Here is a 72,089-nt window from a genome sequence, read left to right as displayed (position 1 = left end):
CAGCATCTTTGGTCAAATATGAACCAAACAATCTCTACTTTACGTTTTTCTAGGCTTAAATGGTGAGCTAAAAGAATTAACCTTTTCAAAAGCTGATCCTCTAAGGTACGAATACATTAAATCACATTCTAAAGTGCACACAAATATAAATATAGCAGGTCCCTGGTTACGAATTCGAGAACATGTCTACCAGAGAAACCACAAGGCCCTCCCGCTGCTCGGCACACACACCTGGGAAGAAGATAGTCTGTCGTCCTCTTCTGACTCGGCCTCAGCCGGCCAATCAAACACGCCGTCCTGATTTGGGATGTAATTGAGGTCTGTGGATGGCAGGTTCAAGGTCCAGTCATACGCCGGTCCGTCAGCGTAGTCCAGTTCAGGGTGGGGTCCAGGAGACGGGGGTTCTGTGGGAGTCTCGGGAGTTTCAGGAGCGTCCCACTGCACCGTGGCATGAGAGAGAGGAGCGACCGGGTACACGGTCGGAGAGAGATCGGACACATCCAGACCCACGAGGCTGTGATCGGACACATCCAGACCCACAGGCCTGTGATCGGACACATCCAGACCCACAGGCCTGTGATCGGACACATCTAGATCCACGAGCCTTTGATCGGACACATCCAGACCCAAAGGCCTGTGATCGGACACATCTAGATCCACGAGCCTTTGATCGGACACATCCAGATCCACGAGCCTGTGATCGGACACATCTAGATCCACGAGCCTTTGATCGGACTCATCCAGACCCACGAGCCTGTGATCGGACACATCCAGACCCACGAGCCTGTGATCGGACACATCCAGACCCACAGGCCTGTGATCGGACACATCCAGACCCACGAGCCTGTGATCGGACACATCCAGACCCACAGGCCTGTGATCGGACACATCCAGACCCACGAGCCTTTGATCGGACACATCCAGACCCACAGGCCTGTGATCGGACACATCTAGATCCACGAGCCTTTGATCGGACTCATCCAGACCCACGAGCCTGTGATCGGACACATCCAGACCCACGAGCCTGTGATCGGACACATCCAGACCCACAGGCCTGTGATCGGACACATCCAGACCCACGAGCCTGTGATCGGACACATCCAGACCCACGAGCCTGTGATCGGACACATCCAGAACCACGCTCTTCATAGAGATGCCCTCATCCTCCTGCTTCATTCTCTCGATGTACTGCTGGGCCTCCAGGTAAGGCTCAGATTCCTGATAGTCTAGTATATTCTCCATTGTCATCTCATTTAGATGGTCATGATGAGGAGTTCAGGAAGGGCTTGTGTTCAGTCTTTGTCCTCAGTGATGAACAGGGCGTCCATTTTGAGATCGACGTTTAGAAACACTGTTTCCTCCCACGCAGAACAAAATTGTCAACCAACAAGCTCCATGCAAGAGACTGAAAGAGATTTCAGAAAACAAATGACATCTATATCATCACGAGCATTCATTCCATACAACATGAGATCAAACATTTGAGATTTGAGAATGAAAACGCTCATTTCAGTCTATGGTGCATCCGTAGAGATTTCATTAGCCGTCCCAGCTAACAGGGAACGTTCTCAGAACTTTGGCTAACATTCCCTAGAGGTTTGGTTAATGTTTTAAATAAAACATTTGAATGCAATGTTTAAAGAATGTTTTAAGGATGTTTTCTCATTTCAAATAATGTTCCTATAAGGTTAAATGTAAACTAAGATATAACATTTTCACTGTAACATGTTAAGGATGTTTTGGGAATGTTGCTGAGATAACAGATTAAACAATGTTCTCAATAAAACATTAGCACAATATCTCATAATAACAGAGGAGGAACATTATCAAATCAACGTTCGCAAAATGTTTTGAGGATATTATTTAGGCCTGAGATGATGGAATGTTTTTATAAAACGTTCTTGTAATGTGACGTGTTAACAAAACTAGAACATTGTCACTGTAACATGTTAAGGATGTTTTGGGAATGTTGTTGAGATGACAGATATTAGAATGTTATCAATAAAACATTGGTACAATGTCCCATAAAAACAAAGGAGGAACATTATCAAATCAACGCTCGCAAAATGTTATGAGGATATCATTGAGGCCTGAGATGACTGAATGTTTTTTATAAAACATTCTTGTAATGCGACGTGTTAAGAAAACTAGAACGTTTTAAATTTAACATTTTGAGGATGTTGATGAGGTAAAGGTTTGTAGAATGATCTTTTATAAAATATTGAAACAATGTTCCATAATAACAGAGGAGGAACATTATCAGGTTAACGTTCGCAAAATGTTTTGAGGATATTATTAGTCCTGAGATGACGGAATGTTTTTTATAAAATGTTCTTGTAATGTGACGTGTTAACAAAACTAGAACATTTTTACTGTAACATGTTGAGGATGTTTTGGGAATGTTGTTGAGATAACAGACATTACAATGTTCTCAATAAAACATTGGTACAATGTCCCATAAAAACATAGGAATAACATTATCAAATCAACGTTCGCAAATGTTATGAGGATATCATTGAGGCCTGAGATGACTGAATGTTTTTTATAAAACGTTCTTGTAATGTGACGTGTTTAACAAAACTAGAACGTTTTAAATTTAACATTTTGAGGATGTTAATGAGGTACAGGTTTGTAGAATGATCTTTTATAAAACATTGAAACAATGTCCCATAATAACAGAGGAGGAACATAATCAAATTAACGTTCGCAAAATGTTTTGAGGATATTATTTAGTCCTGAGATGACGGAATGTTTTTTGTAAAATGTTCTTGTAATGTGACGTGTTAACAAAACTAAAACATTTTCACTGTAACATGTTGAGGATGTTTTGGGAATGTTGTTGAGATAACAGACATTACAATGTTCTCAATAAAACATTGGTACAATGTCCCATAAAAACATAGGAATAACATTATCAAATCAACGCTCGCAAAATGTTATGAGGATATCGTTGAGGCCTGAGTTGATGGAATGTTTTTTTATAAAACGTTCTTGTAATGTGACGTGATTAACAAAACTAGAATGTTTTAAATTTAACATTTTGAGGATGTTGATGAGGTAAAGGTTTGTAGAATGATCTTTTATAAAACATTGAAACAATGTCCCATAAAAACATAGGAATAACATTAACAAATCAACGTTCGTAAAATGTTTTGAGGATATTATTTAGTCCTGAGATGATGGAATGTTTTTTATAAAATGTTCTTGTAATGTGACGTGTTAACAAAACTAGAACATTTTCACTGTAACATGTTGAGGATGTTTTCGGAATGTTGTTGAGATGACAGATATTACAATGTTCTCAATAAAACATTGGTACAATGTCCCATAAAAACGGAGGAGGAACATTATCAAATCAATGTTCGCAAAATGTTATGAGGATATCATTGAGGCCTGAGTTGATGGAATGTTTTTTAATAAAATGTTTGTAATGTGACGTGTTTAAACATTAACACTGTAACATGTTAAGGATGTTTTGGGAATGTTGTTGAGATAACAGATATTACAACGTTCTCAATAAAACACTGAAACAATGTTCCATAATAACAGAGGAGGAACATTATCAAATCAACGTTCAAAAAATGTTTTGAGGATATCATTGAGGCCTGAGATGATGGAATGTTTTTATAAAACATTCTTGTAATGTGACGTGTTAACAAAACTAGAATGTTTTAAATGTAACATTTTGAGGATGTTGATGAGGTAAAAGTTTATAGAATGATCTTTCATAAAATATTGAATGTAGGCCTACCATAATAACAGAGGAAGAACATAATCAAATTAACATTCGCAAAATGTTTTGAGGATTATTTAGTCCTGAGATGATAAAATGTTTTTAATAAAACATTCCTTTAAATTGACTTTTTAACAAACATTTTGCATGATACATTTGGAGGATTTTTTGTCGAAATGTTGTTATCTTTTATAAATCATTGGCACAATAACAAAGGAGGAACATTATCAAAGCAACATTCATCAAATGTTTTGTGGATATTTACCTGAGATGACAAAATCTCATAATATATGTTAACAAAAGCTCATAAAATTGTAAGGATATTTTAAGGAAGCTGTTTAGGTAACATATTTTAGAATTATTTTAACCTATAGAATAATGGCATAATTTTCCATAATAAAAGAGGAACATTGTCAAAACAGCATACGTAAAGTGTTTTGAGGATATATTAGGCTACTCTGAACTGAACTGCTGCGACAAATGCGTTTACAAGAGATGAGAAGCTGATTGGAGGTCGCTGTAGATCAACGTTTAAAACCACCAATCACAGCGCGATGTTCCCATGACGTAAGAACATTTGAACTCGACAAACAGCGCAAATAAAGCAACGTTTCTGTTGAAGAACTCGGCGCAGAATGTCCGTTGTCTAAATTGGCGACACATTGGCCCAAAACAACAGAACTCCTGGTCAACGGAACTCTTTCACAACTGTAAGTTTTTGTGTGTATTTTTTCAGTTTACATAGCTTTCTCTTATCCTTGATGTCTTTCAGTATTAAGGCCATTGCACACTGAGTACGAAATATTCGTATACTCATTTTCGTGTTCGTCAGCCTAAAAATTCGTCACGCATAGACACCTTGCACACCGAGTCCGTTGCGTATTTCTTAAACCTTTGCGGGGAAAAAACGCAAAAATACCAAATGGATTCGTCAAGCAGTGACGATGATTTTTGCCCTCTCTCATATTGAAAAGAGAAGAAAGAGAAAATATTACGTCCATCCAATCCTGAAATTGCGCCGAGAGGAAGGAGAGTTCCTTATCAAGGAGTTGCGAATTTATCCTGAGCGATTCAAAATTTACCTCTGAATGTCAGTGGGACAGTTTGATGCTATCAGAACAGATAGGCTGTTATTGTGTATATTGTGCCCAAATAATACATTAGTTATCGAATAGGCTGCTCGATCACACCTTATTCGATCCTAAATTTCAGTCTGATTGAAAGGGGAGGTTTATTAATTTCATAATCCAATATAGAGAAGAGAACATAAACACTTGATCGAATTGAAAACCGAAACTGAAAGCACGGCGCATATGTGCAATGATTTGAGGACGAGCTCCTCCCGGCCCTGAATTGTCAAAAGACCTCTCAAAATGCTGGCTCTGGATGCGAAAAACGCAGAAAATCGAACCCGATCCGATTAATTTTATGACGGACGAAAGTTTCGGAGGCGGTGTGCAAGCGTGACTGACATAACGTGAGGTCGAATTTTTTTTTTAACGTGCGAAAATTCCGCATGCTAATTTCGGACTCGGTGTGCAATGGCCTTTAGACCTAACTTTCTACTTTCTTAGAATTGTATGACAGTCGCAATAAATCTGAGTGTATGCTACTTTTGAATAACAGCTAGATTTGTTTTAATGCAGACTCCAAACGGACTGTTTCAAGATGATTAACTTACCGATCACACAATAAAGTCTCCATTTACAACCAAGGTAGCCAACTATAATGCCGGTATTGTGTTCTATGCATACGAATACTGTATTTTTACTTAAAAGTGATCTTAATGTCTTTTGAAAGTAAAAGTTAATAATATTTCAGTAATTCATATAACGTTAGAGGTTAACGTTAATGAATTGGAAAGAGCGTTTCTCAAGGCTTCCTAGGTGTATATAACATTCTTCTTTCAGATGAATACTATCTGAGTTATATTTAAAAAAATGTCCTGACTCTTCTGACTTTTAGAATGGCAGTGAATGGCCGTCTATCAAGGCGCATCCATCCATGATAAAAGTAATCCACCACATGACTCTGGCGGGGTTATAAAGCCCTTTTAAAGCGAAGCATTTGTGTAAGAAAAATATCCATTTTTAAAACTTTATTGGATTAAGATATTGGATACATGGATTAAGTATGTTTTAAATTACAGAAACAAAAAAGATACTCATAATTTATCATATTTATACTTTCAATAAATTAGTCTTTACATAATTTCTGACTGCTAATTAGGCTGGCTAATTTTGAAAGTTTTCAATGTCAATATTGCTTGTGATCTTAATGTATGTGTATTCTTTATGTTTACACTTTTGCATGATCTTCTTTTTTAGGCTATGAGGAAAAACTCTACTGTGCACACAGAGAACAGAGCTCAATGCTGCTAACTGGGGGAGCAGCTGGACAACTAGAAGAGAGAATAGTAGAACACTACTATTAATACAGATTCCTGGATTATTTTTCTGCAAGAACCAAAACAAGCAAAGACTGATGATGAGTGCTCTGAGCAAACACTGGAGTCAAGACGCATGAGTGACTTTACTGAGTTCTTCATGTAATGTTGGGCATTTACTGTACGCAGAACTTCTAATAATTTATGTGGATGCCATTTATAAACCTGTTAGATTTTGATGTTTTAGTTTTGAGATTAATAAAATGTTATGCTTTAACAATGTTATAGCTAATCATTTTTGAGGGGTTTTAAGTGAACATTTTGGGAACAAAAATAAACTTCCGCTAAAAACTTTATAAGAAAGTTAGGGGATAATGTTTTAAAAATGTTATGATTAAACCTTTATAGAAGGTCATCACAAAACATTTTCAGAGTGTTCATAGAGAATGTTATGCCATCTTTTAAGAGAACATTCTGGGAACAAAAAGAAAACTACCCGCTGAAAATGATATAAGAACGTCGGGGAATAATTTTCTAACAATGTTAGCATTTAACATATTTAGAATGTTTTTAGAGAATGTTATTAGAACTTTTAAGAGAACATTCTGGGAACAAAAAGAGAACTACCCACTGAAAATGTTATAAAAACATTAGGGAATAATGTTCTAACAATGTTAGCAATAAACATATTTAAAATATTTTTAGACAATGTTATTAGAACTTTTAAGAGAACATTTTAGGAACCAAAAGAAAACTACCCGCTGAAAATGTTATAAAAACATTAGGGAATAATGTTCTAACAATGTTAGCAATAAACATATTTTAAAATGTTTTTAGACAATGTTATTAGAACTTTTAAGAGAACATTCTGGGAACAAAAAGAAAACTACCCGCTGAAAATGTTATAAGAACGTCAGGAAATAATGTTCTAACAATGTTAGCATTTAACATATTTAGAATGTTTTTAGAGAATGTTATTAGAACTTTTAAGAGAACATTTTAGGAACCAAAAGAAAACTACCCGCTGAAAACATTATTAGAACACTGCATGGTAATGTTCTCAGAACATTTTTAGAACAAAAAAATCCTAGCTGGGGTCATATCCGTGCCGCTCTGACGCCACAAAACCACCACAACCTACAGCCGTGTGTTTGAGGACGCTGAATCGCTCATTTCTGCTATTTTAATGGGAGGTCTGCAGACCAGCTGCTTGAGTTCAGCATTTACACAAAAGAAAACATAAACGGCACATTGCAATGAACATCTGTAAGATGTAGGACAGGTTTATTTCCTTATAATGAATTTTTCATCATTTATGTCTAAACGAAAGGACCAGAGTAAATGTTTGCAGAATTGGAAATAGTCTGTGAAAACCAACCACAGAAATGAGCAATGAATTCACTTTACATGTCATTCATGAAATCCCCCATAAGCCGCATGTCTGGTTTGCATGTTCGCTTTGCCCTCACGAGCAGCACACGATCAATGAGGTGATTTATAATATCTGAAGTGATGATGGTTTCAGAGAAGTGTAGAGAATGAAGCTCACCTTAGCCGTGTCCTTCAGTAAAGCCCACCGAACTCTTCTACGAGACGCACAGGGCGGATGTGCTCTGCTGTGAGTTTGCTCAAGAAGCACTGAGACACATTTACACTTCCTGACCACAAACAACTTCCACTGACAGAGAGAGAGAGAGAGAGAGAGAGAGAAAACAGAGAGAGTGTGTTTATGTGTGTGTGTGTGTGTGTGTGTTTAGTGTGAGATTAAGGCAGACACTTTTAAACGGAAAACACTCAACTGTTTTCTTGCAGTTCAGAATGACTATAATCATCATGTTGATCATGAGCACTCGAACCCTGACAGATTGATGAAACACGGACTGACCCTGATAGAGAGAGATCAGCGCATCACTTCCTGCTGCTCCTCACATCACCTCACACTTCCTGTGCGGTAGATCAAGAACATATGACAATGCCAGATTATCATGTTTCTTCCAATGACATAAACTGAGTTGTTATTACACAGTTTAATCTTCATATCTGATCATCTGTGAAGGCCAGACTGTTTAAACAACAACACTTAAAACACTATATTCACAAGTTAGAAACGCACAGTTAGTTAGATAAGTCGAGTCACCTTCATTTATTTAGAGCTTTTACAAGCACAGAGTTTTACAGCAGTTTTACAGAGATAACAGGAGATTACAGTAACAGAGAGTGTTTAGGCTTGACAGCAGATCTAGAATAAAGTTATTGTCCAGATAAAGTTAGTTTTGATTTGACTTCCGTTATAAAGATCATTAGTTATTAGCTTAGCGGCCGCTAGCACGACACCGCTCTAACAGAACATCCTTAATGCGATCCGGCCGCAGAGTGTGTCTATTTAAATAGGAAAAATAGGAAAAGGATCTCCCGCCTGCAGTCGAGTTAGATATTCTCGGTATTATCAACGGGCCGAGTTTCAAGATCACAATAGACGTGAAGGACTATAATGCGTTAAGAGCTCGCTCAAGTACTGGAGATAAACCATTCAGTGCTTTATAAGTAATCAGCAATATTTTAAAATGTATACGATGTTTAATAGGCAGTGAAGGGTTGACAGAACCGGGCTAATATGGTCAATCTTCCTGGTTCTGGTCAGATCTGGAGCGGCTGCGTTTTGGACGAGCTGGAGTTTGTTTATTAAACGTTCAGGACAAACACCCCGTAGAGCATTACAGTCATCTAGCCTTGAGCTCATGAACACATCAACTAACTGTCCCGCATTCGTCAGTGAGAGCATATGGAGTAAATTAGAGATATTGTTAAGATGGAAGAATTCGGTTTTATAAATAGACACGTGACTTTCAAATGAGAGATTGGTATCAAAGAGCACACACACACACACACACACACACACACACACACACACACACTCACACACAGGTTCCTAACCGACGACGAGGACTTGACAGAGCAGTCATTAGACAGTGTTAGACAGTATTCTGGGTTATTACATGAGGATGTTTTTTAGCCAATAATTAGAATCTTTTTTTTTTTTTCCAGAATTTAGTCGTAGGAAATTACTAGTCATGCAGTTTTCTATTTCAGCTCTGCCTTCTGTTAATTTTGTGAATTGGTAACTTTCATCAGGGCGTGAAGAAATATAGAGCTGAGTATCATCAGCATAACAGTGAAAACTAATGACACACTTCCTAATGATATCTCAGTCCCAAGGGTAGTGTGTACAGAGAGAGAGAGAGAGTGTGTGTGTGTGTGTGTGTGTGTGTGTGTGTGTGTGTGTGTGTGTGTGTGTGTGTGTGTGTGTGTGTGTGTGTGTGTGTGTAACATGTACAGAGTGAACAGCAGCGGTCCTAGTACTGAGCCTTGTGGTACGCCATACTGAACTTGTGATGGATAAGACATCTCTTCATTTACTGCTACACACTGGTAATGGTCAGATGAGTGATTTACATCATGCTAACGCAGTTCCACAAACGCCAACATGACGTTTGAGTCTATTTAAAAGAACGTTGTGGTCAATAGTATCAAATGCAGAACTAAGATCGAGTAACACTAATAGAGAGATACAACTACGATCGGATGAACAGAGCAAATCATATGTGACTGATGAGAGCTGTCTCGGTACTGGTACGGTCTAAATCCGGACTGGAAATCCTCCATTTCTTTCTTAAAAGGAACAAAGTTGTGAGGATACTGCTTTTTCTGGTGAAAAGGCAGATTCGAGATCGGCCTGTAATTGATTCATTCTGGAGGATCAAGTTGCGTTTTTTTTTTTAACAAACGGTTTAATCATAGCCAGCTTAAAAGTTTTTAGTACGTATCCTAGCGACAAAGATGAATTACTGATATTGAGAATTTTTTCTCAATGCACTCCCTGACGCGATTCTGTAATAGACGGTTGCAGAGTAGGCTAAAGAAGACAAAGATCTTGTAAGTAAAGAAGTTTATAGAGTCATTACTGCTGTGCTGCTTGCGGGTTGGAGATTTATTTCTCGTTAATTTAAGTCAAGTCACATTTATTTATATAGCGCTTTTCACAATACAAATTGTATCAAAGCAGCTTCACAGTGATAACATGAAAGTAGTACAACACAGATCAATAATATTGCTAAATATTAAATAACCCCAACTGAGCAAGCCAAAAGCAAGGCGACCAGTTCTCCTCTGGCTTACATTTATATTGTTTGTAGGCTATATAAATATTAAATATAAATATTGTTTCTATATAAAACGGCTCTATAACATATCGCTGGCGTTGAGTCATCTCTTCACAGGCATTGGGGCATCCGAAATCCCCGTGAGAGGCTGGACACAAAACTGGACCTGACGAACGCCATTTTTCTCAGGACAAGCGTCCCGAGATAACAGCATAGGTTAGGAAAGGCAGATGGGAAATAATTAGCATAGCATGATGTTCATAATGATTTCCATTATACGGGAGTCGGTGTTAGAAACCACTATCTCACAAACTCTCCGTAACCCAACCCGTGCCGACCCGTTTGACTAAAAGGCTGTCGAGCCCCCAATAAGGTATTTATTGTATAAGAGATAATAAGTACAATAAGGTATTTATTGTAACAATTTAGTCATTGGTACAATAAATACCTTATTTTCTTCTAATAGTGTTGAAACATAAGCAGATCTAGCAGCTTTTCTGTGTGCGATCGCGCTCTCCTTTCATGAGATTCGAAATACCTCTAGTTTAGTTTTCTCCAGCTACGCTCCATGTTTCTGGCTGTCCTCTTAAGGGCCTGAGTGTGTGTGTGTGTGTGTGTGTGTGTGTGTGTGTGTGTGTGTGTAATGGAGGTCACAGCACCCGGAAAAGAGTTTCACTGCTTTTTACTGTCAGTACACCATAATTATACCAATGAACTAAATGCATTTATTTCCATTCAAATGGAAACCTATGGAAAAGGATTGGACTTAAACGATTATTTATGCTGTGGCTTCCTCTAGTGGGCAACATTAATATCACAGCTTAAACCCTTAATTATAAGACAGTCCTTATGAATCCAGTAAAACATGTTCGGACCATGGAACATTTATGTGATGTGGTGGGGAAAAAATAGTACAACTACAGTACAGTATAAATTGCACGAAATATAAGTGTAATATAAGGTCGGATGTAATAGTTTAATATACAGTATGGCAGTTTAATTCTATTGCATATTATTATTATTATTATTAGCCTTAATATATAATTGAGTAGGATATTAACTATGAGTATGATATAAAATATAATAACTGAATAAAATACAAGAATACAAGACACTTGTGAAGTTTGAGGTCCATCGGACTAACGGTTCGAGAGATATGAGATTAACAGACAGAAAGGCAGACAGACAGACGTTCCTGCAATTTATAGATAGATGAGTGGGTTCAATCTTCTGATCACTGCACTGATGACTGATGCTGCGTTCATGTGCTATGCAATTATGGTAAAAACCAAAAGCCGACGTGGAAAATGTAGCCTACATGAACACCCCCCTCATGTGGTATTTCCACTGGGCAACTCGTAGAATATTTTGATGGACGAGTTGACGAGATGAGATAACCTTTGAACTTTTCAAAATGGCAAGAGTTGTGAATGGTAATATATACTATTATACTATTCTATATATACTATATATACTATTCATGATCTAGAAAATATACAGCATATTATTTACCTTTTGAGTTTTGATAAATCATTTTCTTGCTGTTGCAGATGACTTAAGCAATCCAAAATAGTTTTAGCTAAATAACAGGTCTGGATCTCCATCTTTTTACCACATTACGACAACAAAAGCACTTGAACTCAACACACTGGTAAATTCCTATACTATTTTCCATAGCACGTGAACGCAGCATCACTTTCCATTTACATTAGTTCATGTAAATTATAATATAGGCCTAAGCTCAGTCTGTGCTTAAACTTTATAAGAATCAAGCAAACATTAAATTATCGCTTATAATGTCTTATTTTTCATAACTAAATAGCCATTAATAGTTTGACTTTGGTGGCCAACTGGCTGTCAAAATAGTAAGCCAACTTTTCTTCACTCCAGAGTTACGGCAAGTTGCCCGGACAAATATGGCGGCGCCGTATGGCTCCAACGCATACATCCAACGGCGGTGAGTTCGGGTGTAGTTCTCTTCCAGTCCTGAGGGGGCAGGAGTGACTTTGGTGGCGCTCGCGGCGGTTCTCCGGTCACTGCAGCAGCTGCTCAGTGTGTTTGTTGAAATGGCGAAGTTTGGCGATTTAAAAGCTTTTCTTGAATCTTCATTAAATGAAATCTTTCGAGTGACTGTCAGTGACATCCTGGATTCAGTGGAACAAACTGTCAGCGAATATCAGCATAAGATTCAGAGAATTGAGTGCGAAAATGATGATCTGAGAAAACGACTTTGTGCAAAAGAGAAAAGGACGAATCATATCAAAACAGGTGCGTGAAACTCGAAAGATGATATCCGATGAAATATTATATATAAACTGCAGTGTTGTTTGGCTTATGAGTAAAATGATTATGCTGTTTATTAAAACCGTGTAGCTACTTGTATTCCTTCAATGATTATTTTCATAAACGCATCTGATGTAAATAATAACATACGTCAAGAGAGTGAAATGTTAATTTCTAAAAGCAAATTAATTTAGTCAAACATTATAAAGTTGAAATTAGCTTTCCGAGGTCTGTCAGTCGCTATGGGAACAGTCGGTGTGTCTGGCGCGTGAAGTCTTATAATGTTGTGTTTTGAACTTCCGCTTTTGCAGTACCTGTATATATTTCTGTGGGATCACTGTCGAGGAGTAATTAGCTTGTGAAGTGAATTTAGTTATTTTAAAGTTAACGAAAGTTATTATGAGCATCGTGCTTCACCGTTCATTCATAAATAGATAAGATCGTAGTGAAAATACAAACCGGAAAACAAAAGACAACGAGCACCTGAAAAGGGGCGGGGCTACAGAAGGTCTATTCCATCACGTCAAGTCAGTCTGTTGCATGGTTACAACATTAAACCAGGAATGCCGTCACTTCTGAGAAATATCCTGGTTGGTATCCGATTGGACTTGAATCTTAATGAGCAATTTCAAGACGCTGACGTTAAAGTCCATCTTGTCTCAATCTGAAACAGAGATTGGTTGGTGACCATCGGTCTGAGGCGGGGTACTTCCACATCGTCAAGTAGGTTTGCTTTTGGAACAAAGATTACCAGTACGGCATTCTCCCGTCCGCACTGGCTCTGGCCCGTTTGGGGATCCAGTGTGTCCGAATTTTTGAATTGCCTGGACTATTGGCTGATATTAGCTCAATCCCAGGGTTCAGCAGGAGCTCATTGAGGTTTCATCCTCAATCAATTAGGACCATGCATTCATAGCTCATAAGAGTGTTGCTACCAAGTTAGCATACAACTTTGTAGGCATAGTCTCCAGAAAGCATTCAGTCATTCAGTGCTATCCAGTTCGGAACGGGACATGTAGTCCATGTAGGTGTGCCGCAGACTGATGGGTCTTATGGCAGCAGCATCCCCTGTGGTTCTGTTGGGCTGCTCCACTTGAGACCATTTCAGTGGTGGATCAAGATCTGAGCGATCTCGCCTCACTACCACCCTCTGCATGTGATTAAGCGCAGAGCTAAAGGGCGTTTTGGCGTCGGACAATGATCACGACACACCTCTCTCCGGCTGGGAGGCAGTCTATCGGCGCTGCCCGACCTTTGGAGTTGAAAAGAGGCATCGTGGCTGCCACATAAACTGTTTGGAGATGCTGGCAGTGTTTCTGGCACTAAGAAGGTTCTTGCCCTATTTAAGGGGTTTTCAAACACTGGTCAGGATGGTCAACATGACTTCATCTTCATCATCGGTTCAGCTAAGCGGTAGTGGATTTTTTGCTTTGAGCATGTCTACGCATTGCCCGCTCTGGTTCTCCCTGTCGCCTCTGGTACCCCTTTTCCAGCAGCACGAACCGGGTGCTAGTTCAGAGCCGGAGCCGGTTCGACTGACAAGTCTTCTACGAACCATTGTGCCTTTCCACAGAGCCAGGTCTTACGTCACTGCATACATCTCATGTTTCCCAGCAATGCTAGTGTGGTAGAGCCAAACACAAACACACGTTCACATGTCACCTTGATGTCGTTCACAAGTTTCTGTTCGTCTTGTTTGCCACGGTAACCCCGGTTGGTCCGAATACTATTATTTTGTGTTTCGAAGCTTCGGTAGTCATCGACACCAAGTATTAGAAGCTACGGAGGGAAATAAAAAATATTTATTAATTATAATTAAAGCTACACTGTGTGATTTTTACCCCCATCTAGCGGTGTAAAGATATATGACCATCCAGTGAATATTAGTTTCTGTTCCTCTCAATTCCGATTTCGTTTTAACTCCTACGGTGGCCAATGTAGTCCAAGATTAACATGGCTTCCAGTTCGACCTCGTCCATGAGTGTTAAGTGAAACATAAACGCGAAAGGCGAAGCTTGAATTAACGGGTATGTCCCTCTTTGGCTAATGTACTTTCAAGATGGAGGGTCAACATGGCGACCTCTTACCCGTATGTATTTTCAATGGCATATTATACACTCACGAGAATACTTTATTACTCGAACGAAGTAAAGATACATTAATGAGCACAGATATTTTTGAAAGAACTAAGTGTTTTTAGCTAAGAATAAACTAAAAGAGTTACACAGTGTAGCTTTAAGAATTGCATGTTTAAGTAAAAGTTAGGCTACCTGTCCTAGAGTGTTATTTTCTTCTTTACCACAATAAAGAATGCGAACCAAATGAAGAAACATTTATAAAATGTTAAGGAAAAGAAAAGAGATTCCATGTCCAGTGGAATAACTAATGAAATAAATTCGCTGATAATCGAGAGACCAGATCGCAAACCAGAATACAAAGCTTAAATTTATGGGCTCACGCACAACTGTCATTCGTCATGTTTCCAAATGTTTCCATGGCTGCGATGTAACATTTAAATGCTAACCTATTGTTTTGTTTTGTAAACAAAGCTTTGTGCTTCACTCGTGTCATAATATTAATGTAAAACAGTTAAACAGCATTCATATACAAAAAAAAATTTTTTTCCTATGAAAATAGAATAATAGAAACAAAATGTATTAGCCTTTTTACTCGTTATTTAGGGGTGTGCCGGTAAACTTGACAAAACGCACCACCGCGACTGAGTAGCACCGGCGTTTATTTTTGTGGACCACCACCGGTGCTACTCCATCGCGGTGGTGCATTTTGTCAAGTTTACCGGCACACCCCTAAATAACGAGTGAAAAGGCTAATTTTGTTTCTATTATTCTATTTTCATTCCATTTTCCAGAATGTTAAAGCAGCGCAGCTTAAAGAGCAACATGCAGGTTGAACAACCCTATATAGCATAGTGTATGTTGATGATAAAACAACTAGATTTTCTGAACTGGAGTAATATATATTTAGCCATCAACAATATTTTGAGAAAAATTGTGGTAAAATAACTCCTGTGTCTATAAAGCACTAACCGGAAGTGACGATCGGCCAGGGAGTCTGTTCAAGTTGAAGCTCAGGTTACAATGGATGCGAACGACGAAAACCGAGTTCTCCGATGTTGACGAATATGCCTATGATGGCCCACGGGCCTATAATTATGAGCCTCCGAGGCGAGGTAGATGCCAGGGGCAGATTGGGGGAGGAATAATGGGCAGAGGAGAGAAGCAACGTTAGAGTTGTGGTGTCAAGAAAACCAGTGGCGAATAGGGCAAGTGACTTGGTGAGTTCATAGCACCGTGGCTAACGCTGGTTCATCTACTGTATGGCTTGTACCTTGGTGTTTTGTAATAAATCTGCTTTAGCAAATATACGTTCGACTTTTGTCCTTGATTAAACATCCATTTAGATTGTCTTAATTTAAGACAGCAGCGTTTTGTCTTCTCATATTCTACGCTGACAGTGATTATGCAGTCCATTCAAGCTGGTTAGCACTATCTACACTGACTAATGATCATGCCATTACAACAAAAAAAACAATGACAATACCTGAGCTACAGTAACAACAGTCTAATGCCACTTTTCCACTGCATGGCACGGCTCGCTCGGTACGGTTCGGCTCGCTCGGTACGGTTCGGCTCGCTCGGTACGGTTCGGCTCGTTCGGCTCGCTCGGTACGGTTCGGCTCGCTCGGTACGGTTCGGCTCGCTCGGTACGGTTCGGCTCGGTACGGTTCGGCTTGGTACGGTTCGGCTCGTTTGGTACGGTTCGGCTCGCTCGGTACGGTTCGGCTCGCTCGGTTCGGCTCGTTCGGCTTGCTCGGTACGGTTCGGCTCGTTTGGTACGGTTCGGCTCGTTTGGTACGGTTCGGCTCGCTCGGTTCGGCTCGTTCGGCTTGCTCGGTACGGTTCGGCTCGTTTGGTACGGTTCGGCTCGTTTGGTACGGTTCGGCTCTCTCGGTTCGGCTCGCTCGGTACGGTTCGGCTCGCTCTGTACGGTTCGGCTCGCTCGGTACGGTTCGGTACGGTTCGGCTCGTTTGGTACGGTTCGGCTCTCTTGGTTCGGCTCGCTCGGTACGGTTCGGCTCGTTCGGCTCGCTCGGTATGGTTTGGCTCGCTCGGTACGGTACGGCTCGCTCGGTACGGTATTTCAATTTTATACGGTAAAATTGAAAATTGAATACCAACCCATCGAACGAATATTCGGGTCCAGTCCTACTGTTTCTTGTGGCCCCATTCGGGCCTGCTCATATGGTTCTCCGATCTGGTCAGTCTGTCCTCAGGCCCCTCCTGCTGATTTTGCACCCCTGTCCTAATTTATGGAAATATGAATGACCCCTGAATGGAGAATGTTCATGTATTTTTAACTTTAGAGGCCCCCTTTACGAGGCGAGGCGCCTGTATACTTTTTGCCTGTTGGTCAAGCAGCGCGGCCTGGACCAGTTCATCGCCCTGTAGGGTCAGTACTGTAGTTAATGCAGTCATCTTCTGCGGGGCAGCCCCTACCACTTTTAGACGTATGTGGCAGCTATATCTGTTGAGTATTGCCCATGGGAGTGATGGACAATGAGACACTGCGAAACCAGCCGTTCCCATACCTTTCGATGAGTGCTTCCTTTGTCGTAGAAATCTGATGAAATGGCGTGTATCACACTGATATGAAACATAAGTGACGTTCCCCTAGCGGCGGTGTTCCGTATTCAGGGAACCAAGGTTACGTAACTGCGAGTTTATCATTTAGAGTTAAATATTTGGCCATGGTTTTATATAAACTTAAACTGCAACAGTTTAACTCGTTGGAGATTAGCATGTTTTTGTTTGTTCCTTGTGATTATTTTGTAAGCCAGTAACAAGATGTTTTTTGTGTGTTTGTTTTGCAGAAGATGAAGATTGTGTTTTTCAGCTTGACTTTTTAAGGAAGGATTTCAGCGAAGATGTGTTTTCATCTGTTCACATGAGTGAATATACTGACCAAACTAAGATCGCTGGAGATTCACTGAGCAGTCGAATGAAATCACAAGCGCCAGATGTGAAATCACCGCAGATAAACAAGAATTGTGCGACAGCAGCAATTCTGTGTGTGAAGGTCGACCCAGAGACGGAGGACGGATGTGCTGTTGACCTCTCCAACCCTCACACTTCTCCTGAACACACCGGTCAAGAGATCAAGATGGAGAATACAGAGGAGAACTGTGATCGCAGGCATATATTCACTCGTCCATTAGAGCCGGAGCTCAGCGACTGCAATGTGAAGGTGACGGTGGTGTCCGACACACACCTGTATCCTGATGGTCCGGAGTCGTCAGAGCCGGAGCTCAGCCTCATCTCTGATGAAGAGTCTAATCCAGACGGACTGTCTGACGAGGGATTTTCGGGATCGTTTCACGTGACGGAGTCTCTGCCGGTCCCTAAGCCGGATCTCTGCTGCGCTCAGTGTAACCGGAGCTTCAAGCACGAGGCGTCACTCCACATCCACCTGAGATCCCACACCGCAGAAAAGACACACACCTGCGCTCAGTGTGGGAAGGGCTTTGACCGCGCTGACCTCCTGAAGAACCACCAGCGCACACACACCGGAGAGAGGCCGTTCGCCTGTGAGCTGTGTGGGAAGAGCTACGGGCACCAGGGTCAGCTGACCATCCACCGGCGGGTCCACACGGGCGAGCGGCCCTACGCCTGTCCTCACTGCGGTAAACGCTTCAGCGAACACAACCAGCTGAAGGTGCACCTGCGCACACACACCGGCGAGAGGCCGTTCCCCTGCTCCGCTTGCGGCAAACGCTTCGCCAACGCCGGGAACCTGCGCAGCCACCAGCGCACACACACAGGGGAGAAGCCGTACGCCTGCGAGCTGTGCGGGAAGCGGTTCAGCGGGACCGGAGACCTGAAGACTCACACCCGGATCCACACCGGAGAGAAGCCGTACCGCTGCCAGCTGTGCAGCAAGAGCTTCAGCCAGGCCGGACACTTGACCATCCACCGGCGCATGCACACGGGCGAGAGGCCGTACCCCTGCGGAGACTGTGGGAAGAGCTTCACTGTGGCCAGCAGCCTGAAGCTGCACCAGCTCGTGCACACCGGCGAGAAGCGGCACGCCTGCGGTCACTGCGGGAGGAGCTTCAGCCGCGCCGGACACCTGAAGCGACACCAGCTGACCCACAACAGAGAGAACCAGCACACCTGATCCACACCGTGGAGCGGCACACCTGGGGTCACTGCAGGAAGGACTTGACACCTGAAGCGACACCAGCTGACCCACAACAGAGAAAACCAGCACACCTGATCCACACTGAGGAGCGGCACACCTGCGGTCACTGCAGGAAGGACTTGACACCTGAAGCGACATGCGTTCGTACACACCAAACAATATCTACAGAGCAACCACTTGTCCCTGAAGAAGCACCAGAAGCTGCACACGCTGGCTGAGAGCGACAGAGCCCCTAATTAAGGGACTGAGCCGCGGAGTAACTGGATCGAGCCGCAGAGAAACGGGTCCGAGTCGTGGAGTAACTGGATCGAGCCTCGGAGTAACGGGATCAAGCCGCGGAGTAACGGGATCAAGCCGCGGAGTAACTGGATCAAGCCTCGGAGTAACTGGATCGAGCCTCGGAGTAACTGGATCGAGCCTCGGAGTAACTGGATCAAGCCGCGGAGTAACTGGATTGAGCCTCGGAGTAACTGGATCAAGCCGCGGAGTAACTGGATTGAGCCTCGGAGTAACTGGATCAAGCCGCGGAGTAACTGGATCGAGCCTCGGAGTAACTGGATCGAGCCTCGAGCCTCGGAGTAACTGGATCGAGCCTCGGAGTAACGGGATCGAGCCGCGGAGTAACTGGATCGAGCCTCGGAGTAACTGGATCGAGCCTCGGAGTAACTGGATCGAGCCTCGGAGTAACTGGATTGAGCCTCGGAGTAACTGGATCGAGCCTCGGAGTAACTGGATCGAGCCTCGGAGTAACTGGATCGAGCCTCGGAGTAACTGGATCGAGCCTCGGAGTAACTGGATCGAGCCTCGGAGTAACTGGATCGAGCCTCGGAGTAACTGGATCGAGCCTCGGAGTAACTGGATTGAGCCTCGGAGTAACGGGATCAAGCCTCGGAGTAACGGGATCAAGCCTCGGAGTAACTGGGTTGAGCCTCGGAGTAACTGGATCGAGCCTCTGAGTAACGGGTCTGAGCTGTGGAGTAATGGGATGTAATGGGAGTAATGGGTCCTTCAATGGTGATGTTCATCTCTAATAGCAAGACACAGTTGGATCATGTCACTTCTACGAGATATGGCACACATACTGTACTGATGTTTACGTAAGCCCTGAACCGCAATGTAAAAAAAAAAAGTACAATTTTGAGAATAAAGTGGGTTAAAAACCTCTTATAAAGACTGTATTTTTTTATATTTCGACCTTATTTAAATATTTCGACTTTAATTACATAATTTCAGGCTTTTTTTGCACTGATTTTTATTTATTTTACTTTTCGATGCAGGTTATCCCTAGATGTTTGAGTCTTTATTGGTTTGGCGGAGTGTCTTCTGTCTGTGACTGTGTGAATTATTCATTAGAAATGATTGCTGTCTTCCTCCATGACCTGGTTTGTTACATATGAAGAAGGTATGATATAAACACATCTTAGATGAAATGCAATTTAATTTATGAATATTCCATAATATCTTCTCTATGTACAGCATTGTGCATTTAATGTTTATTTAAAATATTCGTGAATGTTTACTCTTTAGCTTCAGCAATAAAATAAAGCTTTCTAAATAGTTGTTGCGTGTTGTTTGGATGTTAGATTGATTATATTTTGAGCTGATGGTCGTCACTGAGACTGTTTTAAGCGCCTGTAGCGGTCTCTAGCGGCCACTCGTGGAACAGCAGCGCCAGTTCATCATCACTACAATGGAGCCAGTTTGGTCACTACACTGTTAACATTTTAAAACAAAATCAAAGTCTTGTTTTTAGCAATGATTATTTTCAAATAATATGTATGATTTATGGGATTACTATACCTACTGTCCAACTTTTCAACTCTCACTTGCACTCATATAGCAAGATGTTTTCTTTGAGTTTTCCTCCTTTTTTTCTGTAAATCTGGAGAATTCAAGAATTCTGCAATTAATTATATAAAAAGAAAAGTAAATCACTCGCACACATACTGCATACATAATTTTACATTAATATAGAATGTATTTGTTTATATATATATATATATTATATTATATATATATATATATATATATATATATAATTTGTGAATGTATGTTACATCCTAAGAAAGATTAATATTCATTTATTTTAGATGCAACTCCAAACGTTCTTGGCAGCAGATCAGGACAAAATATACAAATAAAATTCAAAGTGGTGAGTATTAACCACAATTATCTTTACAACTGCTATGCTTTACATTGGACTATTTTATTAATTATGGTGAAGCAAACGATGAAGCCACTGATCTGAGACCCTGGGCTTGTTATTATGGCACATGTTTGAATATGGGATAAAAGAGAGAGGACTCGTATCTCTTAGGCCTCGACCTCGATGGAAGAAATGTGAACGAGGTGTTGATTTAAACCCTGACACAAGTCACAGTCAGTCCTGTGTTTGTAGGAAGTCATGCCACTTTTTGAGATTTGATGAGCCTCTAAAAGCTTGTAATGATCCTGTTTGTGGTGGACAGACTCGGCCAGGGCCTGAACCGCAGTGCACAGCTGAGGAGAAAACTAATGAAACGCTTTAAACTGAGGCCAAACAGATCTCGGTATGTGAACTCATTTAACCAAGTAACACTTTAGTATGAACACTATGCATATTTATTAATGTTCTTATTAACATGTTCAGAATAACTTTCTCTTGCTCGTTCTCCCTCCCTTGCCACAAAACCAATTACAATTTGAGAGCTGCAGTTTCCATGTGTGTTTATGAAGTGTAATACAGCATGCTTTCAGTGGGAGAAGCTGGTTAGTGGTTCTCGCTGCTTTCGGACAGCGGCAGTATTGAGAAGAATCGCACATCTATCTGTGATCCCGCAACCGTGCCTGCAAGAGGCCAAAGGTCATCTGTCATCATCGCGACCCTTCCAGGACGGGGTTCATCATAACCTGTCTCTAACCCGTCGTAGAACATGAGACGGGGAAATTGTGTAGGTTTAGGCGTCACAGTTACATACACTTTAAGAGGTATTGTACCAAACTGAACTTGCCCTCCTCAAAGTGCTGACACACACACACACACACACACACACACACAGAAGATGTGTGCATCATGATCATGTGGCATCCAGTGATTTTAAGAACAAGCTTCAATAAAATAAGAGTTTTGTATAAAGAAAATGTAAAGAAGAAAATATCTTTGTAATTCTATTCATTTTTTGAAAACAGAATGGATGAGAAAACCTATTTCAGTGATATAGTGACGATGGCGTTTGGTACTGGGTTATAAAGAAATGTTTACAAGTTTAGTTTTCTCTGTGCTTTTTAAAAAATATGCGGGAAATTTGACTGGCTTTATTGATATTCAAAAACTTCTCCAGCAAAACTCAAACTATCGTTGCTGTTGTTTCAGCCAATAACGTTGAAGCAACTCTCCCTTTAGCCAATGAGCATGTCGCCAGCGTGCAGGGCGGAGCCTCAGAGACTCGTGCTGGAGAGAGAAAGAGACGGAAGAGAAAATAACTCAAACTGCCGATAGGAAAGAGCAGTTATTAGCAGAGTCGCTGTCCTGTCAATAAAACAACCCAATGGCTTTAATACAAACAGATCCGAACCGCCAAGGGAACGGACTAACCAACGCTCTTCAAGGTGGCGTGAGAAAAGCCTGTCCCGTGTATAACCCCGCGAACGCGCAGCCGAGGGACCCGGAGCTCAGCACACACGGGCTCCCGAAAGCGTTCCTTCACAGTCTGAGAACCCTATTCGACATCCTCGACGACGGAGGCCGGGGGTACATCCAGCTGTCGGAGATCGAGAGCCGGTGGCGCGGAGCGGAGGAGCGCGATGTCCCCGCGGGGGTCCTGGAGGGTCTGAGGCGGGTCGCGTCGCGGCACGGACGCCTGAGCTTCGAGCGCTTCGTCGCGGGACTCCGATACTCGATGTTCAACCCCGAAAACTGCAGCAAAACTCAGGCTAACAACCCCCGTCAGCAGCAGAACCCGCCGGAGAGATCCAGAACCGGGACCGGGCGGCTGCTGGAGTGCAGAGTTCGGCCGCTCGGACCGAGTAACGGAACAAACACAGTCCACAGTCGGAACAGACCCGACAAACACAGCTATTGTTCCCGTTACTCGGTCAGATCCGATCCGGCCCACACCGAACATCACGGCCGACCCACGGAACCCGCTTCGGGAGCTCCCGATGGACTAACGTTAAACACAGGTGAGAGATGATTGACATCAGTTCACTTTCGCGGCATGTGTCAGAGGGTGATGACAGGTAAATATGGTGTGTGTAGGTGTGTGTCCTTTCAATCCTTCACAATGGCAGGAGTGTTTGGCATGTTTAATGACGAACTCCAAGCGGAACTGTTCAAACACCACACACACACACACACACACACACACATTAGTGCAAAACAACGCGATTTTTTGTTACCTTGTATTTCTCCATTTTTCAAATGTATTATATCTGCAGTCTGCTCTTAATGCACAGAAATCTGCGGCAAACTAGATTATTTTGTGACAAAAAGCTCTCATTTAAATGAAGAAACTAGTGGAACTGGAATATGTGATGATGAAGATGGTGATTATGAATGATGAAGATTGTGAAGATGAATGAGGATGAAGATAGTTATGATGAATGATGAGGATGGTGATGGTGAAGATGAATGATGATGGTTATGATGAGGATTGTGATGAATGATGAAGAGGATGAATGATGAGGATGATGATGGTGATGAAGAGGAGCTCAAGACTGAATGTGGGATGTGAAGGGCAGGGAAGCTGCATCTGTTCCTGGGAAACACACTCTGATCTTTCCCGGATCAGGATCTAATCCGGAAACTGAAGCTTTCTCTAATAAAGTAAATCTTTCATGGGATTTCTGCTGTAATAAGAAATGCTATATTAAGCCATTCAAGTCTTAAAGGGCATATTGCAGGTTAGAGGACCCAACGAGTCAATGCATAGAAAAACAATGTAGGAACTAGATTTTCTTTAAAATATACGTATAAACACGCCACAGAAGCTTCTGCAGTCGTTTTTGTGAGAAAATTTTACTTCCGCGTCTGAAAATGGGCGTGGCGGGCGTGACGCAATGAGCGGGAGAGCGGTCGATTCACACAACAGGAAAACAATGGATCGCATGACATTTCGGACGCTGAGGAAATACTCGTATGACGGATCAAGCCATAAAGTTATGAGCCTGCTATGCTAAAGAGATCAGGGACAGGCCAGGATAATGTCAGACAGAACGGTCAGAGAAAAATTGAGCTGTGATGTGAGGAGAACCAGTGGAGAACAGGACAGGTGCCTTTTAGGTGAGAGACGTGCTTATAGTATACACGTTCGCTAACGATATACACTGTGCTCACAATATTGTACAGATTATTATGATCCTACAACAGGACAGCAGACATTATGTTTAGGGTAGATTTATATACTATTAAATGTATAAAAACTTTACTTGAGTATATTTAAAAGCATAGGCTATACTCGGGTAAATTTTTAATACATATTTTTCACCTTGGTTATAACATAAACAGAACATTAAAGGTTTGAGTATTTAAACAACCAATTTTGTTTTTCAATTACAAGTTTTATTTAGGGCATGACATGACTAAGTTACCTATATAACACTATTTGATGCCATTGGTAGTATACGACGATCAATATTCTTGCTTCGGCATACCATGTTGAACTCCATCATATTGCCGGGATGCTAATCATTTGATCTGAAGTGAACGCTACACACGACCGTGTTTTCCGAGCCGAGAGGAGAAATCCCGTCTCTTCACCTGCTCAAACCGCACCAGGAACGAAAGATAGGCTATATAGCACAGTCACTTTTATTGTAATGGAAACTTGTGGACTCGATCTTGAAGTCCTGACAGGCTGGAGTTTTTGCAATCTCCACAAACACAATATTTACCATGACGATGATAAATTAAAATGCAAAAACTAACGAAAGCACACTGACTGACGAGCGCTCTCACTGAACACCAGCCTGCTCTCCTCTGAGCCGAGGCTGCGGCTCCCTGCTATGACGTCAAATGACGCGACGTTGAAAAAAAAGCCGTTTTTACTAGCAGTCCAAGAAACGCTCACTTTATCTTCTAAATTAGTGTCCTTATGTTGTTTTAAAACATTTTAAATCCTGCATTAACTTTTCATATGGTATTTTCATACAAGGTTATCTATGAATTTCGATTTTTTTTTTTACCTGCAATATGCTCTTTAATACCCGGGTTTACTTTAAATAAATACTGGTGACGATAGTTTAGTTTATTTTAATATTATTTTAATATGTATTAAAGACTACATTTCACTAGATTGTAATTTTCACATCTTATAATCGTCTTAATATACCAGTGAACGTTTGTCGTGTCGAGCCTTTAAAGCATTTCAATCCTCTTAGAATCTGAACCTCGTTCGATGGGACCACCGTTCCCTCTGGGAGCTGAACTGTAATACACTCACCTAATGGATTATTGGGAACAATTTCTCATTGATGCAGTTATCTAATCAGCCAATCACATGGCAGTTCAATGTATTTAGGTGTGTGGTCCTGGTCAAGACGATCTCCTGAACTCCAAACTGAATGTCAGAATGGGAAAGAAAGGTGATTTAAGCAGTTTTGAGCGTGGCATGGTTGTTGGTGTCTGAGTATTTCACAATCTGCTCAGTTACTGGGATTTACACACACAACCATTTCTAGGGTTTACAAAGAATGGAGTGAAAAGGGAAAAACATCCAGTATGGGTCAGTCCTGTGGGAGAAAATGCCTCGTTGATGCGAGAGGTCAGAGGAGAACGGGTCGACTGATTCAAGCCGTTAGAAGAGCAACTTTGACTGAAATAACCACTCGTTACAACCGAGGTATGCAGTGAAGACACAACACACACAACCTTGAACAGCAGAAGACCCCACCGGGTACCACTCATCTCCACTACAAATAGGAAAAAGAGGCGACAATCTGCAAGAGCTCACCAAAACTGGACAGTTGAAGACTGGAGAAATGTCGCCTGGTCTGATGAGTCTCGATTTCTGTTGAACATTCAGATGGTCGAGTCCGAAATTTGGCGTAAACAGAATGAGAACATGGACCCATCATGCCTTGTTCCCACTGTTGGGCTGCTGGTGGTGGTGGTGTAATGGTGTGGGGGATGTTTTCTTGGCACACTTTAGGCCCCTTAGTGCCAAATGCCACGTCATATTAAGGCAGTTCTGAAGGCGAAACGGGGTCAAACAGTGTATTATGGTGTTCCTAATAATCCTTTAGGTGAGTGTGTACTGTACTGTAATGTACTGTTCTGTTAGCTTTATATACTGTGTGCTTGAGGCTAACAGTGCCATGCTAACCAGACTAACCGTAAGGTATAATTAAGTCAACTGTAAGGGAAACTTATTTTGGTGTGAGTGACGTTGAACCAAAATCTTAAACTGGCAAAAATAATATTACCAAACAGTGTGACATATTGATATGGCACAAATACAGAAAGCTGAATCACTAGTCACATCATCATATTCATATTGGAACAAAAATCAAAACACAATTTTTTAAAATATCTTTAATCATAAGTCTAGTGTTGTCACAATACCAAAATTATTGTTTCAATACCGACACCCAGTCAAGAATTGCGATTTCGATACTTTTCCGGAAAAGGAAATGTATTTCTTACAAGGCGTTTCACATGCACCTCGTTTGTGTAGGTCTGTGCTCTTCATGCTGTAATAACCTAATATAAATATATCACTGAAAACATGCTCTGATTATAATCATTTAGCCTATAGATCATTTTAGATGATGTTTTGTATCCTTTATTTTAGCAGTTTGCAAATTATTTATACTATGTATGAAAGTTGGGGGGAAAGTTGTACAGCTAATGCAACAATAAATAAAACATCTCCAGTTCAATAGCAGAGATTTCATTTAGTTCGCTATTAAATAATAGATCTAGCACTAAAATCTGTTTTTTTTTTTAAATCAAGCGCTCTTTTTCGCACTATCAGTTGCATGGATACAGTGTTTTTTGCGGCTCGTGCAGTCGTGCACAGTCTTCATTCGGACGTGCGCTTCATTCTTTCGCCGTCGCGGAGACTATCGTGTACAGGCCGCCGGATGGTGTTGCTTAGACCTTGCAAAGTATAACTATCAGACCGGCCCTCGCGGCCTCCAAACACTCGCGGCCCAGCGGGAAAAGTCCCGACTCTTCGGATCGCCACTCCGCTACTGACGCCGCCGGCCACAGCATCACTCGTGCTCGCGCGCAGCCGTCTCGCTGTAGTGTGTGTCTCATGAAACACTGACGTCCATAGGGAGGCACTGGAAGCGTTGCACACACCAACATGAAATACGCCTCTTACAAATCTATTCATAAAAGTATAGATACTAATAAATTTAGGTATCGTGAGGTTTTTCATTTCCGAGTATCGCGATACTTTTGAAGTATCGGTGCAAACCTACATCAGTCTGAATCTGCAACACGTCACTCCATCACGGCGAGGTTAGCAAGCTTAGCTGAACTGAGCTGCTTTTGTTTTAATTCTATAGTTAATGAAACATGTCATATTGAGCCTGAATTGTGTGACGTGTGTGTGTGTGTTTGTGTGTTCTGGGTCAGTCGAGAGCCTGGTTCTGCAGCGCTCGCACAGTGAGACGATGATGGGCTTGGCGAGCTCGCGGCGGCACACGGGAGATCAGCGGCGCCGGCACACCCTCACCAGCGGAGTGGATTACGGGATGGTAAAGAAGATCTCTTTATAATGTTTGTGAACGTTTTACTTTATTTACCACAGGTAGCATGGCTAGGGTTAGGGCCGGGTCAGAGGTCAAGGATCAGGGAAAGGTCCTTCGTACGAACTCATGCAATAATGAAATGCGGAAAGTGAAGTCATATAGTGGTCGACTGATATATTCGTTTTCCTGATTGGCCGATGTGTTGGAAGCCGGATCCCAGCGCTCACTCGCGCTCTCCGTCTTCAGTGGTTCACCATCGCTGCCAGTCACATCTAATACTGTGTTAGACACACAACTGCTAAACAAACTAAAGTAAATGGAGTGCGAAAAAGTAAAGCCGTTTGTTTTTATTTTATTTGTAACAGAAAAGGCAGGCAATCAGGCTAAAATGCTTTCTCATTTACCGTCAACATTCAGCAAACGCACGTCTACACCATTTAAACAAATGTATGTAATATCTAATAAACATTTAATTTCACAAAGCTTGCAGATTTAACGAACCCAGCTGTGATATCTTACGAAGTGTGCATGTGTGTGTTCTGCAAACGTGTTCCTGCGAGTGACGGTCGGCCCTTGCGAAGCGAGTGAATGTGAACCGAAGATCAGCTTCACACGAGACGCCATCGAAACACTTCATTTCCAAACACGCAGAGTGAGTCCATCACGGTTAGACGAGGCGAGGACTCCTATGCAGAAGAATAAGGCTTTTATTCATCAAAAAATAAAACAAAAACAAACAAAAACTACCCGAGGGGGAAAACATGAGTTGACTAGTTCACAGGAAGAACACACAACCAAATCATATCATGTACAAATGACCACGGACTAGCACACTTCCTCTGCATCTACGGCTGAACCATTATGGAAAATAATCTAATTGCGAATTTTTTTTATTTATTTATTTTTAACCAATATTGCGATTGCGATTTAAAAAAAAAGTTATTTATCTTCTGTATTAATCGACAAAGACAAGCAATAAATCATTGTACAGTAGGGATGGGAATCTTTAGGCAGCTCATGATCCGATCTGCTTTTTTTATTAATTAATCTTAACACTTAAAATATGTATTTAATTACATGTGTAAACACACATACTTTAAAAAATAATTATAAAAAATATTTAATTAAATGTTAAGAATTTTAAATAGGCTTTATAAAATAATATATCTTAAAAATATAAAAGCTAGTAAATAAAGAGAAACAAAAAAAGCATTATGAGCAATAAAGAAAGAGTGATCTCAGTATTTAAAAGTAGGCAGTCTGAATGTTTATCGTTCAAGAGCTGGAGTGATTTCCCCTCAGTTTAGATATGATAAGCTGCATTCACACTAATGCACATATCTCTTGAAATTGTAAATGTGGTTTGTCCTGTTGGTTTAAGAACTGACTGTGTTTACATTAATTTCGCGTCATAAAAGCATTTTAACATGCAAGTTTATGCACATTTAACCTATGAGTCGCTCAAGTGCACGTTAGTATTTTAAAATGAAAGCAGCCTTCTCAGTGATTTTCATAGTTTTAATATATAAGCCAACTGCACTCCAAAAGACATAAATAATGCCTCTGTGAAGCGTTTGTACGGAAATTTCCCGCGGGAGAGAACGCGCACTGCAAGAGTAACGTAATAACATCAAGCAAAGCGGCAAAACCTGTTCAATGACGCCCGCGAATGTCCTTGTAATTCGGTTCAACCCCGAACTTTATGAAATAATGTTACTATGTTTCGGAAGGTTCGAGCGGTGTTGTGTGTGTGTGTGTGTGTGTGTGTGTGTGTGTGTAGGGATGGGTATCGTTAAGGTTTTATCGGTATTACTACTCTTACCGATACCGCTTATCGATCCGGTACTTTAACGGTATTCTTATCGGTTCTTTTTGGTGTTTTTTTTTTTTTTTTTTTTTAAGAATTAAGAACATAATTAAACTTTATATTTTGAAATGTAAAATAGAAAAAGCAAAACGAAGAAAAATATATTTTTGTTATGCAGCAGTGTCCAGGCTTTTTTGTTTATACAAAAAGGATGCATAAGAAAAAAACAAGTACAAACACAAGAATACAATTAATCAAAGATACAAATTATATACAAAGTGCTTTAATTTCAGGAAGGTGTACTAACATCTTTTCAGGTAATTGTTTCTATCTGAAAAGAAACCTAATCAAATATAAAATAGCACTGTATAGTTTATCATAGATAGAATAATGCTTATTAAATCTAAAGTTACTCATTCAAAAGCTGTGAGGGATTTTCTCTGGCTTTGGTTGTTTGATTTACATTAATGGCTGAATCGTCAGCAGGTTTAGGCTATTAGACTGCTGCCCCTTTAAGACCGATTGCAGATCTAATGGGGACTGATGCACCATCATTTTCTCCCTATTATTTACGTCCATTTAAGACATAATTGTGTTTAAGTGAATAAACTGTGTTTAAGCGAATCTCAGAGCTGGTCATTTTGACATTTGTATGTATATTTGATAGTTAAGGACGCACGAGCCCAAGTATAGGCAGTCCCTTTCGGAGCGCGCACCGCCTTGTGAACAGCGTCTCTTGCGCAGGTTTTTGTGTTTTTAATAGCCATTTTTTTTTATCTTGCAACAGTAGAAGACAGCATTTTGCAACAATCGCTGATCGTGCTGATTCTGACGGTACGTTTGGGTTTTAGGAAGAAGAAGAACTGACAGCGCTCCGCAGTGCCGTGAAGTAAAGGAAGTTAAGCTGGACAGATCGTCTCGTTTTTTTAACGGTTTTATCTCAAATATCTTCTTTTTATAATCTTTGGAAGCCAAAATACAAAATATATTAGAATAATATCCCAGATCTAAAGTGTAACCACGTTGAATGTTAGTCCTGTCCTCATTGTCACTCATTAGGGCCGTTACATAGTCAACGCGAGCTACGCGAGAAAGCAACGCGAGTGACGCGAGCGACGCGCTTCCTTTCATAGTGTTAAAGCAGACGCAAGCGTCACGGGCGATGCGTAAAATGCAATACACCGGTCACGCAACAGAGGGTAGTAGATTTTTCACTGCAAACCTGAAAAAGCGGTGAAGCTCGTGAAGGCGTGCGTGGCTCTCCACAACTTTCTGGCATCCACTGAACGTGCCAGATACATGCCCGCCACCTTTGTGGATGCGACGCCTGACACCGGAGAGGTCCAGCCTGGAGAGTGGAGTGGAGGCAGCACGTTGTTGGGGACCAGAACATGGTCGACGGACCACGGTTTTCGGTCGGCAGCAGCAGACCCTCCCGGAGAGCGGCACTTGTAAGGGAGCAGCTGGCTGATTACTTTTTATCAGATGCTGGCGTGTTTCCCCACCAATACAGTGTGCTACGATTGGGTGGCAATGACAAATAAATTGATAAAAGTTTGATTTGAAGCATGAGTTTTTTATTATTATTTAACACTTTACACATTTTAACTTATTTGGTATTATGTGAAAACTATTACGCATTTTTTATTATCTGGTATTATTAAAATTATGTAAAAACCATTACACATTTTAATTTGGTATTTTAATTCATTAATTCATATCCATAAATCATTAATTCATATAACCAGGCTGGTAAATTTGTCACGGGCACTTTTCCAGTCCGTTTTCACCTGATTCTGTCTTTCCCATCGCGATTGCAACCTCTCTCCAGGCATTTTCCAACGCAATTTTATTTGAGTGTACTAATTGTGATGAACTGTCGTATAAATGTGGATGATATTAAATGCTGGTATAAGCTCGTATAATTATTCCTCCTCGCACGCCATTGTATTCAAACCTTCTTCTTCTGTTAACATGATATATTTGAATTAATGTACAATTCTTGCAATGTCGCCCCCACCGATAACGCATAGTATTGCGTGCATCAGTGCGTCGCGTATCAAAAACTAGGACGACACATTTGGCTACGCATCGACGCATAATGGCGGCCAAAGCGTAGCGATGCATAGCCATGCGGACGCGTATGCGTACCGATGCGTTGACTATGTAACGGCCTTTAAGCAGGGCTGTCGTGTTGCGCGTGCTGTGGCTTTGCGTGAGAGATCGCTCTCTCTCTTCTCTCTCTCTCTTCTGAACTGCGAATTGCAAATTTGCATCACAGACTATGGTTTAATTAAAATATAGTTTATATATAGAAATGGCTGGCGAAACATGTTCAAGATAACTTCTTTATAGGAATAATAAATAGTAGCCCAACTTATGTGTATTTACTTAATTTCTCCAGTACCGACAGCAGAACCGATAACGTCCGAGCTTATCGATACAGCGGTCTTTCAAAATTCAGTACCGGGGCCCGTTTAATACCGGGTTTCGGTACCCATCCCTATGTGTGTGTGAGAGAGAGAATAGAAGCAAGCAGAACACGGTTGTTTCTAAAGCACGCGCAGCGTCATCATCACGCATCTGTGTTTAAACTGAGCTCAGACTCGATTCTGAAATTCTCTGAATCGATCCAGGATCGTTGGGGAGAGAATAAATAACACAATATCACATACATTAACAATAAACTGTCTAGCGTGGCAAGTTGATGCTTGATCTCGCAGACTGCTCCCGCGTGTCACGTGACCAGTGTAATCGCGTTTCATCATATAACGATTTTGTCGCAAATGCAATGAATCGTTCAGCCCTACCTGCATCCCAGTTTGCCTACTTATACTACGGCCTAAAAGTATATACTCTTTTTGTGAGGAAAAAGTACATACTTTTGAGTGTGTAGTAAAAGAGTAGGCAAGCTTTAGCTCTGTCGCCTGCATCCTGTCACCGTAAACTGACCTGTCAATCATCCTGTCACCGTAAACTGACCTGTCAATCATCCTCCATTCAATCTAATTTAATTTCTTACCGTTTCGGAGAGAATTGTTGTTGCTCGTTCATCTGCCAGTCGTGGGTATAATGTGAACAACAAATGTGGATAAATACATGTTTGTCAGGTTAGATATCATACTGATATAATTATTCACTCAAACCCCTTTATCTAAACCTCTCTACGCAAGCACATAACCGCCAGACTCGCGCGTCCTCCATGTCTGTAGTTTTTACTCGTGATTGTAGTTCTAACCGAATCCTTGTCCAGCGCGCGATGGGTTGTGGGTAATATCAGCCGTTAGCGTGCGCATCGATCTACACTACGGATTCTGACCGGATATAGTAGACCATCCGGGTCTCTCTGCAACACTCATTTCAACATACTACGATTTAGGACTACGATTTACTAATTCTGTTTTCGAATACTATTTAGGACGGATCGTATGCGAATTGGGACGCAGCCACCTTCTTCTTCTTCTTCTTCTTCTTCTTTTTATTGGTGACTTGCAGCCATATGGATGGAGCATTATCGCCACCTACTGTATCTTAATTACACATACTTAAATCCTTGTGTTCAGTCCGGTTTGTTGTAAAAAAGATGAGTTTAAGCACCATCTTTCTGGAGTTATTTGAGAAAATAGTTTAATTCCTTCATTCCAGTCCATTCCTTAAAGCCAGTCTTTGAGTTGAGTATATAGTGCACACAAACAGCACTCGGTCCACAGTTTCCAGGTGACCGTGTGGTAAACTTATTTCTTCTGAAGTGTAGAAGATTCAGATTGAAGAGCAGGAGAACACGAGCTGTTGGTGGCTGTAGTCAACGAAATCTCGTCTCGAGTCTGACTAAAATCAGTATACACTTGAATTCATGTACCTTTTTAAGGGGGAGGAGTTACATTGAGGGGATACACTCTGAAGCAAAGTATGCAGATGAAGTAGGAACACACCCTAATAAAGAGCCATTAAAGAGTCTCCCTACAGCTAATCCAGCCAATACGGTTCAACATCTAGGCTGAACGGGGAGAATCTCAGTGATCGGATTAATTTAAATACAGTGAAGAAAACAGGTTGGGCAGGACAGAACCATTAAGAGTTTCAGTAATCTGACCAATGCAGAAAAACAGCATAGGCCGGATATAATCACCATCCTAATCTTAAATGCTAAATTCAATGTACAGAAAGCTTTCTCAGTTTATGTTGGAATCTAAAATTTGTGAAATAATTAGAATCTGTGTAAGATTCTAATTGTAAACAAAGCATTGATTTGTTTGATGAATTGATTCACAGTATGTAATTAATCCCCTAATCGTGGTGTGAGCGCAGTGGGTGGAAACGTGACGTTGTGAGGTTTGCATGGATGATGATAGTTTCTCTATGTTGGAGATGCTCAACCGGTGGTTTGTTGTAAATGTCATCCGGTTGCTTCTAATGTTGTTTCTTATGAACTCTTGAGTGTTTTGAGCTTGATGATGATGATGATGATGATGGTATTAATGTTTCTGTTCTGCATCATGACTAACTCTACAGTCCGTGAAAGCGTTGACTCAACAGATGTGAGTGACTGATGTGTGTTCAGTGTCTGAAGCTCCTCCTCTCTCATTCTCTGCTGTCGCTCCTCCCTGCAAACACACACACACACACACACACTCTCCCCCCATGGGTCCTCTGGTGTGTGTGCTGGGTTAGGGTTAGTCTCTGTCCCTCCTCCTGATGGTGGTCGGTCGGCTCGGGCCCCGGGGCCTCGACTCTGCCGTATGGGTCGCTTACACCACCGTCTTCATCCCTCTGAGCAGCCGCCTGTTCTCCAGCAGAGCCCTGACCTTTTACCTCTGGGTAAGGGAGACACACACACACTTGACGGACAGAACCCAAACCCTGAGACAGGCCAGGGAAGATAGTGTATGATCATGGTGTTTGTGAAGGTATTTACTGCGATGTTATTTCTCTTACAACGGCCGTTTACTCTGATTCTTTCTGACGGTTCACTTATTCAGTTATACGCTGTCTCGAGTTACGCGCCGCTTCGAGCTGTGCGCCGTCTTGAGTTACGCGCCGCCTTGAGCTATCTGTTCTGCAAAGCTGTCCTCATATTAGAGTGTTTGTGCGGGACAAAAGCGTTGACAGGCTCTAGCTCATCTGCCGTTTGCATAGTTTGTGTTGGAACATTTGTGTTGGAACAGTGGTTGTGTGTGTGTGTGTGTGTGTGTGTGTGTGTGTCTCTGCTCCTCATCCCTTTTTACAAAGAGGATTTTCCCCGTCGACGGCCCTCCACACAAACACACGGCACAAAGCCTCCCCTCCCTTTATTTACCCGTTTCAGTCTCGCTGTAAAAACAGTCGAGACGACAGTTCATCGTTCTGCAAAGGACTGGACTAAAACACATCTTGATGCGAGCTGCTTTATTAATCCATATTTTGTTCGTTGAAATGCTCTGTATTAAACATGTTCAAGAGTTTCTTAAAGTTGTTCTCTTCAAAAATAAAAATAATAGTTTCTCCCTTTTTTAAATTTCTACTTTACTTTTGAATGTAAAGGAAGTAAAACCTCCTTACAACCCCCAAAATGCTAAAGTATGTCACAGACGAGTGTATATTGAAGAATATCTTCCATAGGTCAGTTATGACTCAGCCTGAATCATGCAGTGTGTTTGCTGATGGCCAGAGGAGGACTGAGCGACTGAGGTTTGGGTTTCTCGACACTGTCGCCTCTGGCTTCATTAGTTGGGGACTCTTAATATTCAACAATATTATTGATCTGACTGTACTGACGCTGTCGGATGAGGAGGACTTGATCTGAACTGAGCTGGTAACCTTCTACACACACCATTAGCCATTACCCTACTGTTAGACATTAGGGCAGATTTTGACACTACATCTCCCATCATCCTCCTTAACTGGTTGTGTGACTGAGGCATCTTTAATGTTGTGTTCGAATGGTTTGAGTCCTATTTAGTAGACCGTTATCAGTGTGTCTGGATGGGGAAAAATAAACCTGAGGCCACATTAGTTCAGCAGGGTGTCCCGCAGGGGTCAGTGCTAGGACCGACTCTGTTTTGCATTTATATACTTCCACTTGGTGACATTATTAGAAAATACGGTCTGGGGTTTCATTGCTATGCTGATGACACGCAGATCTATGTTAACACACTACCTGATCCAAATCTTGCAATCACAGCTCTGAGCGCTTGTATGGAAGAAATAAAGTCATGGATGCATGCAAATTAACTTAAACTTAACGAGTCAAAAACAGTTAAACTTGTGCAAGGCTGTTGGTATAACAACTAGTTTTTATTCTGTCTAAACCTGTTCATGGTTCCTGATTTACTGGCCCCAGCGTCACGGGTGCGTAATGTAGGTGCTATTTTTGATTCACATTAGTCTTTTGATGCCCATATCAAATTGGTTTCCAAATCTGCCCTTTTTCGTCTAAAAAATATTGCCAGAATTCGGCCTTTTATATCCCTGCCAGATGCGGAACAGCTTATTCATGCATTTATCACGTGGAGACTGGATTACTGTAATGCACTATACTCTGATAAATGTCTATACTAAAGAAACTTCAGTATATCCAAAACTCGTCCGCACGGGTACCAACACACACACCGTTCGGCAGAATATATCCCGTTCCTCACGAACTCCATTGGCTTCCAGTAACGGCACGTATCGATTTTAAAATCTTGATTTTAACATATAAAGCGATTCATGGGATGGCAGCGGATACCTCTGTGATCTAGTTGAACCGTATATTGCAGATCGTCGTCTACGCTCGCCGGACTCTTCAGTTCAGGTCGATGGATGGTCGCTCCTTTACGGTTACGGCTCCACTGTTGTGGAATGAACTTCCTGTTGCGATTAAAAATTCCCCAACCTTGGACTGCTTTAAGAGGTCTTTAAAGACCCATCTTTTTAGAAATGTTTATTCTTGTTTATTCTTGTATTATGTCTGGTATTATTTCTATATTGTTGTTTGATTCTTCTGTTTTTATTATCTTGTATTTGTCTACTATTCTGTGTAGCGCTTTGGGTTGTAGGAAAGCGCGTTATAAATAAAATGCGTCATCATCATCATCAATAATGTTCTTTATGTGCACATACGGTATTAATATAGTCTTAAAAAGTCTAAGATTATATTTTTCCGCCTGTGCATCAGCCCTGGTCTTTAACGGTGTGTTTGTGTCAGCTGAAGCAGATGAAGGAGCTGGAGCAGGAGAAGGACTCTCTGCTGGCCGGCCTGGAGGTGTTGGAGCGAGCCAGAGAATGGTACCAGACCCAGATCCACAACATCACTGAGACCCAGAGACTCGTGGGCCAGAGCCGCCACTCCACCGTACGTTTCCCATCACTTTAACACGCCGTCATTACTGTGCTCATCAAGACATCTCTTTCCAAAGCAGAACCGCTGTCTTCCAGTGGGAGCGTTCATTTATCCAGCGTTTCTCAAGGTCTGAGAGTCTGTCTTTCTGACCGAAATGAAGAACACGAAATCAACCAGAGCTCTGACAAAAGTGCTGTCCTTTTTTAATCATAATTCATTGTACTCTAGTTTTGGGTTTTAGAAACTTAATCATATTTCATGGAACAAACAACAGCCTCACAGTGGAGGTTTGCATTGAAGTTTAAAGCAGTTTTCATTCAGATCAGGGTTAGGGTTCGCTTTGAGTTTAGCTTCAGTCCAGGAGAACTACAGGCATGGGCGTCAGAACTAAACTGAGTTTGAAGATAATAAAAATACTTTGTCGAGGAAAAATTCTTAACGCTAATTTGGTTTGAGTGTTTGACTTAAAGGAACAGTGAATGTGTATTTCTGTTGTTAATACAGATGCCCCAGAAAACCAATTCCAGGGTCAAATACTGACCTCATTAATCTGAGAGCTCATTTCTGACACCATATTGTGTTTCTGCAGGAGGTTTTGGGTGAATCTTGTCAAAGTCGGATAGATGTTCTTCTGCCAAAACTGCAGGAAATCACGCGCTGCCTCAATGATTTAATTTCCTTTTCTGGGAAGGTTCGTATAAACATCATTATTATTATTATATATAGATATATTATAGTGTTGGAAAATGTGAAGGTGATTGACAATAATCAAGTGATGTTGCTTTAGTTCCCTGATAATTCTACAGCTGAATCAGTACCGTGTGTGTGTGTGTGTGTGTGTGTGTGTGTGTGTGTGTGTGTGTGTGTGTGTGTGTGTGTGTGTGTGTGCGTGTGTGTGTGTGTGTGTGTTTGCTGTTCTCAGACGGTCTCGTCTTCAGACTCGCTGTCGGCCGGCGTCTCGTCCAGCACTGCTCCTCCTCAGGCCATACACACACTGAAGGAGCACAACCGCTTGCTCACACAGGTCAGAGGTCACACACACACACCCGAACCACACATCACTCCTAACACCCAATCAGATCCGTGAACTCGGATAAGAGACAGTTTCCTGTTTCTTTCAGAAATGCATCACAGTACAGTGAAGGACTATACTGCGTTACGAGCTCGCTCAAGTACTGGAGATAAACCATTCAGTGCTTTATAAGTAATCAGCAATATTTTAAAATGTATCCGATGTTTAATAGGCAGCCAAAGCAGGGTTGACAGAACCGGGCTAATATGGTCAATCTTCCTGGTTCTGGTAAGAACTGGAGCGGCTGCGTTTTGGACGAGCTGGAGTTTGTTTATTAAACGTTCAGGACAACCACCCAGTAGAGCATTACAGTCATCTAGCCTTGAGCTCATGAACACATCAACTAACTGTCCCGCATTCGTCAGTGAGAGCATATGGAGTAAATTAGAGATATTTTTAAGATGGAAGAATTCGGTTTTACAGACACTATAAACATGGCTTTCAAATGAGAGATTGGTATCAAAGAGCACACACACACACACACACACACACACACACACACACACACACACACACAGGTTCCTAACCGACGAGAAGGACTTGACAGAGCAGTCATCAAGTGTTGGACGGTATTCTAGGTTAATATATGCAGAGGTTTTTGGTCTACTCATTAGAAACTTTGAAACTTTTTCTGAATTTAGTATTAGTAAATTACTAGTTATCCCGTTTTTTATATCAGCTATGCATTCTGTTTATTTAGTTAATTGGTAAGTTTCGTTAGGGCGTATCACTGCATGAAGAGTGGGATTTTTGTCCCTGTAAACTGCCGTGAATCCCACTAATCTCGTGCGTTCGCCTGTGCCGAAAATGGTCGGAAACGTATAGGCGCCCCCCACCCCGCGCGAGATTAACAACTCTATTACCATCTGAAAAGCAGCAGCATCATCATCAGCAGCCCGACCAAGCTTCTCAGTCATTGGGTTAAACAAATGACGTCATCAAATCATCAATCACATCTGATTGGTTGGTAGATCTGTCGCTATTGGTCGTCCTGGACCTTTAGAAATACAGGCTTGGGTAAACCCCTCCCCAATAATAATGATTATTATTTATAAATTATATATATAGTCCTGTATTAAAAATAAACCTCTTATTGTAGAATATATACATGTGATATAGCCATATGATGTTACATTTTGTATTCATGTTAATAACTAGGACATACATTTATAAAGAACATGAAGAATTTCTGAGACAAATGTTGATTAACTTAGCTTTAAAAAAAAGAAAGCAAATGCGTATATTAACAAGCAATAACAAAATACATAAAATGGGCAGCTCGGGGATGAAATGTCGGTCCACCTCTGGGCCATGTGGTGCTTTCTGTCCGAACATGATCCACTACAGACGCCTGTGACGCAAGCAGCTGGAAAACAATATTTGTGTGCATTGTAAATAAATAGCGTGACCACAGCACATACATCAAAACAATATTAACATAAAAACAATATACACACCCCACAGTAACAGATCGCAACACAATCGCATCGCCAACACCGTACGATCCGGGCTTGCGTGCAGAACTCCGGCCAAAAACGATGACCGCCGCATTATAAGGCGAACACAGTCTGTGAAAACAAATGTGAGATTAAATAACAGTTCAAGAAATATGAATCCAACATTATTCGCTTTCTACACAGTAGATCGCATGCTTTGTATGAATGTCCAGCATCATAGCGCGCCTGCGACGGACGGCTTCCTACGAAACACATTGAAGCAGAACAACAAAATAAATACATTGTGAACTTACTTGCTGTGAACACACAGTGATTCTTATTATTTTTAGTTTAGAAATGACCACGTCTTACCGCAATTTTCAGACTGTTCTTCGGATGTTCCTGCTTGTCGCTCACGCGCTGCTGCTCGCGGTGTGAAGGCGCTCATTGATTAACATGCACGCCGAAAAAAACACGTGCCACTGAAGGCTATAAACAACTGCAATAATGTGATACTGACCCTATTCATCACTATCATCATAACCGCGATCCTCAACTACTAGTTCATTAGCGAATTCGTCCTCCACCCCTAGACCTGGGGTTAGGGTTTAAAATTCCTGTTAATAGCCGTTAACCCCAAATTCCACAACAATTTTATGTGCCATTAATTGCCCAAAATCCTGCTTTTCATGCAGTGTATAGAGCTGAGGATCTTCAGCATAACAGTCAAAACGAATGCCATGTTTCCTAACGGCAGCATGTACAGCAGCGGTCCCAGTACTGAGCCTTGTGGAACGCCATACTGAACTTTAGTTTACTGCTACAAACTGATAATGGTCTGATCAGTGTGGTTTGAACCATGCCAGTGTTGTAAAATGACTGATTTGCTCTGATAATCTGTTTGGGCTCAACCTACATGCTATAGTGCATACATGTTCGGTACCATCGATACTTGCGGTACTGTAGAAAAACAGATACCGGCAGGATTTTAAAATGTTGATACCGACTTGGTACCGAAGTATCGGTTCTCATGACGTGCCTGCAGTATATGGCTAAAATAAACCAGTATTCCCATTTGCCTTCGAGCAGCATTTACTACGGTAAAACTGAGCGAGTGGATCTCTGACCCCTGAGCTGGTGTGAGTGAGTGGAGACGGGGCTATTTGCATATTCACGTGTTTTTCACTTACAGGAAGTGACCGAGAAGAGCGAGCGCATCACTCAGCTGGAGCAGGAGAAATCTGCGCTGATCAAGCAGCTGTTCGAAGCTCGTGCTCGCAACGCTCACGACAGCAGCGCACTCGACTCCACCTTCATCTGACCATCATCATCATCATCACTCCTGAGACCACTGTTCACTTCATCTTCATCATCCTCATCATCATCATCATCAGTCCTCCAGAGACCAGCCCAACACCACTGTTGACTTCATCATCATCATCATCCTCATCATCATCACTCCAGAGACCAGCCCAACACCACTGTTGAGTCACGCTTCATCTGAGGCCGAGTCGGCCTGTTGTCAGTGTGGAGCAACCGCTCAGTGTAACCCGACCCCTTCACTGGAGCTCCTCCCTCTCAGCCGAGTCTACACGCGCAAACACAAGACAGAATAAACTGGACTCCAGCGCAGGACAGTCAGATGGCATGAACAAACACTGCTTCTAAAGTTCACTGACGCTTCTTCTGGACCTGGAGCTTTATCTGAGCAGTCGATCGCTGTGGTGTAGATCTTTCTTTTAGCTAGGGTTTACAGTTGGGGTGCTTTGATTAGTGTGCTGTGTTTTCAGAAAGTTCCTCTCCTCCACACACACACACACACACACGCACACACACACACACACACAGACACAGACGTCTTTGGCTGTTTTTGAGCATCTCGCCATAAGCTTTGCTGTTGAAGATGGCATGGAAAGTTAAAAAGACTTCTGAAAGGTCGCAGTGTAACAGAAGTAGCAGCAGATCTTGTCTTCTGTTTCGGGCCGTACATCTGAATGAAACTGATTATGGAAATCATTATGGAAACGGAAAAGAAGACATGTAGGGCGGGGCTTGGTTCTGTCCAGCAGTTGCTGATTGGATGGAGGTGGGTCTGAATGTAAGGGGCGGGGTTCAGCGCACAGAATGATTGGACGGTCCTCACCATGGAGACGCCTGTCCTTTCATTATATTTCGATTTTTACAGCACCTGAGGACCTTCATGCTCTCCGTAGTTGACCACAGTTGTTGACTCTTCTGTTAGTTTGCAGAGCAGAAAGTCTTTATAATAATGGATTTCATGATGTTTAAACGCAGAAATGCGAAGCTTGTGTATTTGTTTAAGCAGTTCTTTAGTTAAACATGAGTGAAATTTACACACAGTTGTTCTATGAGGCGGGACTAATGAGTGAAAATGATTGGCTGTGGTAAATGACCACTCAGCGACGCCCTCTACAGATGCGGTTTAATAAATACCTGGACTATTCTTTTATGTACAATTGTAGTTTGATTCTTGAATGCTCTTTATCACTTCAAGTGTGAAGATTAATTGAAGCTGATTTTATGAATGAGTACAGCAGTGACTTCAGAGGACTAGATGCTTCCAATCTATATTTACGATAGCCGTATATAAGCACAATGTGGCATGAAAGAGCATTTCAGACCTGAATGATGTGAACATTAGTAAATACCTTGGGCCTTGTCCACGCGGGTATTTTTATAACCGTGACCTTTTTTACGCGGTTGGGCCGTTCGTCCAGACGGAAACGCAGTATCAGGACACTAAACCCCTGCCAGGACTTTCAGAAACGCATCTTGTTGGCAGTAAACCGAGGTTTTTGAGCGCCGCGCTGTTATCCACCTACCGAAACCTGTAATAACTTTTTGTTAGGCTTCTGATTGGCCAACGTGGCTTTACGGTCAGGGTTATATCGCCGCCTGCTGGTGTGGCATGCTCTTGACAGTGCTTGATAGTGTGTTTTTGTGTTTTCAAGTGGACAGGATTTTTTTAAACACGGGAGGAAAAACTCTGGTTATTAAAATACGCGTGTCCGTGTGGACGAGGCCTTGGTCAGTTTCAGCCCTGATGGAAGAAGGTCAACACGAGAAAGGAAGGATGTTTGTGGACGTGATCTGGACAACCAATATTTTATTACGATCTTTTAAAGATGGTTGATAATGGATATGGAGAATGTGTGTGGGGTTTACAAAAGTGGTGTTGAAGCAGTTATACCTGTGTGAAATAATGCATTTAATTTGACCTTTATAAAGCACTGATGATCTGGCATGTTCAGTTATTGAATAAATCATGTCTTCAGGTTACAGGAGCTAAATGTGTTCATGAATACGCAAAAGAAAACAGACACACAGTATGTAGTGTTTTCCCTTTATCATTCTGTCTGAATCTGAGCTGATGATGAAGAATCTCTGGAAAGATCTCGTCGGTTCAGCGTCTGGAAGCTGCTGTGGAAACACGATGGTTTAATGATTTAAGGGATCGTTAAGAGACATTACAGGAGACCAATCAATGAAGCTGAAGGACATTAATGGCATATATATATGCTGCACATATGATGTAATGAATATCATTATACTGTTTATCTCAACTCTCATTTCTTTTATGTAATCCACAGCAATCTTGATGCTTTTCCATGATTAAAGCAGGTCCTTCATTAGTGACGCGTGTTCTTGAGACTCTTCTGTGTCAGTCAACATCGCACAGCTTTATTTTCTGTTTTCACTTTTCTACAGAAGACTTGTATTGCAAAAATAGTTGGTGTTAATTCGCCTTTGGCTAAGCCACGCCCTAGAATGTAGATTGACCAATCACAGCGCAGCCAAGAACGAGCTCCCACAGAGGTCGGACACTTTTTCACAGCGCTTCATTGACTTTCAGGCGTCTCATATTTTTGGTCTCGGCAGGCTATTACCGTCGTAGTTTTATCCAAAATATGGTTAATCGTTGTGCCTCGGGCGTTTGTAACACAGATGCGCGTTTCCCAGAGAGGCTGGAGGGGGTGTCCGCTTTTTCCCTTCCCAAAACCCTTCCAAAAGTGTCGTGTTTGCATTAAACTGTGGGGACGTCCTCAGTCAGCTAAACCCCGCAAAGATCAACAAGCACATCTTTTTTTACTAGTAGTCTACTGATTGCAAACTATATATTTGTTGAGTAACACTTTATAATAACTGCACGCTATTAATCATTAGTTAAGCATGAGTAAACGGTTAATTCATCATTCATGAAGCATTAATAGACATTGATAAGCAGTTTATAAATACAGCTATAAATGCTTTTTTTCTTGAGTTACAAGCATATCTATAATGTGTTTAATAATAGTATTTTCATACTTTTTTAATGACCAATTAATAATTTCTAAATGAAGTATAGCATTATTTACAAACCTGTTTAAGAGTTGTCAGTCATTCATAAGATCACTTAGAAAGTGTAATAAATGTAAATACAGGTTGTTCTGAAGCATTTAGTAGTGGTCAGTTAACTATGTGTGTGAGCTCATCTAAAGTGAGGACTAGTCATGCCTTGTAAAGAGGAGATTTAAAGGAGATCAATCTTCGAAACAGTAAAATGTTATAAACACAACACAGTGATACAGAACATAGAAATATTTAACAGCCTTTAAATCTCCTTTATAAATGCTTTACAAGGCATGACTAGTCCTCACTTTAGATGAGCTCACACACAGTGTTAACTGACCACTACTAAATGCTTTAGAACTACCCGAATTAACCCTGAATTACAGCATTAAATACATGTTAATAAAGCATTTATTAACACACTAATTAACCAATACTATATGTCTGAAAAATAAGATGAATGTACATTTAAATAGTTTATTAATCATTTACTTACACACTCTATGTAATCTTATGAACCACTGAAAACTCTTAAATAACTGGTTAATAAAAAATGCAATTCTTCATTTAGAAATGATAAATTGATCATTAATAAAGGAAAATGCAATTAAAAATACAATTATTAAACAAATTATAGATATGCTTTTAAATCAAGAAGAAAACATTTATAGCTGTATTTATAAAATGCTTATTAATGTCTGTTAATGCTTTATGAATGATGAATGAACTGTTTACTCATGCCTAACTAATGATTATTAGGTGTAGTTATAAAGTGTTGAGAAGCGGCTAATCATTAGTTGATTATCAACAGATGGTAAATTAAAGATTATTTTAGTTTTGCATGAGTTTGAATCATTAATTAGATGCATTTGAACCCCCTTGAGGAGGATTTACTGTCTCATATACAGATCATATGCTGACATGACCGTTGCTTTCATCTGAGAGATTGAATATGATTTGTTGGAAGACAGCTGAGATGATGTCGGCTCAATCTACATAAGGTTAGTTGACAATTGGTTAATACCTTGTTGCAAAAAAACATATTGACAGTCAACAGGCAGTTTTTGTAAAATCTCTTGATCAACACTAGAAATGCTCCTTATAGTCTGTCGGCAGTTAGTTGAACGTATGTTACTTGTCTGTTGAAACAGTGTTGAATGTCAACTGATAAATTAGTCTAACTAGTGGAGTCTCAACAGATGGACTATCACAATAAAGGGTTACCAAATAGCTTAATAACAAGCACTTACTGTAGCAGACATGTTCTCTATATCTCTGTTATTCATATCTGGTATCTCTATTTTGATGCTTTTTTAGTATTTGCTGTTATTAGTGGTTTTACCTTAATTTCATCTTTGAGCTCTTACATTTGATCTCATCTCTGTTATTTTATATGAATTATGTCACAATCAACAATCTTTTTTTTTTCATTGTAAAAATGTATCTTGTCTTTAATATGAGGCTGTGCAAACTAGAATGATGAAAGTGCTTTATCGTGTTTATTCAGATGATGTTGAAGAAGCTTAAGGTGACAAAAGTGCTCCTGAACATGATTCTGTCACACAAAGGTAAAAAATATTTGATTCGACAATCACAATCGCTCTTTGTCTTATTCTTCCATCCAGATGAACCTCCATGTCGTCTTCATGTAACAAATGACTCTTTGTTACAGTGAATTTCAGAAGAATACTAATGTACGGTTGCATCAGTTGTTTACCACCAAATTTCCGTCAGGAGCCAATGGCGAGTTGCATCATTGCCAATCAGTGTTAATGATGAGGACTTGCTTCGACACGTCTTCTGAACCAATCCCACCGTCCGTAAACATAAACCCTGTAAATATGTTAATATGTTAGCAAGTTGTCTGGTCCGTAAACTCAGCAACATGCAAATAATTCTTCTGTAAGAGGGGACACATTTCCATATTGGTTTATTTTCTGGAACGCTTGGCTTCGATTGGCTCCTGAAGCTCCCGGTGGTGTTGAATCATGGGACTGAAGGTGTCGTCAGTGTCTTCAGCTTAAAATGAGCTATCAGTCTCACAACGAACTTCACACTGCGCTGAAGACCACAGGAACGTCAGACAGGTAAGAGATGATGCTTATCATGACACTGAAAGGGTTGGTCTGACGGACACTTCATGAATGTGACAACTGGTGGTTTAAGACGATTCATATTCATGACATTAATTGAACAATCAACTAAGGTCACTGATTAATTCAACTTAATGTTTTGACTTAACTATGAATTTGTGTTACTGTATCAACTTAATGAAACTATCTTTTGTAGAGCTGCTTTAAAGTTGAAATTGAAATCAAAACGATATTTGAACTGAAGTAATCTTTATTATTGTGAAGCTGTGTTGTATAAATACTATGAACATGACTTGACAAATCTAGTTTAGTCTAGTTTATATCACAAACTCTATACATATTCTGTCACATAGTTGTCATAAGGCTGCTTGTTTATCTTCTATGTATTTTGTGAACCATAATTATTGTACTATTAGGGTTAGGGTTACCGTATTACCCTATTGTTACCCTATTGTTCAAGTATTTCTAAAATGTCATTGTGTAGAAGATTTTTGTACTATGAATATTTTTTCCCATTTCAAACAAAGTAGATTCCTACTGTGACAACATGATATAATGTGACAACATGCCCCTTTGTAGATGTAGTTTGTTAAATGAACTGTAACAATCATGTTTTTCCTAGTCAAGAATTTAAAGTTTCAACTAGAGAATATCCATTTTTATTGAAAGTGATTATTTTTTAACAGAAAGCCTTTTGTTGCTTTATGAGAGATCGTCACATGTGATGTCAAGGCATCCGTCGGGAAATACTTTAATTCAACACATATTTGTAGGCATGTGTGGAGAGTTTCATGAGCCCAAACAGTGAAATTCACTCATGAATGTTTTTATCGCGACACAAAGTCAAAGCTGTTTCAGTGCCGTTTGATTGGCCACCGTTTGTGTGTTTCAGGGGTTGATCCGAGCACACAGAGAAGACGATGGAAATCACAGAGCTGTTCAGATTCATCAACTCCTCTCTGCTCATCAGTCACCGGCCGCTGAACGCCTCTCCGGTCGAGCAGACCGTCTACGCCGGATGCGCACACATGCCCAGCGTCCTCATCTTCTACCTGGTGCTACAGTTCATTAACATGTTCCTGGGCATCCCGGCCAACATCATGGTTCTGTGGCTCATCCGTAAGAATAAGGGAGACTCGTCCACCTCAGACATCTTCATCATGCATCTGGCCGTGCTGGACACTTTCTTCTGCCTCATTCCTCCGCTGGAACTGGCCAACATCGTGTACCTGACCAGCAGCAGCACCTGGTTCGTCCTGCGCTTCTTCTACGGCGTGAAAGACTCGTCGCCGCTCTTCTTGTCCTGCATCTGTCTGGACCGATACATGGCCGTCTGCCATCCCATCACCTTCACCGAACTCAAAGACCAGCGGCATCGCTCGGTGTGCGCCGGCGTCGTGTGGCTCGTCACTTTAGTCTACGCCTCAGCGAAGTGCGCAGGAAACATCCCTAACTTCGAGAAAGTCTTCACCGTCATGATTCTGGTGGCATTTGCATTCATGCTGTTCTGTAACATCTCCATTCTCTGGGCCCTCAGACGGTCGGCTCCAGGCCGAGACGAGAGGCATCCCGTCAAGAAAAAGGCCTTCAGAATGGTCATCATCATCTTGGCCATCATTGTGTTTAACTACTTCCCGCCGGTGGCTCTCTTTCCGTTTCAAGAGTATTTCTCTCCGGAGGTCTTCCGCTGTTACATCCACTACATCGCCTTCGGCTTCATGGACATCAGCAGCAGCATCCAGCCGGTTCTGTATCTGTCACGGGACAAGCTTCACAAAGTCCCACCGTGCTGCTCGAAAAACACGGAATCTGTGGACGATCCTGTGTTCACCGTCAGCCATTGATTTGCTGTTTTTGGAGTATTTCATTGATCAGATGCACTGAACTACTGTAATAATGCAGGTCTGTGTACGTAAACAATGTGTGCTGTTATTATATTACAGCCATTAGATTTATTTGGCAGCTGTTTTATGGTTAAGTTTTTTGATTGTGAGGCATGCAATGAATTTACATAAAAACAATGTATTTAATTCTATGTATTTATTTGCCGTGTATATATATATAATGTGGCGGGAGGAGCAAATGACAGACACAGTGGGAGTATCAGGCCTCACAGAGGCATTTTTTTAACAAAGAAACATAAAATGCCCAAAAAGGGGTGAAATAAAGTGTTAAAACCCAAGGGGATCTGGTGTCCTCGTCGGCAGCGGCAGGAATCCTCTGTGATCCCTTCCCGGCCCAACGAGGACACCAGCGTGCACGACGGGGAAGAGACCGGTCTCTCGAGGAGAAGCGTGCTCAGCTTTTAAAAGCGGTGGTGATGAAGCTTCATATTCTTCAGGTGTTCCTCATCACCTGCCGCCTCTCCTCTCCAATCACACACACTCCAGTCGGGAACTGGCGAAGTTAAGGGACGGGTCGCGCTGATTACAAGGGAGAGGCAGCTGTTTCGCAAAATATACTCTAACACAGCAGTTGTTGATATTTAACCTTTAGTGTAACAAGGTTTGTAATTCAAGGAAGGAGGCAGGAACCGGCGATTGTTTTACACTTTAATAATCAAAGTAAACAAACACAAAATGAAAGTAAAAGCGGCAGCCCTTCACAGAAGACTGCCACTTACACATTAACAAAACACAACATAAAGTCCAGGCCTGGTCCTCTCTTATTCTTCACTGTCGTCGCTCCTCATATGCTCCGTGAGAAACTCAAAGGTGAAAACCGAAAACACAGACTCAGCGACGTGGGGGCTGAAACATCCTCACCGTATCCTCCAGTAAAATATAAAACCAAACAATGGCAACAGCCAATTCTGGCTCCATAGCTGTGTACTCAATTATATCAAATGAATGATCAGGATGGCAGCTGTTCTTTCACACTGTTGCTTGGCGCCAGGAGCGGTAATCGGGAACACCTGGTTTTGGCGCCAGGAGCAGTAATCGGGAACACCTGGTTTTGGCGCCAGGAGCAGTAATCGGGAACACCTGGTTTTGGCGCCAGGAGCGGTAATCGGGAACACCTGGTTTTGGTGCCAGGAGCGGTAATCGGGAACACCTGGTTTTGGCGCCAGGAGCGGTAATCGGGAACACCTGGTTTTGGTGCCAGGAGCGGTAATCGGGAACACCTGGTTTTGGCGCCAGGAGCGGTAATCGGGAACACCTGGTTTTGGCGCCAGGAGCGGTAATCGGGAACACCTGGTTTTGGCGCCAGGAGCGGTAATCGGGAACACCTGGTTTTGGCGCCAGGAGCGGTAATCGGGAACACCTGGTTTTGCGATTAGGAAATCCCACAAAGGCTACATGGTGCGTCCTTCGAAGGACAAATAGGCTGCACCCTTCGAAGTCCTACACATTGGGACACAGCTCTTGTCTGTTCTCAGTCTTATTAAGTGTGTGTGTGTGTGTGTGTGTGTGTGTGGGTCTTCAGCCTACACCACTCCGTGACACATGTGAAGGCCTGGGTCAATTCACCTTTATTTTTATAGGGCTTTATACAATACATTTGTTATATATTTGTTATACAATTGTTTCAAAGAAGCTTTACAGAGATAATAGGAAAACTCTGGGTTTGGGCCAAATTCCAAGCTCAGACAGCGCCAAATACGCATAAACATTTACTTCATCTTATTATGTAAGTGTGAACTTGTTAGTCCTGTGTGTTGAGTGAGAAGGTTTAGGAGTGAGAAGTTTAAGGGTTAGGGTTAGGTAGAGAGGTAAAAACGAGCTGAAGCTTAAAGTCCCTGTGAAATCAAAACTGAACCTATTTACTTTGTTAGCGCATATTACTAGTCTTGTGGTGAACAATTAATCCGTGCAAGTACATATATATTAAAAAAATCTAAATATCAAAATCTGAAAAGTTACTTCCGGTCTGGAACGGTTTCTTTTTCTGATGACGTAGGTTTCACAGTTTGGGTGGGGAAACGCTTAACCACTCCCCTCAAACCGTTAGTTTGCTATGAGCGAGAGATGGAGAGGAGGAGCGCTAGAGTAAAACCCTGCCCTCCGTTCAATATTCCGTTTCACTTGGAAATACGTCACTGCACTGGAGAAAGATCGTTTGCAACTTCCGGTTCACGGGGACTTTAAGTGTCCATATATCTCCAACGCTCGGTTGTATCAGTCTGAAACTTGGAATATATACTGATTGAGTTATGGTCAGTCTAAAGGCCATTGCACACTGAGTCCGAAATTCGCATCCGAAATTTACGCATGTTAAAAAAAAAATTCGACCTCACGTTATGTCAATCACGGTTGCACACCGCCTCCGAAACTTTCATCCGTCATAAAAAAATTCGGATTGGGTTCGATTTTCTGCGTTTGAGAGGTTTTTCCGACAATTCAGGGCCGGGGGAGCTCGTTACTGTCTATGGAGCTCGTTCTCGCATATCATTGCACATATGCGCAGTGCCTTCAGTTTCAGTTTTCAATTCGATCAAGTGTTTATGTTCTCTTCTCTCGATTGGATTATGAAAGGAATAACCTCCCCTTTCAATCGGATTGAAATTTCAGATCGATTAATGTGTGATTGAGCAGCCAATTTGATAACTAATGTATTATTTTGGGTACAATATATAGCCTAATCTGTAGCCTATACAGCTGTTCTGCTTCCACTGGGCCATGCGTGTGTGCGTGTGTCCATACCTTAGACATACTGACAGTCTCTGTTCGATTGGTTCACGGAAATTGGTGGTCTTGTTTTTAAAATGTGGCTCCAGAATCGCAAGCAAAGCATCAAACTGTCCCACTGACTTCCTCAGTTAAATTTTGAATCGCTCAGGATAAATTCGTAACTCCTTGATAAGGAACTCTCCTTCCTCTCGGCGCAATTTCAGGATTGGATGGACGTAATATTTTCTCTTTCTTCTCTTTTCAATAAGAGAGAGGACAACAAAATCATCCTCACTGCTTGACGAATCCATTTGGTATTTTTGCGTTTTTTTCTCGCAAAGGTTTAATAAATACGCATCGGACTCAGTGTGCAAGGTTTCTGTGCGTGACGAATTTTTAGGCTGACGAACACGGAAAAACGCATACGAAAATTTTGAACTCAGTGTGCAATGGCCTTAATGGTGGTGGTTAGGTTTGTGTCTCTAGCGCCATCAGGTGTGTAGACACGGTACTGCACGATTTTTTTAGACCGGGCTGGTTAAAAGTGGTCTTTTTTTATAAAGGGCTCTTGTTTTGAGTGGTTGAATCAAAATTTAGAAAATTGCTTTACTGTATCAAAATAATCTAATACTGCTACAAATAACAATTGTAGAGGCTACTCCGGTAGGCAGTGGTGATGTAACCAAATTCACCCAGAGCAATGTGGCAATGGTATTTAAAGGTTTGTACAACTAAAAAGATTTGTAATCTGCCATTTTTTCCCGTGCCCTTCACGAGTGGCTCCGAACCCAGAGTACTCCCCCTACGTCAGTAGTTAGGAGTGTGGAGAAGGGGTGGTGGAGGGATGCTGCTAAACTGTCTATGGATTGAAGTGAGACTGCTGAGTCTATATACACCTCTTATCCTCTTATAGGGGAAAATGTGGCTATGCAATCCAGACAAATCCTGGAGGGCTTGAACATGAAGCTCATCCTGGAGGAGTGCAAAGGCTCTGTTGGTCCTGTTAATAAACTGAACCGGTTTCCACAGCCATGCTGGGGAGAGCCCAAAATCTGTGCCATGAATCTTTGAAGTAACTTCAAGCGTGCCTTTTTTACACGGCATTCTCATGAGAAAATCTTTAAAGACAGAATATTCAAACATGTATAAATAAAGGTAATTTTTGACAGTGTTAGTCACAGCGAAAGTCGCTGTTTGTATTTAAATAGGCATATAGGTAACGTCCTGGTTGCGTATGCGTATCCCTTGAAAAGGAGGGAACAGAGGACGTAATCGACGTCGACTGGAATGGGATCACGCTAGGCAGCCTTTTTTAAAACAAGCCAATGCACATTGGCGTTCGAGATATGCATCTCACACTCCACCCGGCGGCACGGGTTTAAATACGGACGTAGATGCCACTAAAGCTGCCACCTTCCAGTGCCTAGACAAAAGCATCGTGATCCTCCTGACATTTTTAGCAGAAGAGGCTTAGGCCAAGAATTCACTGCTGTTCCACAAGACCCACTCAGTTAGACTTGGATAACACTGGGAACACCGAACAGTGATGGCAGAATGACAGCGAAAGACACAGACTCGCCATAGGGAGCTGTACCGTGGAAGAATACACATATGGGATCACCGTATAGGGATCGCAACATATAGACCCAGCCTAACACAGGTTCCACACTGCTGACGAGTGATAGGCCGAGCACCAGACGCTCTGCCATGTCCAACGCTGAGGAGTGTGGAGGAACTCAACAGAGTCCGGACAAGGAGAACTCAAGGGGTTAATTAATAATAAACGTTTTATGGGAGGAAAACTATAGCCTACAGACAAGAGCTATATATAACACAATGCTCAAAGTTTTATATTAATGTAGGGTGACCATATTTTAATTACCAAAAACCAGGACACTCGGCCCAGCAAACACATGGGCCAACTCAAATGATACTCGAAGTTTACTTAAAGATACCTTATTAATTTCAATACATTTAATGTAGGTTTTGCCTCCTCTGTATGGATAGAAAATTGTTATATGAAAACAAGACATGTCCTGGGAAAACAAGACAGTTGGTCACCCTATATTAATGGCATTTCCTATTTCCTATATATATATATATATATATATATATATATATATAATTATTTTAATTTATTTGAAAGGGTTTTGTCTCTAAATCTTTAAAGATAAAACTGTGTCACATTAGTAGGGTTAAAAATATAAGAACTTAAAATAACCATAAATGTATTGGTTATGGTACAATCACAAAATAAATGGACACTTGATTCTTCAACAAGAGCAAGTTTCATCAATATCAAGATATTTACAGATACATGAATTAAACCTGTTGCTCATATCTTTTAAGTTGTTGCTCTTGGGATAACATCAACATGGCAGATGTCCAGATATCATTTATACTTAACGTGATCAGGCTATAAAGTACCTACACTTTTAGCACTCATCAAGTTAATTGGAAATAAGTACCTACTCAGTGAGTATGTGGTTTAGAATAAAGCCATGGTCCAGCCATATCAAGGCAAGACAAGTTTACATATCACTCAAAACTGCAATTCCCAGAATTCCTCCTGCTCATCACATGCACTTAATTACCCAGCCATCATCCTCACCTGCACCTGATCAGCACACTCATCACCACAGTATTTAAACACACCTCAGACACTTTGTCTGGTTTAATGTGGATTACGCACTGGTCTGCTAACCTGAGTTATTTATCCTCTGAGCTTTCACAAGGATGCTGTCTCCTAGTTCCCTCGTCTGTTCTCTATCTCTGATGCTGAAGTTTCAGCCTGTCCTTTGAGTCCTGTGTGTGGAGGTGGTCTGAGCAAGGATGCAGGTCAGGAACTTTATTTTTTTTTTTGAGCACCCATTTATTTTTAATGTGTTGTTAATGCACTTTCTCACACCTCATTGTTTTACAGAAGTCCCAAACCTGACTTGGTCAATCCCAAGACGAGCCAAGTATGACGATTGGATCAAAGAACAAAGTGACTTCACTAAACCTTGGAGGGGTTTGAGAGCAGCAGGTATAGTTGCGTGCTATGGTCATTAAATGTCTTTCTTGAGGTAAATGTAACGCAGTAGCGTTTCTAGGCACGGGCGAACCGGGCAGTCGCCCGGGGAGGCATTTCTTCATGTCACATGGGGGGCGGCACGAGCAGTTAAAAAAATCCTTTGTGCCGCGACGTTTTTCTATTTTTTATCATTTCGATTCAATTATTGGCAATGGCGCCCTGCTTGCTGATAAGGTGCCGGGATCTCCTGATTAGTTCAGGTATCGCGTCTTTTGCGCGCTCGAGGTCGTTATTTCAAATCCTCTATGTTTCAAATAGGCGCACGGGAAGCGCGCTCATTATGCGCTCACGGGAAGCGCGCTCATAAACTTTTCAGTATGGGAGTGCACGTGCACCCAAACACTTGGGTGTTTTTTCTCTTCTCCGTAAATAAATCTTCTAATAAATCCCCCATCGAAGGGGGTCTTGCCCTGCCCCTGGGTGTAATTCAAAGTAGAACCGCCACTGATGTAACGTTATGACTAGTCACTCCGGCTGTTATTGACCTTTTTCCGTGGTTGAAAAAAACACTGATTGATCGACATTACAGAATGTATGAGGCATAGATTTCGGTAAGTTACTGTGTCTTTCAACATGCACCTATTGATCATATGTGTTTTACTATTAACTAGGATTTTAAAGCTGCTTAAACTGCTACAGTGATCGGACCCATTTAAAAGCGCGATATTTATTATTTGAATTTCATAATAAAATTAACAGAATCCGAGAGCTGAATTTGTCCATATCAAAAGTAATCTTCTCTGTCCAGTCTGTTCGGTGTCCTCTTTGCTTTTTTTTTTTCTCTGTGTGAGAAAATGGGTGTGAGTGCGTGTGAAAATTGTTAGTTGTGAGTCCATTGTCAATGTGAAATTTCGGAGCTCTGTGTTAAACTTTTATTTATCTTTTATTATTATAATTATTTTTTTTAAATCGGTCTTGAAGTTTGTTCTTGTTAATGTCTGTGTAGGCTACTATGTGTGAATGTGGATTGTAATCTGCAAGGTTGCCATTATTTGCCTTTTATTTAATCTAGTAGTACTTCCAAAACGCTTCTCTTTCCCCTTTAAACTACTTATGCATTTGTCCTATTTGTTTTAGTCAATTTTAGTTACTTCTCCGAATGGTTTCAACGTGTCTTTATGCCACCTTATTTTAGCCTTTGCTCCTTTTCTTCATTTTATGTACTTGTGTCCTTTTCAATGTGCCATTTGTTTAAATTTATGATTCTTTTCTATAGCACTTATGTTCTTTTGCATTTATATATATTAGTTCTTTAAGTTAGGTTTTTCATACTGTCTTTAAACTTATTTTTTTTTGTGGCGTGAGTTCCAGGCTGGGGGAGCGAACGACATCAGGCTGAGGTTCTGAAGAAAGACTACAGGAGCCTGATCGAGACGGTACACAACACATCGCCTGAAGCAATGGCCTTCACCCCAGCAGAATCACAGAGTGGCTGTTCTATCGGAAAACATCTCCAAGACGTTATACACCAGATGACTAGTAAGTCAAAGTCGCTCATTTGAAAGGAGTTTTTCTCCTGGTTTCATCTCTTGGACTGATGTCTCTGCCTGTAAGGCTATCTTTTGCCATCCTGATACACCATGTGTATGCTTGTATAAAAGTCTTGCTGGTTTTTTCCTGGGCTTTTGCTGCCATAGCTTAGCCTCTTTGATATAGACTTAAGTCTTTCCTTCACTCTCTAATTTATTTCTTATGTGCAATTTAACCCTTTCTGGGTCTACTTTAAATAATCTTTTCTAGATTATTTTTTTTTCGACTTTCACTAGTTGTCTTCTATTTGAATTATATATATATATATATATATATATATATATATATATATATATATATATATTTTTTTTTTTTTTTAAAAGAAAATAAATTTCTAATCCTTAAGCATATCCACGCACACGCTATTTTTAGCAGGTGCTTAACTGTTCAATTACTGGCCAGAATTGAACAGTTAAAGCCCCACGTTGGGCACCATGTTTTATGGTGTGTGCTTTAATCTTAACACATTTAACCTTATTATTTATTATCCTCAGGTTAGGTCGAGTAAGTCTAATCTGCCCTAAATCATAAGCATTTGAATGGTACTTACAATTTGTTCAGATGACTTCTCTGTGGTCAGTTCTTGCTTAAGGTTTATTAACACTGCTAGACTATTACTTGTAATTAGCATTAGTTATTTATTAATATAAATATTCCAGAAATAAAAGTTAGGCTCAAACTTAAATTCTTTACGCTCAAACTCTGGAATATCCTTCCCGATATGGTTTCGACGCTCTGACTCACCGTCAGTTTAAAACTAGACAAAAGACTCATCTCTTTAGCCAAGAATTCACATACTGCTTACCTTTTATCCTTCTGTTGAATCAGATTGAATGCATTTAATACTTTAAAACTTGAAGAGTCTGTAGGTTACTTGTATAGGTTGCATAGTATTTACAGTCATTACTTTTCCTGTGTGTATTGTGTGAATGATGGGTGGTTGGGCAGATATTGTGTTATTGCGGTAGGTGGTATGCCATACAGAACCGTTGCCACTGAAACGCATTACCGCGATAGTGGGGCTCGACAGCCTTAGTCAAACGGGTTTGCGCGTATGGTTGGGTTGTGGAGAGTTTGTGAGATTGTGGTTTAACATCTACTCCTGTGTAATGGAAATCATTATGAACATCAGCTATGCTAATTATTTCCCATCTGTTTTCTGCTGCTATCTCGGGACTCTTGTCCCGAGAAATGGCGTTCGTCAACTCCAGTTTGTCAGAGCTGTCGTGCTGCAATGGGAGCGAACAACATCAGGCAGTGGCAGACGGAGGTCCTGAAGGACTATGGGAGCCTGATCGAGACGGTATGCAGCACATCGCCTGAAGCACCAATCATCGTGTCTGGACCGCTTCCCAAATAAACATCACGTGCCGATGCTCACAAGTCAGTGGTTAGTTTCTCTTTGACTCCCACTTCGTCTACTCAATGCGTTTCTCTGCCCAGGAGGTCTCGATCATCTCTGGCTTCATTCACTCCGGCACCGACACAACACCATGGATCACACAGCGGAAGACACGAGCCAGGACCAGAGCTAGAACCTCTCTGCCGCCCCTCCCGGTCTTGGAGATCTCGACCCGGAACCGCTTCTCCCCTCTTCGCGAGTCGGAACGCGACGCCACCGTGATCATGGGCACGTCCATGGTCCGTCATGTCTGTGCTACCTCAGGTAAGGATAAGGTGCGCACTCACTGCTTTCCTGGTGCTCATGTTCTTGATGTTGCTGCACAGGTTCCCGAGATCCTGAACGGTGATGAGCGCGTCTGAGTTTTTGTGCTGAACGGGGGAGCGAACGACAACAGGCTGAGGTTCTGAAGAAGGACTACAGGAGCCTGATCGAGACGGTACGCAACAGATCGGCTGAAGCAACGATCATGGTGTCTGTGCCGCTTTCCACGTACAGACAAGGACAGGAAAGGTTCAGTAGATTATTTGCACACACCTAATAAATGGTAAGCCATAGTCCAAATCACAGTCTTTGTTGTCCAAACTTAATTGATATGCTTAGTGTGGAACATTATATTGAAACTGTGTCTGTTCCTTGTTTAGTGACGCCTGTGGAGAGACGACTCTGCCTGTGAGCTGCTGGATCGGCGTCAGCGCTTGAAACATCACGTGCCGATGCTCACAAGTCAGTGGTTAGTTACTCTTTGACTTCGTCTACTCCATGCGTTTCTCTGCCCAGGAGAAAGCGATCATCTCTGGCTTCATTCACCCCGACACAACACCATGGATCACACAGCGGAAGACACGAGCCAGGACCAGAGCTAGAACCTCACCGCCGCCCCTCCCGGTCTTAGAGATCTCGACCCGGAACCGCTTCTCCCCTCTTCGCGAGTCGGAACGTGACGCCGCCGTGGTCATGGGCACGTCCATGGTCCGTCATGTCTGTGCTACCTCAGGTAAGGATAAGGTGTGCACTCACTGCTTTCCTGGTGCTCGTGTTCTTGATGTTGCTGCACAGGTTCCCGAGATCCTGAACGGTGATGAGCGCGTCGGAGCTGTTGTGCTGAACGTGGGAGCGAACGACATCAGGCTGAGGTTCTGAAGGACTACAGGAGCCTGATCGAGACGGTACACAACACATCGGACAACATCTCCAAGACGCTACACACCAGATGACTAGTAAGTCAAAGTCGCTCCTTTGAAAGGTGTGTTTCTCCTGGTTCCATCTCTTGGACTGATGTCTCTGCCTGTAAGGCTATCTTTTGCCATCCTAATACACGATAAGCACCCCATTTATATGCTTGTATAAAAGTCTTGCTGGATTTTTTTTTTTTTTTTTTTTCTCTCCTGGGCTTTTGCTGCCATAGCTTAGCCTCTTAGGTATAGACTTATTAGTCTTTCCTTCACTCTTTAACTTATTTCTTATGTGCACATCTAACCCTTTCTGGGCCTTCTTTAAATAATCTTTTCTAGATTATTTTTTTTCGACTAAGTTTCACTAGTCTTCTAATTGATTTCTTTTTCTTTTTTTTTTTCAAAGGGTTAGTCCTTAAGCATATCCACGCACACGCTATTTAGCAGGCGCTTAACTGTTCAGTTACTGGCCAGAATTGAACAGTTAAAGCCCCACGTTGGGCGCCATGTTTTTCGGTGTGTGTGCTTAACTTAACACCTTTTAACCTTATTATTTATTATCCTCAGGTTAGGTCGAGTAAGTCAAATCTGCCCTAAATCATAAGCGTTTGAATGGTACTTACAATTTGTTTGGTTAAGGTTTATTAACACTGTTAGACAATTACTTGTAATTAGCATTAGTTATTTATTAATTTAAATATTCCAGAAATAAAAGTTAGGCTCAAACTTAAATTCGTTACACTCAAACTCTGGAATCTACTCCTGTGTGAGGGAAATCATTATGGACATCAGCTATGCTAATTATTTCCCATCTGTTTTCTGCTGTTATCTCGGGGCGCTTGTCCCGAGAAAAATGTCGTTCGTCAACTCCAGTTTGTCGGAGCTGCTGTACTGCACGTGGGAGCGAACGATATCAGGCTGAGGTTCTGAAGAAGTTCTAAAGGAGCCTGATCGAGACGGTATGCAACACATCGCCTGAAGCAACGATCATGGTGTCTGTGCCGCTTCCCACGTACAGACAAGGACAGGAAAGGTTCAGTAGATTATTTGCACACACCTAATAAATAGTAAGTCAAAGTCCAAATCACAGTCTTTGTTCAAACTTAATTGATATGCTTAGTGTGGAACATTATATTGAAACTGTGTCTATTCCTTGTTTAGTGACGCCTGTGGAAAGATGACTCTGCCTGTGAGCTGCTGGATCGGCGGTCAGCGCTTGAAACATCACACACTGATGCTCACAAGTCAGTGGTTAGTTACTCTTTGACTTCGTCTACTCCATGCGTTTCTCTGCCCAGGAGGACGCGATCATCTCTGGCTTCATTTAGTCCGGCACCGACACAACACCATGGATCACACAGCGGAAGACACGAGCCAGGACCAGAGCTAGAACCTCTCCGCTGCCCCTACCGGTCTTAGAGATCTCGACCCTGGAACCGCTTCTCCCCTCTTCGCGAGTCGGAACGTGACGCCACCGTGATCATGGGCATGCCCATGGTCCGTCATGTCTGTGCTACCTCAGGTAATGATAAGGTGTGCACTCACTGCTATCTTGGTGCTCATGTTCTTGATGTTGCTGCACAGGTTCCTGAGATCCTGAACGGTGATGAGCGCGTCTTAGCTGTTGTGCTGAACATGGGTGTGAACGACATCAGGCTGAGGTTCTGAAGAAGGACTACAGGAGCCTGATCGAGACGATACGCAACAGATCGCCTGAAGCAAAGATCATCCTGTCTGCACCGCTTTCCACTTACAGACATGACTAGTAAGTCAAAGTCCAAATCACAGTTTTTGTTGTCCAAACTTAATTGATATGCTTAGTGTGGAACATTATATTGAAACTGTGTCTGTTCCTCGTTTAGTGACGCCTGTGGGGAGACGACTCTGCCTGTGAGCTGCTGGATCGGCGGTCAGCACTTGAAACATCACATGCCGATGCTCACAAGTCAGTGGTTAGTTACTCTTTGACTTCGTCTACTCCATGCATTTCTCTGCCCAGGAGGACGCGATCATCTCTGGCTTCATTCACTCCGGCACCGACACAACACCATGGATCACACAGCGGAAGACACGAGCCAGGACCAGAGCTAGAACCTCTCTGCCGCCCCTCCCGGTCTTGGAGATCTCGACCCGGAACCGCTTCTCCCCTCTTCGCGAGTCGGAACGTGACGCCGCCGTGGTCATGGGCACGTCCATGGTCCGTCATGTCCGTGCTACCTCAGGTAAGGATAAGGTGCGCACTCACTGCTTTTCTGGTGCTCATGTTCTTGATGTTGCTGCACAGGTTCCCGAGATCCTGAACGGTGATGAGCGCGAGCTGTTGTGCTGAACGTGGGAGCGAACGACATCAGGCTGAGGTTCTGAAGGACTACAGGAGCCTGATCGAGACGGTACACAACACATCGGACAACATCTCCAAGACGCTACACACCAGATGACTAGTAAGTCAAAGTCGCTCCTTTGAAAGGTGTGTTCTCCTGGTTCCATCTCTTGGACTGATGTCTCTGCCTGTAAGGCTATCTTTTGCCATCCTAATACACGATAATCACCCCATTTATATGCTTGTATAAAAGTCTTGCTGGATTTTTTTTTTTCTCTCCTGGGCTTTTGCTGCCATAGCTTAGCCTCTTAGGTATAGACTTATTAGTCTTTCCTTCACTCTTTAACTTATTTCTTATGTGCACATCTAACCCTTTCTGGGCCTTCTTTAAATAATCTTTTCTAGATTATTTTTTTTCGACTAAGTTTCACTAGTCGTCTTCTAATTGATTTCTTTTTCTTTTTTTTTTTTTCAAAGGGTTAGTCCTTAAGCATATCCACGCACACGCTATTTAGCAGGCGCTTAACTGTTCAATTACTGGCCAGAATTGAACAGTTAAAGCCCCACGTTGGGCGCCATGTTTTTCGGTGTGTGTGCTCAACTTAACACCTTTTAACCTTATTATTTATTATCCTCAGGTTAGGTCGAGTAAGTCAAATCTGCCCTAAATCATAAGCGTTTGAATGGTACTTACAATTTGTTTGGTTAAGGTTTATGAACACTGTCAGACGATTACTTGTAATTAGCATTAGTTATTTATTAATTTAAATATTCCAGAAATAAAAGTTAGGCTCAAACTTAAATTCGTTACACTCAAACTCTGGAATCTACTCCTGTGTAAGGGAAATCATTATGGACATCAGTTATGCTAATTATTTCCCATCTGTTTTCTGCTGTTATCTCGAGACGCTTGTCCCGAGAAAAATGGCGTTCGTCAACTCCAGTTTGTCGGAGCTGCTATACTGCACATGGGAGCGAACGATATCAGGCTGAGGTTCTGAAGAAGTTCTAAAGGAGCCTGATCGAGACGGTATGCAACACATCGCCTGAAGCAACGATCATGGTGTCTGGGCCGCTTCCCACGTACAGACAAGGACAGGAAAGGTTCAGTAGATTATTTGCACACACCTAATAAATAGTAAGTCAAAGTCCAAATCACAGTCTTTGTTCAAACTTAATTGATATGCTTAGTGTGGAACATTATATTGAAACTGTGTCTATTCCTTGTTTAGTGACGCCTGTGGAAAGACGACTCTGCCTGTGAGCTGCTGGATCGGCGGTCGGCGCTTGAAACATCACACGCCGTTGCTCACAAGTCAGTGGTTAGTTACTCTTTGACTCTGACTTCATCTACTCCATGCGTTTCTCTGCCCAGGAGGACGCGATCATCTCTGGCTTCATTCAGTCCGGCACCGACACAACACCATGGATCACACAGCGGAAGACACGAGCCAGGAACAGAGCTAGAACCTCTCCGCCGCCCGGAACTGCTTCTCCCCTCTTCGAGTCGGAACGCGACGCCACCGTGATCATGGACACGTCTATGGTCCGTCATGTCCGTGCTACCTCAGGTAAGGATTAGGAGCGCACTCACTGCTTTTCTGGTGCTCATGTTCTTGATGTTGCTGCACAGGTTCCTGAGATCCTGAACAGTGATGAGCGCGTCTGAGCTGTTGTGCTGAACGGGGGAGCGAACTACATCAGGCTGAGGTTCTGAAGCACTACAGGAGCCTGATCGAGACGGTACGCAACACATCGCCTGAAGCAACGAGCCTTGCACATCTAACCCTTTCTGTGTCTTCTTTAAATAATCTTTTCTAGATTTTTTTTTTCCGACTAAGTTTCACTAGTCGTATTCTAATTGATTTATCTTTAAAAAAGAAAATATATTTCTAATCGTTAAGCACATCCACGCACATGCTATTTAGTAGGCGCTTAACTGTTCAATTACTGGCCAGAATTGAACAGTTAAAGCCCCCCGCTGGGCGCCATGTTTTACGGTGTGCGCTTTAAACTTAACACCTTTTAACCTTTATTATCCTCAGGTTAGGTCGAGTAAGTCTAATCTGCCCTAGATCATTAGCATTCGAATGGTATTTACAATTTTTCAGATGACTTCTCTGTGGTCAGTTCTTGCTTAAGGTTTATTAACACTGCTAGACAATTACTTGTAATTAGCATTAGTTATTTATTAATGTAAATATTCCAGAAAGAAAAATTAGGCTCAAACTTAAATTCTTTATGCTCAAACTCTGGAATCTACTCCTGTGTAAGGGAAATCATTATGGACATCAGCTATGCTAATTATTTCCCATCTGTTTTCTGCTGTTATCTCGAGACGCTTGTCCCGAGGAAAATGGCATTCGTCAACTTCAGTTTGTCGGAGCTGCTGTACTGCACGTGGGAGTGAACGACATCAAGCTGAGGTTCTGAAGAAGTTCTACAGGAGCCTGATCGAGACAATACGCAACACATCGCCTGAAGCAACGATCATGGTGTCTGTGCCGCTTCCCACGTACAGACAAGGACAGGAAAGGTTCAGTAGATTATTTGCACACACCTAATAAATAGTAAGTCAAAGTCCAAATCACAGTCTTTGTTGTCCAAACTTAATTGATATGCTTAGTGTGGAACATTATATTGAAACTGTCTATTCCTTGTTTAGTGACGCCTGTGGAGAGACGACTCTGCCTGTGAGCTGCTGGATCGGGGGTCCGCACAACGGCAAAACATCACACACTGATGCTCACAAGTCAGTGGTTAGTTACTCTTTGACTTCGTCTACTCCATGCGTTTCTCTGCCCAGGTGGACGTGATCATCTCTGGCTTCATTCACTCCGGCACCGACACAACACCATGGATCACACAGCGGAAGACACGAGCCAGGACCAGAGCTAGAACCTCTCTGCCGCCCCTCCCGGTCTTGGAGATCTCGACCCGGAACCGCTTCTCCCCTCTTCGCGAGTCGGAACGCGACGCCGCCGTGGTCATGGGCACGTCCATGGTCCGTCATGTCCGTGCTACCTCAGGTAAGGATAAGGTGCGCACTCACTGCTTTCCTGGTGCTCATGTTCTTGATGTTGCTGCACAGGTTCCCGAGATCCTGGACGGTGATGAGCGCGTCGGAGCTGTTGTGCTGAACGTGGGAGCGAACGACATCAGGCTGAGGTTCTGAAGGACTACAGGAGCCTGATCGAGATGGTACGCAACACATAGTCTGAAGCAACGATCGTGTCTGGACGGCTTTCCCACATACAGACATGACTAGTAAGTCAAAGTCCAAATCACAGTCTTTGTTGTCCAAACTTAGTTGATATGCTTTGTGTGGAACATTATATTGAAACTGTGTCTATTCCTCGTTTAGTGACGCCTGTGGAGAGACGACTCTGCCTGTGAGCTGCTGGATCGGCGTCAGCGCTTGAAACATCACAAGCCGATGTTCACAAGTCAGTGGTTAATTACTCTTTGACTCTGACTTCGTCTACTCAATGCGTTTCTCTGCCCAGGAGGACGCGATCATCTCTGGCTTCATTCAGTCCGGACCGACACAACACACTGGATCACACAGCGGAAGACACGAGCCAGGACCAGAGCTAGAACCTCTCCGCCGCCCGGAACTGCTTCTCCCCTCTTCGAGTCGGAACGCGACGCCACCGTGATCATGGGCACGTCTATGGTCCGTCATGTCCGTGCTACATCAGGTAAGGATTAGGAGCGCACTCACTGCTTTTCTGGTGCTCATGTTCTTGATGTTGCTGCACAGGTTCCTGAGATCCTGAACGGTGATGAGCGCGTCTGAGCTGTTGTGCTGAACGGGGGAGCGAACGACATCAGGCTGAGGTTCTGAAGGTCCACAGGAGCCTGATCGAGACGGTATGCAACACATCGCCTGAAGCAACGATCATCGTGTCTGCACCGCTTTCCACGTACAGACAAGGACAGGAAAGGTTCAGTAGATTATTTGCACACACCTAAGAAATAGTAAGCCATAGTCCAAATCACAGTCTTTGTTGTCCAAACTTAATTGATATGCTTAGTGTGGAACATTATATTGAAACTGTGTCTGTTCCTCGTTTAGTGACGCCTGTGGAGAGACGACTCTGCCTGTGAGCTGCTGGATTGGCGGTCAGCGCTTGAAATATCACACACCGATGCTTACAAGTCAGTGGTTAGTTACTCTTTGACTGACTTTGTCTACTCCATGCGTTTCTCTGCCCAGGAGGACGTGATCATCTCTGGCTTCATTCACCCCGACACAACACCATGGATCACAGAGCGGAAGACATGAGCCAGGACCTGAGCTAGAACCTCTCTGCCGCCCCTCCCGGTCTTCGAGATCTCGACCCGGAACCGCTTCTCTCCTCTTCGCGAGTCGGAACGCGACGACGCTGTGATCATCGGCACATCCATGATCCGTCATGTCCGTGCTACCTCAAGTAAGGATAAGGTGTGCACTTGCTGCTTTCCTGGTGCTCATGTTCTTGATGTTGCTGCACAGGTTCCTGAGATCCTGAACAGTGATGAGCTGTTGTGCTGAACGTGGGAGCGAACAACATCAGGCTGAGGTTCTGAAGGACCACAGGAGCCTGATCGAGACGGTACACAACACATCGCCTGACGCAACAATCATCGTGTCTGAACCGCTTCCCTCTTACAGACAAGGACAGGAAAGGTTCAGCAGATTATTTGCACTAATTGAGTTATTAATGTCATTGTGTAATGAACAGAAATTGCTCTTTGTAAATAATTGGAATCTGTTCTGGGAGAGACCTAGGCTCTATTATGCTTCACTCAGCAGAATCGGAGCGGCTGTTCTGTCGGACAACATCTCCAAGACGTTACACACCTAATGACTAGTAAGTCAAGTCGCTCCTTTGAAAGGAATGTTTCTCCTGGTTCCATCTCTTGGACTGATGTCTCTGCCTGTAAGGCTATCTTTTGCCATCCTAATATACGAGAATCACCCCATGTATATGGTTGTATAAAAGTCATGTTGGATTTTTCCTGGGCTTTTGCTGCCATAGCTTAGCCTCTTTGGAATAGACTTATTAGACTTTCAATCACCCTTCAACTTATTTCTTATGTGCACATGTAACCTGTTTTGGGTGTTAAATAATCTTTTCTAGATTATCTTTTTTTCGACTAAGTTTGTCTAGTCGTCTTCTATTTGGTTATGCATCTTTTTTTTATTTTTTTTTTCAAAAAAAGAAAATAAATTTTTAATTCTTATGCATATCCACGCACATGCTATTTAGAAGGCACTTAACTGTTCAATTACTGGCCAGAATTGAACAGTTAAAGCCCCACATGGACGCCATGTTTTACGGTGTGTGTGCGCTTTAATTTTAACACCTTTAACATTATTATTTATTATCCTCAGGTTAGGTCGACTAAGTCAAATCTGCCCTAAATCATAAGCATTCGAATGGTACTTACAATTTGTTCAGATGACTTCTCTGTGGTCAGTTCTTGCTTAAGGATTATTAACGACACTGTTAGACAATTGCTTGTAATTAACATTAGTAATTTATTAATGTAAATATTCCAGAAATAAAAGTTAGGCTCAAACTTAAATTCTTTACGCTCAAACTCTGGAATAGCCTTCCCGATATGGTTTGACGCTCTGACTCGCTGTCAAAGTTTAAAACTAGACTAAAGACGCATCTCTTTAGCCAAGCATTCACATACTGCTTACCTTTTATTCCTCTGTTGAATCAGATCCAATGCTTTTAATACTTTAAAACTTGAAGAGTCTGTAGGTTACTTGTATAGGTTGCATAGTATTTACAGTCATTACTTTCCTGTGTGCATTGCGTGAATGATGGGTGGTTGGGCAGATATTGTGTTATTGCGGTAGGTGGTATGCCATACGGAACCGTTGCCAATGAAACGCTTTACCGCGACAGTGGGGCTCGACAGCCTTAGTCAAACGGGTTGGCGCGTATGGTTGGGTTGTGGAGAGTTTGTGAGTTTTTTTTTAACATCTACTCCTGTGTAATGGAAATCATTATGAACATCAGCTATGCTAATTATTTCCCATCTGTTTTCTGCCGTTATCTCGGGACGCTTGTCCCGAGAAAAACGGCGTTCGTCAGCTCCAGTTTGTATCCAGCCTCTCATGGAGACTTCAGATGCCCCAACCCCTGCGATGAGAAGACTAAATGCCTGTGAAGAGACGACTCAACACCTGTGAAAGATGACTCGACGCCTGTGGAGAGACGACTCAATGCTGGCGATATGTTATGCCCTTAATATTACATGATTATCTAAATGTAATTTTCCATGTACTTTTCTGTAATGCATTTTCTGTAAAGCTGCTTTGAAACAAGTATTGTGAAAGGACTATACAAACAAACTTGAATTCACTTGCAGGGCCAATAGACACAGATCTTACAGCGGGGGAGCTTCACTGCAAAGCAGACAGGTACGCAATCCTCCTCTTTAAGTGACAGACAGAGAACTTACGGCTGGAAGTTTCACTGCACAGCAGTTAGTTAAGCGTTCACTACGTGTCTCTCTTCACAGTGGGCTGCCAGATAAATACACTCAATGGTCTGTGAAGCACAGCAATGTTAGCCTCTTCTTATGCAGTCAGAATGTGATGGAAAACTCCGGTAATAAGTGGACATCCAGGGGTTTAGGTTCACACTTCACACAGCAAACAGTGCATCACATCCCTTCATCTCAACAATTCAGCACTCAGTGGGAAATACTCTATATATGGCCGTCACCCTTCTTCTGAACTGGCATTCACATCAAGAGGTCCCACAGACACGAGAGGAGGATGGAAATTGATTTGGACTACTCATGATCTCTCACAAATGATCTTCTGTCCCATGGTTACCTCCTTCTCATTGAATCAGCCTGCTCTTTCTCCCAACTCACAGCACTGTGCCCGTTCGCCGGCCCCACTTCCTCTTCACCACGGCTCACACTTTCTCTGAGAGCACTTCTCCCAAAACAATGCCCCGTTTGGTCTGTACTTCCTCCTTTTATACTCCTCTAATCGCAACGCGTCCCAATTGCGAAGCTTTACTCCCCATGCACAGCTGCCAGCGATGTTTGGCTGATCACCCCATTTTCGGGGATTTTTGCGCTACCCTTCAACTAGCCTGGTGTTCCTTTTTTTGGGTCCGGCGGGAGGCAATCACGGCGAACATTAGTTCCGCTTTGTTAGGGACAAAGTTGGATTTTGTCACCCAGTGACATACTTTTTCAAAATTTACAATTTTATGTTTGTGCATTTTCCTATCGTTTGCATTTATTTTATTTCTTTCTCTTGTCCTTGCATTTTTTAAGCAAATTGTTTTTCTAAGCCCGTTGTTTTTTGTTTATGATTTAATGTCTTCCATCATCTCTCATTTATGCTATTTTAATTGTTAGTAATTATGCTGTTCTATGTTCCTGTCCAATTGACTATTATGCCGATGGGGTGCATCTTGACTTGTTTGACTTGTGTGGGCCTTGACTTGTGTGGATCTTGACTTGTGTGGATCTTGACTTGTGCTTGACTTGTGTGGATCTTGACTTGTGCTTGACTTGTGTGGGTCTTGACTTGTGTTTCACTTGTGTTGATCTTGACTTGTGTGGATCTTGACTTGTGTTTGACTTGTGGGTCTTGACTTGTGTTTGACTTGTGGGTCTTGACTTGTGTTTGACTTGTGTGGATCTTGACTTGTGTTTGACTTGTGGGTCTTGACTTGTGTTTGACTTGTGTGGATCTTGACTTGTGTTTGGCTTGTGGGTCTTGACTTGTGTTTGACTTGTGGGTCTTGACTTGTGTTTGACTTGTGTGGATCTTGACTTGTGTTTGACTTGTGGGTCTTGACTTGTGTTTGACTTGAGTGGATCTTGACTTGTGTGGATCTTGACTTGTGTTTGACTTGTGGGTCTTGACTTGTGTTTGACTTGTGTGGGTCTTGACTTGTGCTTGACTTGTGTGGATCCTGACTTGTGTTTGACTTGTGTTGATCTTGAATTGTGTTTGTCTTGTGGGTCTTGACTTGTGTTTCACCTGTGTGGATCCTGACTTGTGTTTGTCTTGTGGGTCTTGACTTGTGTTTGACTTGTGTTGATCTTGACTTGTGTTTGTCTTGTGGGTCTTGACTTGTGTGGATCTTGACTTGTGTTTGACTTGTGGGTCTTGAATTGTGTTTGACTTGTGGGTCTTGACTTGTGTTTCACTTGTGTGGATCTTGACTTGTGTGTGTCTTGACTTGTTTCACTTGTGTGGATCCTGACCTGTGTTTGACTTGTGTGGATCTTGATTTGTGTTTGACTTGTGGATCTTGACTTGTGTGGATCTTGACTTGTGTTTCACTTGTGTGGATCCTGACTTGTGTTTGACTTGTGTTGATCTTGACTTGTGTTTGTCTTGTGGGTTTTGACTTGTGTGGATCTTGACTTGTGTTTGACTTGTGTTGATCTTGACTTGTGTTTTGTCTTGTGGGTCTTGACTTGTGTTTCACTTGTGTGGATCTAGACTTGTGTGTCTTGACTTGTTTCACTTGTGTGGATCCTGACCTGTGTTTGACTTGTGTGGATCTTGACTTGTGTTTGACTTGTGTGGATCCTGACTTGTGTTTGACTTGTGTTGATCTTGACTTGTGTTTGACTTGTGTTGATCTTGACTTGTGTTTTGTCTTGTGGGTCTTGACTTGTGTTTGACTTGTGTGGATCTTGACTTGTGTTTGACTTGTGTTGATCTTGACTTGTGGGTCTTGACTTGTGTTTCACTTTTGTGGATCTTGACTTGTGTTTGACTTGTGTGGATCCTGACTTGTGTTTGACTTGTGTGGATCTTGACTTGTGGATCTTGACTTGTGTTTGACTTGTGTGGATCCTGACTTGTGTTTGACTTGTGTGGATCTTGACTTGTGGATCTTGACTTGTGTGTGTCTTGACTTGTTTCACTTATGTGGATCCTGACTTGTGTTTGACTTGTGTGGATCTTGACTTGTGTTTGACTTGTGTGGATCCTGACTTGTGTTTGACTTGTGTTGCTCTTGACTTGTGTTTGTCTTGTGGGTCTTGACTTGTGTGGATCTTGACTTGTGGATCTTGACTTGTGTTTGACTTGTGTGGATCTTGACTTGTGTTTGACTTGTGTGGATCCTGACTTGTTTGACTTGTGTGGGTCTTGACTTGTGTTTGACTTGTGTTGATCTTGACTTGTGGGTCTTGACTTGTGTTTGACTTGTGTTTCACTTGTGTGGATCCTGAATTGTGTTTGACTTGAGTGGATCTTGACTTGTTTGACTTGTGGGTCTTGACTTGTGTTTGACTTGTGCGGATCCTGACTTGTGTTTGACTTGTGTTGATCTTGAGTTGTGTGGGTCTTGACTTGTGTTTCACTTGTGTGGGTCTTGACTTGTGTGGATAATGCCTTCTATTGTCTCTGTAGCACAGGAGCACTTTAAAAAAAAAAGAGAATTTATTAATGTCATGAAATTGATTTGACAACATTTGCTTTTGTATTTATGGCTTGGACACTTGTACCATTTTTAAGCCCCTTTCCCCCTTCTTAATACTCATTTTGTGTTATGACCATTTTTTTGTCTGGTCTATTTGCACTGATGATATTGTGCTTTTGGTTTGCTATTCTTTGCATTTATTTAATCTTTTAATACTTCCATACCTCTGTAACCTTTCTCTTTAAACTACTTGTAAATATGCCCTTGTCCTATTTGTTTTAGTCAATTTTAGTTGTATAGTGCTTCTCAAAATAGTTTAAAAGTGTCTTTATGCCACTTAATTTTAGCTTTTGTGTTCCTTTTCATCATTTATATTGATTTGTCCTAGTATCCTCTTCGAATCCCTCATTTAAGTTTGATTGTCAAATGATGGCCTTTGTTCATTATTTCTTGTTTTTTTTTATATTGTCTTTAAAATTTTGTATTTTTACACTTTTGTTAAAAGTCCCTATTTTTTTCCTTTTGTATAAATGTTAATGTTTTGTATTTATGCTATTGATTAAATGTATTACATTGACAAATGTAAGGGAATACAACAGGCAGTCATTTTCTTCTATACATAAATGTTTGAAACAAAAAAAAATGCATTAACTGTACTGTCATTTTAATGCATTGTAGTTTAAGGTCTTGCATTTTTATGGTCTGAAATTAAATATCTCCAACTTCTTAAATGTTACTGTTCAGAGAGAGACTGCGGGCTTTCTGAGAAGGAACATGGCATTCTTGTACGTACAGTCACTGCAAATCTTCACTACATTAATGCCTTTTATTATTTATACTTGTATAAAGCAAATTACTTGTAAAGCTTTATGAAACAACACAGTCCTGAAACTGCTGCTGTTGTTTTTATGCCTTCACCTCATGTATTTAAGATTTTTTTTTATTGTCACAATGGCACTTTTTGTATTTGTGCATTTTTCCCATCTTTTGTTTTAATTTCATTCCTTTTTCTTGTCTGACCCTTTTTTCCTAAGCCTATTTTTTTTTATTTAATGTCTTCCATCTTTTATTAATGCTCCTTGTGTTAGTCAATGGGACAGGGACATTGAATGCTTTTAGAAAAATGGGAATGGGCATAAAAAGGCTTTACCCTGTTCTATTTTGTATTGAAAGGAACTGCGTCAAATGGTTTGTCTGTACTTTTTGCATAATTATGCACTTGTTATTCTCTTACTGTCTTTTGTATGTTCGCATTAGTGGCTGTCTTATCATGCCCATTTTCTGCTTTGGTTCATCTCTTTTGTGGTCACTTGTATTTTATGCTGCGATTTCATTCAGCCTGTTTGAATTTTGTTCTTCCCCTGATGGTATGGCTATCGGGTTCATGGGGTACTTGGTTCTCCACATTAACAGAAGTTAATGAAAATGAATTTTCTTTTTAAGTGTTCAACTGTTGGAATTGGGTGGGTGGGACTTGTAAAGACAAGAGACTCGTCAAAGGACTTGTGGATCTTGACTTGTGTTAGACTGACTTGTCCAGGGTGGATTTCAACCTTTCACATCATCAATCAACTGCAGGTGCAAATCAAAGTTACTTGAGCTACAATATATAGGGGTGTATCCCACTCACAAAGACAATTTCTATTTTCCTTTTTTTTGTTTTTATTTATATTGTACTAAATGTAATTTTTGTATTTATGGTTTCGCCTCTTGTTCCATTTTAAGATCAATTTTGTCCTTTTATTATCCCTTTCTATTTTATGACCCTTTTGTCTGTCTTTGTCTTAAACATTAAAAAAAACCCAATAAAAATAGAAACCTAAATATACCATAAATGCATTTTTTTAATTATATATCTTTCACTGGTTTCAAACATTTTCAGTCTGTTTTTTATGCTATTGTTTGCCTTTCTTATATTGTAAAGCTTTGTATTGAAGTTGTTAACTTACTTTTTTGTATTTTGTTGCACTTAACTTTGTTTGTTTCCTTTTAATTTCTTTTTTTTTACTTGGGTTAACAAAAGGCTTTAAAAAAACAGAACATGGAAACAAATATGGACCATAACCTGTGTTTTACTCTTATGACTTTACTTGTGCCCATATTGTGTAATTTGGAACACCCCATTTGTGAATCCTAACCTTTTTTTGCATTTTTAAAATTACTTTAAGTTTTTGTGAGGTTTATAATCTGTTTTGGTTTATTTTGTGTTCCCATAAAACAGCTGGAGGGACTGGCCAACACAGGATAGACAATCCAGTCTGATGTCCTTCACACTCAGCCTCTCATTGATGCTGCTCCTCCCCCTCCTCTAGTGTCATCTAGTTAATGTGGCCTGTGTTTGGCTACTTTCAGCCCTTTGGTTCATCCTTCATTTTACCATTTACACCTTGAGTCCACCTTTGTGCCAAGCCCCAGACTTGTGGCGGAGCTGGTAATCTGAGGCCCAAGACAGGTCGACAGAGTGAAAGTTAGGTTGATGCTCTATCAGGTCCTCCATGGGCAGTTATTGCCCTGCAGTGCAGTGGTCTTGTCTCTGCCCAGGTCCCCATCTCTAATGGCTCCATCTGAGTTGGTTGTCCACCGAGTTGTAACTGGCACATTCACCAAAGGTCCCCCCTATCCTTTTATTGACTGTGTTTTGGCTCTACATCCCATCCTAAAGCAGCTTTGTCCACTTGACTTATTTTTGCTACTTTGTATTGTTTAACCTTGTTTTTTGTATTTCAGCACATTTTAGGTTTTTTATTTTAGGATTTTTTATGCCCTCTATATTTCAATTAGTCAGTCTTTTTTCCCCCCTTTTGTACAGTATTTTATTTACTCCTATTTAAACTTTTTGTTCTGTGCCCTTTATGGTCTTGTCTAACCTATTCTAAGACAGAACAAAATAAAGTTCTCAAGCGTAAAAGCTGCATGTCTCAGATTATTCTTCCTTTGCATTCCTGTTCCCCTTTAGTGTTTGTATTTCTGCTTTTTGCCTTTTATGCCTCTGCCAGTTAAGTCCCTTTTTTGTGCCCTGTTGTAGTGATGATTTTTACGTATTTG

The 72,089-nt window shown here is 41.7% G+C and overlaps 4 protein-coding genes and 1 long non-coding RNA gene across 6 annotated transcripts in view; 4 read left to right on the top strand and 1 right to left on the bottom strand.

Annotated features, from left to right (window-relative positions):
- Positions 1-7,801, bottom strand: part of LOC120472164 (uncharacterized) — a 15,464-nt gene extending 7,663 nt beyond the window's left edge. For both annotated transcript variants that reach the window (XM_039662235.2, XM_039662236.2), the window contains exons 1-2: positions 7,669-7,801; positions 232-1,405 (exon numbers count right to left, since the gene is read on the bottom strand). In XM_039662235.2, coding sequence (XP_039518169.2) covers positions 232-1,248 — 1,017 coding nt within the window. In that variant the 5' untranslated portion in view covers positions 1,249-1,405; positions 7,669-7,801. The remainder of the gene's footprint in view (positions 1-231; positions 1,406-7,668) is intronic.
- On the top strand, positions 3,881-6,738 carry LOC120492238 (uncharacterized). Its single transcript, XR_016168204.1, has 3 exons — positions 3,881-4,443; positions 5,380-5,804; positions 6,061-6,738. It is a non-coding gene; the product is annotated as an uncharacterized LOC120492238 (long non-coding RNA).
- Positions 7,802-12,275: 4,474 nt separating the features above from the next.
- LOC120472318 (uncharacterized) lies at positions 12,276-18,921 on the top strand. The gene is made up of 2 exons (XM_039662463.2): positions 12,276-12,547; positions 17,454-18,921. Exons 1-2 carry the CDS (start codon positions 12,346-12,348, stop codon positions 18,755-18,757), a joined length of 1,506 nt encoding a protein of 501 aa, XP_039518397.2. The 5' UTR covers positions 12,276-12,345; the 3' UTR covers positions 18,758-18,921.
- Positions 18,922-22,199: 3,278 nt separating this feature from the next.
- sapcd2 (suppressor APC domain containing 2) lies at positions 22,200-42,728 on the top strand. The gene is made up of 6 exons (XM_039662429.2): positions 22,200-22,942; positions 27,345-27,466; positions 36,433-36,579; positions 37,157-37,258; positions 37,490-37,591; positions 40,268-42,728. The coding sequence occupies exons 1-6, from the start codon at positions 22,309-22,311 to the stop codon at positions 40,394-40,396; spliced, it is 1,236 nt and encodes a 411-aa protein (XP_039518363.2). The 5' UTR covers positions 22,200-22,308; the 3' UTR covers positions 40,397-42,728.
- A 3,028-nt stretch (positions 42,729-45,756) lies between these two features.
- On the top strand, positions 45,757-47,553 carry hcar2 (hydroxycarboxylic acid receptor 2-). The gene has a single exon (XM_039661862.2). It carries the CDS (start codon positions 46,439-46,441, stop codon positions 47,360-47,362), a length of 924 nt encoding a protein of 307 aa, XP_039517796.2. The 5' UTR covers positions 45,757-46,438; the 3' UTR covers positions 47,363-47,553.
- Positions 47,554-72,089: the final 24,536 nt, after the last annotated feature.

Source organism: Pimephales promelas, chromosome 4 (genome assembly GCF_988280905.1).
Source record: "Pimephales promelas chromosome 4, fPimPro1.hap1.1, whole genome shotgun sequence".
Lineage (NCBI taxonomy): Eukaryota > Metazoa > Chordata > Actinopteri > Cypriniformes > Leuciscidae > Pimephales > Pimephales promelas.
The sequence above is the reverse complement of the archived record's forward strand: the minus strand, read 5'-3'. Positions and strand labels throughout refer to the sequence as shown.

What these genes read in the sequence shown, in the direction of transcription:
- LOC120472318 (XM_039662463.2), top strand. Translation starts at nt 12,346, where the DNA reads ATGGCGAAGTTTGGCGATTTAAAAGCTTTTCTTGAATCTTCATTAAAT. An exon ending in GACGAATCATATCAAAACAG is followed by an intron (nt 12,548 to 17,453) that starts GTGCGTGAAACT and finishes TTTGTTTTGCAG; the next exon opens with AAGATGAAGATTGTGTTTTT.
- sapcd2 (XM_039662429.2), top strand. Translation starts at nt 22,309, where the DNA reads ATGGCTTTAATACAAACAGATCCGAACCGCCAAGGGAACGGACTAACC. An exon ending in TAATTTCCTTTTCTGGGAAG is followed by an intron (nt 37,259 to 37,489) that starts GTTCGTATAAAC and finishes TGCTGTTCTCAG; the next exon opens with ACGGTCTCGTCTTCAGACTC. An exon ending in ACAACCGCTTGCTCACACAG is followed by an intron (nt 37,592 to 40,267) that starts GTCAGAGGTCAC and finishes TTTCACTTACAG; the next exon opens with GAAGTGACCGAGAAGAGCGA.
- hcar2 (XM_039661862.2), top strand. Translation starts at nt 46,439, where the DNA reads ATGGAAATCACAGAGCTGTTCAGATTCATCAACTCCTCTCTGCTCATC.